Source organism: Camellia sinensis, chromosome 4 (assembly GCF_055761805.1).
Source record: "Camellia sinensis isolate YWXY chromosome 4, ASM5576180v1, whole genome shotgun sequence".
Lineage (NCBI taxonomy): Eukaryota > Viridiplantae > Streptophyta > Magnoliopsida > Ericales > Theaceae > Camellia > Camellia sinensis.
Window position 1 is genome coordinate 35,422,410 of NC_138964.1, and position 72,089 is coordinate 35,494,498.

Consider the following 72,089-nt stretch of genomic DNA (forward strand, 5'->3'; position numbering starts at 1 on the left):
GGAGCTTTTATTATCTGTTTAGAAATAATTGCTTGGGCTACTGGTGGAGGGTAGTTTTGATTGTTGTAGACAATGCATGATGATTAGGCAAACTAAAACTAATCAATTGGTTATGTCATAGAGTATGACGGTTGATAGAATACATTAACGTTATGTATTGATTGATTGTGTATATGACCTTTGTGTATATACGTTGTGTGTGTGGGAGAAGATAGGGGATGTACTCCACGGTTTAGGGGAAGATAGGGATGGACCTCTAAACCGGATGTTGTTTGGGAGGAGATAGGGGATGAACTCCACTGATACAACTCATATGCTTGTCAGATAATGTGTTGATATAGCTCATATGCTTATCTTTGGAAGTATTGATATAGCTCATATGCTTATCTTTGAAAGTGTTGATATAGCTCATATGCTTATCTTTGGAAGTGTTGATATAGCTATTATGCATATCTGTTGAAATGTGGATACAGCTTGTGTGCTTATCTGTTGAGATGTTAATACAACTAGTATATTTATCTATTGTAAAAATAGGAAAGGTTTAATATGAGTCACTGTCTCATATAAGTGGTTGGCCAGGTTCTGAGCCATTGATATAAATTGTGAAATTGATAAGAAATAGAAATTGAAATGAAACATGAACATGGTGGTCATGAAAATGGAAATGGGTTATGAATTGGTTTATGGAAATTGAACATTTATCAATTGCTAATGTCTTAGTCATTGCTCATACTGTGTTTAGCATATCTCTACTAGGCGTTGGCTCACCCTTTATGGGACATTATTTTTAGGTACAAGTAGTATGCCACCTCCAAGGACATAGCTTGGACGATGATGAGAGTTGAAGACTCCTTTTGTTTATTTTGTTTGTATTACATGTATATCAAGCCAATGGCTTATTTTGTATAGAGTTAGTACTTTTCTTTTGTGTAACCAAGTGTTGACTTGGAAAGCTGTAAGCCCATAGGGCATTTGCTTTTGTTGTTAACATGTAATACAGTGTAAGAATTACTCTGATGAATAGAAATGATTGATTTCTTTTATATCAATGCATGTTTAAAGTAATGGGTTTTAGGTATTATTTTGAGGGCGTTACAATTTGAAACCAATTTTCATGAACATAACTCAAACATGACGTGCATGAGTTTAAACCAATTCAAAGCTTCAATTTCATGCCCTAATGAGCCAATTTCTTCCAAAACATGGTAGAATCATGAACTATGATCAAAAGATGAACATGCATGAAACAATCTCATGAACAATAACTTCAAAACTCAAGAATGGCAATATGCATGCATGATTTGAGCTACAATTCAACATATAGAACCAATTCTAGACTCAACTCTTCAATTGAGAATGAACCATGCAAGAACTAACTTAAATACATCAATGAGAGGTTGAATGTCCTACCTTGGGTCCTCAATCACAAGACTAGAATCTCAATTTGGCAAATTCTCTAACAATTCTTCCAATTTCCAAGCAAACCATCAAGTTGAACTCAATTCTCTCACTCTCTCTCACTCTTGGCCGGCTATAGCAAGAAGAAGGCTGATGCAATGTTATGAAATAAAGGCTCAATATGTTTTATATGAAGTGGCCACTAGGTGGTAGTTTGGTAATTAAGCCAACTATTGCAATTTATTCTTATTTAATCTAATTAAATCATACCAAATCACATTTCAATTAAATACACTATAAAATCACATAAATTATGATTAACATATATCACTAATCAATTTCAGATTCGATCGCCGATAAGGCCTTCAATTTGCAGTTTAAAGCATAAAATATGAACAGATAATTTAACAGTCAACAAATAGATATGCATTCAAACTAGCACAATCAATCAATCAGTTTAGTGATTTCAGTTAATTCAGTTAATTATCATAATCAGTTTCAGTTTAGCAGTAATCAGTAGGGTTATCAGTAAACAGTGGTGAGGGTTGTCACACTAGTGAACTTCGGGCAAAACTTCGGTGACTTCCCGGCGATGCTCCAGCAACTTTCCAATGATGTTAAACATTTCGACGAGTCTCCGGCGACCGTTTGACGGAAGTCAGACAGTAGTAAGATGTAATAGTGTCTGTAAATTTAAAAAAAAAAAAAAAAATTTTTGGTAACAATTAAAAATGTATAGGACTAATTAGTGCAAGTATTTTGTTTGAGAATTAACTGGATCTTGAACTTTGTATATAGAACTTATCAGTAAGCTCCCCAAACTCGAACATTTTATTAGTCGGCTTGGTTTATTTATTGGACCCACATGGTCCAAAGGTGTTTTGGGCCGAAAAGAGTATTGGGCTTTTGCTTCAAATATCAAAAAAGCCTAGAGAGAGAGTTCATGGCCGCCTCCGATCAAACATCGAAATGGCTAGCATTCTCTGTAACGCTGGTCGTCGCTACAATCTCTACATCCGCAGCCATCTCCGGTACTCTCTCTCTCTCTCTCTCTCTCTCTCTCTCTAAAACTCTCACTCTCTCTTTAAAAACGCACACTCACTGATGATGGAAAATTGCTCTCTTTTGTTGTTAGTTTATTTTGGGAGAAGAAAATCAAGCTTTGATGTGAAGGAGAACAAGATTCGAGAGCTTGAGGCATCTCTCAAGTCATCATTGGAGAAATGTAACGCTGAGAGGCAGGGTCGAATTAGGGCTCAGCAGGTATGGATCATATGTATTGTTGATGCGTTTGAATCTTAACTTTTGAGCAGTTTATCGAATCATGATTGAATTTCAATACAGTTTTTACTAAATATGGAGTATCAGCTGTTACTAATTTTGTGGGTATTTTTGGAATTCAAAAAGTGTGATAAAACTTGTCAACTTAATTATTAAAGCTTGTGCAATTCAAATAAGTAGAATTAAAACAAAATACTAATCAATAATTTATTATTATGTATTACTCAAGTGTTAAGAGTGGTTTTATGTTCAAATCTCACTCTCTTCTTTATCTAATTAATTTTTTGTTTTGAATTGAGAAATTGACACCTGACAAAAGGAGAGTGAATGACACTAACAAACCTGTTCACTTTATATAATAGCATAGATAGAATAGATAGATAGTATAGATGACCCTAAGGTCTTCCAATTGAATTCTCCCTAGATACATCTATTTAATTGAAGGTACAGAATTGTATTGTCGAATATTCAATATGATTCCACAAACTCTAGTTTAGTTCAAGTAATGTGTAAGCCCCATACAAAGGATAGGCTGTCCCTTGGCCTTAGGTCCTGACACAAGGTTAGAATTCTAGCTCTTCCAGAGTGGTATCTATGTTCAAACCTCACACTCTTCTCTATGATTATTTTTTTGTTTTGAATTGAGAAATTGACACTTGGCATAAGGAGAGAGAAAAGCTTCAGGACACTAACAAACCTGTTCACTTTATGTAAACAAACCTGTTCACTTTATGTAATAGTATAGATAGTCTAGATAGTATAGATTATAATAAACGGCAACAACAAATCAATAGTACTATAAAAAATGTCATTTTTACATTTGTCATATTAAAATTTTGAATTTCAGTAGATGTCTATATTTTTGTTAAATGTTAGAAATGACTAAAGCATAAAATCATCTTCAAATTAAAAAAAAAAAAGAAAAAAAAAGCGATAATTTGTGAAAGGGTTATTATGAATAATACAACGTTCAAATGTCAAAAGGTATCTGTGATATATATATCAAAATGTCAAAGAACATTTTAATATTTTTATTAAATGTTGAAAAGCATTTGTGATTTTTATCATTTAATATTTTATGATATTACATGAGAACGAGAGGAAATTTACAATCATTTAAATAGGACAATAATGGTAATATGCATTTGTTAATTCAATTGGTTTTTTGACTTCGTGAGAAGTGATATTAAAAGCTCGGTAGAGCTGCTTTTGAAAACGGGCTTCTATTAGGGTCGGCTTCCATTGAAAGCTTGTGACCACCAAGCATGCAAAAAAAAAAAAAAAAAAAATTAAAAGCACTTCCAACTGTAGAAGTGTATTTCGGAAGGAAGTCACCCCAAAATGAGATGGCTAGGTCTAGGATTAGATAAATCAGTACCATTTATAAAAAAAAAAGGGTAAATTATACTGACCTCCCATGAGATTTATGACAATTACATAAACCTTCCTTGAGGTTTTTGAAATGACACTAACCTCCTCTTTGATTTGGTTTTGTATTTCAAATTGCCCCCTCTACTCACTTTTGTTAATTGACAGTAACATAAATAGATGATGTCATGCACTGATTTTATTAAAATACAAATGTTGCCCCTATTCAAGTGGAAGAGTAATTCAATATTTTTTTTCTTTTTATCAATGTACCAAAGTAGTTTCCTTTCATTGGTGATGTTTTCTCTTTTCTCAACCCCCATTCCATCAATCTTCCACTTATTTTTGTTAATTTAAAAGTAATTTAAAAAATGCACGGTTTTTTTATTAGTAACTATTTTTTTATTAAAAAAGGAAAGCTCTATTTCCACACAATTAATTGCCTCAATGCACATCTTCTCTCAGTACACACACTTATTAATTTGATTATTAATTAATTATCTCAATCCACACACTAAAAGTTACAATTATACCCTTCCCTTATAATCGTTGTACACACACTACTCAACCTTCTTTTCCACACTTTTTTTTGTTTGTTTTTATGTTTTTCGGTTTAGAGATTTCGGCACTGGTTTTCCGAAAATATACATTTAATTCGAAACTTAACTTCCGAATAAAAGTGATTAGTTTGACAAATTTATTCCAAAAAAAATAAAAAAAAATTTCGGTAGTTGATGTCTGAATATAATGAAATAATTCGACAGTTGATGTCCAAATATAATGAAATAATTTGGCACTAGTTGTCCAACTAAAAACCGCTAAAGGAAAAAAAAAAAAAAAAAAAAAACACGGTTTCACACGAAAAAAATAATCTTTTCATCACTAATAGAATATAAGTCTAGAAATTAAAACAATATGAGAGTTGTAATGAGAGTATTGATTTGCAAGCAATAGAGGAGTATAGAGTGTGTAGCAAGCAAAGTGACAATAATAGAACAATTAGGGTTTAATTTTTTTTTTACTCAAAAGGTGTACAATGAGATTTTTTTTTTCTTTTTTTTAAAAGATGTGTACAGAGAATATTTTCATATAATATTATGGGTGCTGGTAGATGTCCATTATGGTCATTTTAGTTTAGGATATAATTGTCATTAAAATAATATTTCATTAAGTGTGTATACCGAGATAATTAGATGCGTGAAAATAGAATTTCCCATTAAAAAATGTATATATGTACATATATATATATATATATATATATATATCCTCATCTTGTGAAATTAAAAAAAAATACAACCAACTTTGCATGGAGAAATTTATAGTGTGCAACACTAAAAAGAATATAAGAAAGTTACGGATTTTTGTGGTGAAAGTTATGAATATTTGTGGTGTGTTATGTCACTTTGTAGTTGTAAAAAGTTATGACTGATAAATCTATGGTATGCACCCTCAAATGAAAATTACAAACTATTGTGATTATGTTATGAATTATGTGTTGTAAAAGTTACAAACCATTTGTGGTAAGAAATGTTACGAATCATTTTGGTAAAAAATGTTACTATTTATTGTGATGCTTATTATGAAATGTCATAATTATGGTACATAAACTGTGATAAAGTGCATATGATATGCTCTTTTTCCATACTACACACAATAGTAGCTCATTCATTACTACAAAAAGTGGCCAAAAAAAGGTTGACCAAACCAAATGACTAAGACACTTAACATTAACTACTTGTAAATTTTGTGCACTTGGATCACCCTTGATATAAATTGTCCCTAGAAAAAAGACATATTAAATAGAATTTGTATATTTTTTTCATAGCAGCCTGAAGCACAAGTAAATACATTGCATTTTTTGTAATGAGTAGTTTTAAGAATAAAGCGTTCCTCTTTATGATCTCTGGAGACACTGAAATTTATCAAACATTATTATACCATAAAATGGCGACATTTATCAAGGATAGTGTGAGGTAGTAGTGGGAAGGGGAAAGAAAAGGAAGGAAAATGAAGAAGAGAGAAGGTGATGTAGTGAAAGTGATAATGGTGGTGTAGAGGACGGTAATGAAAGGGGTGGGTTGGATTAGATTTAGTAGAAAGAGAAAGGAAATGAGGTGTGGGTTATTTAATTACAAAGTTGTTGTAGTGTTTGATTATAAAAATATTAAGTATTTTGATGTGTGTAGTTACAAAGATAAAAAAAAAGATATATAGACAAAAATGTATCAGATAAATATAAGGGTAAATGTGTAAAACAACCCTTTATGTTAACTTTTTAAGGGAGGCAAAGCTGACAGGGGAGCTCATTGTCATTTCAGAAACCTCAGGGGAGGTTTTTGGAATTATGGCAAACCTCAAGGGAGGTCACTGTAATTTACCAAAAAAAAAAAAATATATATATATATATTTTCACATGCCAATTCGCTTAGCGTACACACTTAATGAACACTTCCTAGTACACACATAAAAAAGTTAAAAAATATCAGTGCATATTTCTTTATTCCAATAATACCCTCATTTTCAGTTTCAAAACCTTAATTTTTCCACATTCCATCCACCCACCACTCATTTGCTGCCACTCTCAGCTCTCTATCGCCACCGCTATTACCACTTCTAACTTATCCCCTTTTATCTTAGACCTCTACAGTCAATCTCAAAAGTGGGTGGTTAGTGGTGAGGGATTATGGAAATGTATGGTACATGGCGGAAGGTGGTCGTAGGCAGAAGGGGAAAGAGGCTACGATAGGGGATGGCAGAGGAGGGAGGTGGGGTTGATGATAGAGGATAATTGTGGTGTTTTAGAATTAGGGTTTGGGCTAAAGAAGATAAGGGTATTATGGTATTTTTATTTTAGGACAAAATTGTATCAAGAAAATTTTTCATTTACACTATGTTTGGGAATCTAGGAGAGAAAAGAAAAGAAATGATTACTTAAGTAATAAGAGAAAAGAAAAGAAAAGAAATGATTGTGATTTCTCTCCTTTTTGTTTGGATAAGGAAGAAATAAAAGAAAAGAAAAGAAATGATTGTGATTTCTCTCATTCTTGTTTGGTTAGATTTCATTAAGAGAAAAGAAAAGAAATTATTTTATGTTATATTACCAAAATAACCTTTTTATATTTTCAATCATTTTATTTTTATAGGGACAAAATTGATATTATAAAAATAGTGGTTTCTTTTCTCCCCCAATTTCTCCACTTTTGAGAAGATTAAAAATGAGGCTTATAAGAGAAATGAGTTTCTCTCAATTTCTCTTCATTTTTTCCCATTTCTCTCTACTTAGGTTATCCAAACAAATAAGAGAAATACATATCACTCCATTTCTTTTCTTTTCTTTTCTTTTCTTTTCTCTCCAAATCACTCAATCCCAACATAGCGTTAGTGTGTGAATTGAGAGGAATTGGTGTGTGGAAATAGAATTACCCAACTTCTAAGTTGTGTGCTTTTATATAATAGAATGGAAATAATAGACAGATATCTGTATATACAATTTGTTTGGATATTTGACCAGACATAGTAATTCTATAAATAAATTGAGCAAAATTACTTAAGTTAGTTTTGCAGAGTGGGATTCAACATATGGTAAGAAGCACAGACATGGACACGTGGCACGATGGACATGCGGACATGCAAATTTTAAAAAAATGTAGGTCACTACACGTTGGGGATATGTGCAAAATATATAATTTTATATATTTATTATATGTCATATTTTTAAATATTTAATATATATTTTATGTCAAACTAAGAAGCACGGATTGTTTCTAAGAAGGTGACGTATTCATACCGTGTTGGACACCGACACTCTTTGGACACTTCCTGACACGTGTCCGACACTCTTCAAAACGTGTCCTATTTTTTAATTTTTTTTAAAAGATCCGAACACTCTTTGGACACTTGGAGGACATATGTGTCTATCGCTTAAACACATGTGTCTATCGATTAGACACAGGTGAAATTAATTATAAGCTCGAACAAAACAACTTATACAATAGTAAAACAAAAGCAATATAAATTTATAAGAATTAATTTCATGTTGAATTTTTTATTATCTTTGAATGATATAGTCATATGTATAACATATAATAAATATATAAAATTATATATTTCATGCGTGTTTCTCCACGTGTCGTGTCCTGTATTTTTTGAAAATTGGCGTATCGGTGTGTCGCGTGTCGTGTGTCCGTGTGCGTGTCCATGCTTCTTAGATATCAAATATTTAATTTTATTAAATTTATCAACCTTTGCTATTTTAGTAAAAAAATTAAATATATATATATATATATATATTTTTTTTGTGAAGAAAATAGTCCTTAGAGTGTCCTTAATGTGTCCTTAGCGTGTCCCAACGTGTTCACAATGTGTCTCCAGTGTCCCAGCATGTTTGACCCATATCTGGATCATGTTCAATGCGTTTTTGTATCCGACACGTGTTGGACACCTGTACGTGACCTCCGGAGAGGTGTTCGTGCTTCATATCTGATAATGAATTGGATAATCGTGTGATTTGTGGCCTTGGCTTTTGGCTTCCAAATCCCAGTATTCTTAGCTATTCAATTGATGCGGCATCTATCTTGTAATTTTTGATGATAATGTGAGCTTAATTTTCTTCTATATGTTGCAGGCTTTGAGGAAATCACTAGTCCAAATAAAGTCCGATAATTTGGAGTGGACTTCTTATCCCATGGCACCTATTGCCATCGTCCAGTCATGCTTCTCTACAAGGTAATTTGTAGTGAAAGTATATGCTAATGTTATTTTATAGGAAACAATATGTTGGTGATCTAATAATCATTTCTATGCATGTATGATGTTGCTTATCCTTTTCATAGAAGAGTCAAGTCACAGGGCAAAGGCATGCAACTAGATTTAGTGACAAAGGTTACCTATGTGTATGGTTTGAAATACATATCATTGGACTACACTGGCTGATGAGTACAAAGATACTGGATATTTTACTTGAGAAACTCCTATTTTTCTAAAGCAGACAATATGAAAATGTATACATCAATGGAAATTGTAAGTTGCGAGTACAGTTAAAAGAGTAGTTCTATTAGATGAACTTTCAGTGTCTTTTGAGAAGTGGAAATTTACATGACCTCCAGCCCCTTGTATGCATGCTTAATAACATTGCTGATAGTGTAGACAAATTTTTGAAAACATAGATTCAATGAGATGATTTGATTTAATTTTAAATCTATGGTGTTGGGGCCATCTGACTGGGGAAAAACCTTTAAATTAACCATGGTGCATTTGCGGGAAACTCCTTGCTGAGGGCCTTTGCATCCCTGGAGATTAGTCGAGCTTTGATTTGGATATTGCAGTGCCAATCAAATAAAAATAAAATAAAATCTGCGGTGTTGATTGATTGATAGAAAGGACAATGTGGCTCAATAAAATAGTAGTTTGGATTGGGATGGCTGATGCATGAAATTAACATATCGTCTGAAATAAAATAGAAAAATGAAGATTAAAACAGTGATGGAAAGGGAATGTTGGTAATGGAAAGAATTTGACAAATAACATGATTACCATCAATGACATTTTCATATCTTAGGTAGTGTGGATCTTGATAAGTAATGAATACTAACCACTCGATCATTATTTTTGGTATTTCACAATTATGTCTGTTGCCCTAATGCCATGTGTTTATAGTTAAGTGTTGTATCTTTATGTATTGAATTGTAATTGCTTTCATATCATAGTGAAATCGCAACTACTGTGGATGTAGCCTTATTTTGGGGTGAACCATGTAAATTTTTGTGTTCTTGTGTGTTGGACTTTGATTCTTGTTGTGTTTTGTATCTCACCAATGCTGGTTAGGTTTATCAATTCCTAGCACATATCCCTCATCCAAGAAGAACAGACACAAACATGGACACAAATACAAACACGTGACACAACATAGACCCGTTAACAACACAATGCAACACAATACTAACACACTTATAGAGGCCTACGGTAGGGTGATCCCTTGTCCCCGCTATTGTTTATTTTGGTTATGGAGGTTTTGGGGCAGTTGCTGTTGAGGGCAGTTCACGAAGGTCTGTTGCGAGTTTGAGGTGGGTTCTGGACCTACTTCTTTGGTTGTGTCCCATCTTTTTTATGCGAACGATGCTCTTGTAATTTGTGATGCAGACGCTGGTTACATTGGACATCTTCAGTGTTTGTTGCTGTGTCTGGTCTTTAGGTTAATCTCTTGAAGTCTATATTAATTCTAGTAGGTGAGGTGGCTCGACTTTTGGTTTTGGCAGCAATTTTGGAATGCAAGGCGGCTTCTCTACCAATTTCGTATCTTGGTCTACCTTTGGGAGTTTTTTTTTAAGGCCCTTGGGGTGTGGGACAGGGTAGTGGAGCATGTGCAATGGCGGTTGGCGGTTGGCAGTTGGCAGGGTGAAAGCGAAAATATTTATTTAAAGGAGGGAGGGTTACTTTGGTCAAGAGGTATCCCGACTTATTTATGTCAGTCCATGTGATTCTGGTGGCAGTTGCGAAGTGGATTGAGAAGTTGCAGCGGGATTTTTTATGGGGAGATGAGGGGAAAGGTTCTCATTCTCATTTGGTGGCGTGGGATTGGGTTTGTGGTTCTAAGGAGAAAGGGGGTTTGGGGGTTAGATAGTTGGTTATGTTTGATTTGGCATTACTGGGTAAGTGGTTGTGGCGTTTCGTGGGGAAAAGGGAGCATTTATGGAGGAAGGTGGTTGTGGCAAAGTTTAGTCTGGGAAGAGGGGGTGGTGTTCGGGTAAGGTGGGATAGCCTGATAATAGTGGTGTCTGGAAAGGAATTTGGTTGGGCTGGGAGGAGTTTTGGCAGAGGATTCAGTTGAAGGTAGGGTTGAGAGATAGAGTTCATTTCTGGCATGATAGAAGGTGTGGGGATACTTCTTTAGAGCAACTGTTCCCTTTGATTTTTGGGATTGTAGAAGATTCTGAGGTTATGGTGGGGGTGGTTCGAACGGGGCAAGAACAGACGGTGGTTTGGAATGTGTGGTTGTGTCGTGAGATTTAGGATTGGGAGGTGAATCAGTTGGTGGAGCTGTTGGGTTTCTTATATGGGTTGCAAGCTGGGGGTGTAGCGGAGGATTCTATGGTTTGGGTCTGTCCAAGCTCTAAGTGGCTTTTTTCTGTGTCTTTGTACTATGGTGCGCTTGTTCATGTTGATGCGGTTTCGTTTCCTTGGAAATGTGTCTGGGTGTCAGGCACGCCATCCAATGTAGCTTTCTTTATGTGGACGGCGACCTTAGGATGTATTTTGACGATTGATAATTTGATTCACCGTGGGCATATACTGGTGAATTGGTGTTGTTTGTGTTGTGGTGATACTGAATCAGTAGACCATTTGCTCGTTTATTGCCTAGTTACATCTCGGCTTTGGATGCTTATTGTGGTGTCTTTTGGTTTGGTTTGGTTTGGGTGCAGCCAGGTTCAGTGTTGGCAGTCTTGCAGAGTTGGGATGGGGGGTAGGTTTGGGAGGAGACGTTGGAAGGCGTGGATGATTGCTTCTCACTGTTTAATGTGGTTCATTTGGTTGGAGCGTAATAGGCATGTATTTCAAAGGATGTCTCATTCGATTTCTTGGTTGGAGAGGCGGTTGTTTATGGTGTTATATAATTGGGTTATGGGGTTGGTTGATCCAGATGTTTTAGCTTATGTAAATTTTGTAGAGGATTTGATGGCTTAGCTTTTTATCCTTGGGGGTTTGAATCTTGTATTCTTTGCATCATTTAGATGATTTTCTAATAAATTTGCTTATTTATAAAAAAATAAAAAATAAAAAAATACAAACATACTTAACAATACAATTTTCAAAAAAATACAAGACATGGCATGTGAGGAACATGTGCAAAATATGTAGTATATATTTATTATATGTTATATATATGAATATTGCATTCAAAGAATAAAAGGATAAAGGGGGAAATAACAATTCAAGGGTAGTTTGAAAAAAAAAAAAAAATTGAGATGAATGATAAAGTTGATAAATTTTAATAATTAAAATGATTAACTTTTTCATGGTATTGTAATTATTTTAAAAACGTACAACTGGGGTGTAATTTTGCCCCCCAAAAATACAACATGATACATTCTAAAGTTTAAAGGAGGGATTATATGTGTATAAATTTACATTATTATTAATTTTTGTAAGTCTAAATTATGGTCACATCACATGTCAGCCAAGTATCCAAAGGGGTCCGGCTCTAAATTTTTGAAAAAAATAGGAATGTTTGGATGTGTTGACATGGACACACAACCTTTTTAGAAGTGCTTGTGTTTCTGTGGCCCCTCATTATTAGGAATGCATTGTATAGGGATGAACAAAATCTCAAATTGTATCGGCAGTAAGTTTTTGGTAGTTTGGCATAAATTGTAAGATTGTGAGACTTTCTGCTCAAAGGTGGTACTAAGTATATTTTAATTGATTTGGCTAAATTTTCAGATTTTTTTGATGAATGTCCTAGAAATACCATGAGATTTGGGTGAATAATGAAAAGTTAGAAATTTATGTTCTTTTTTTTTCTTTGCTATTGAGGAACCTCTCTAAGGTAGGGCCACTTTGTGCCCAACCCAAAAATAGTTTTCTGGCCCCCAAATATTGCCAAAATTTTATGTTAAAGTAGTTATTAATATATAAAAAATCTATTTTCAATTTCATTTTTTTAAGTAGTCAAATATTCCAACTACTCAATAAAATTTGAAAAACATTATTTTAATCAAATTTTTTTCATTTGAAACTACAATGCATCTTGAATTGGTTGGGGCATATTCAGATTTGGCAGAAAGGGCTCAAAACCACCATGTTAAGAACTTAACAAAAGGGTGGTTTTGTACATAGACTTTTGTGTTGCTCTAAACTGCTTTTTATCTAAAAGTCTGACAACTCGGCTACCCGTGTATTGGGTAAGTTTGGGCACATCACCAAGAAGTAGGGTTGAGCATAGTTTGGTTTTAAAAATAATCAAGGACCAATCTGCTATCTACGGTTCCATAAAATTTGGAACCAAACCAAACCCAAAAACCATAAAACCAAACCAAACCGAACCATTTAGACGCTATTCGGTTTAGTTTGAAACCATGTTTCTAAAACATGTCATGCACATGAAATCATGACATTTTTTTTCAAACAATTAAACCAGTCATCAAGCAAACATTATTCAATACTATTCAACAATTAACAATTACCAAAAACATATTATTCAACAATTAACCACTAGCACTGTCATGCAAACACAAATTTCAAACCTAAAATTCCAGCAAGGCTACATCAGATTAGCCACATAACTACATAATAAAACGTTGGTAAATAGGCAATTGGAGCAACGCCAGATTCACAACATCAGCACATAGCAGCAAACTTTGGAGGTGGAGAGAGAGAGAGAGAGAGTTCACTTCAATCGCCTCATAGGCACATAGCAGCACAACAGTGAGGGTTGTGAAATGAGATTGGGGCTATGAAATTGTATATATACAAAGTTGTGATCTTTTACTTCAAGGTGCATGTTAGCAAAGTTATATTATATATTTTTATAAATAAATGGTTCGTTTTGGTTTTAAATCGGAACCATGATCTTGAATCCACAAACTGAACCGTTACCTGTGATTCACTTAAGTTGTGAACTAGGACAGAAATGAATATTAAAAAAACCAAACCAAACCGTATAGTCTGGTCTGGACTGGACCAGTTTGCAATTTTTCCGGTCAGCCCTACCAAGAAGGTTTGCTGAGTTTACTGTTTGTCCCAGGGCTTCTTGACTACTGGGCAAATCAGAAACAAAGCTCCCATTGCACTCCTAAAAGTGGAACCTGTTGTAAGATAAATTGATAGAAAGAGAATAAATTGTATGTATTATGATTGATATCTTTTAATGGTGTGTTGAGCTCTCTCCTTTATAGAGGAGAGGGAGAACAATTACAAACCGAAAGTAGAAGCACAAACCAAACAACATTATTAAAGGTACATTATTAAAGCATACTAATTATTATACTAACCTAATTATTAAAGCAACATTTTACATATTATATTCTAACAGCCCCCCTCAAACTCAAGGAGGATAGGAACCAACCAACTTGAGTTTGGAGAGAGTAACAAAACAGAAAAATAATCTGAAAAATAAAAAATGGATAGGAGACACTGTATGGTCGTGTCAGACCGTTGTAGAAGACTGTATGGTTATGGCAGACTGATGTAGAAGACAGTTTATGGGGTCATGTCGGACCGTTGTAGCAGACAATGCTGTGACAGTTGTGACAGTTTACGGAGTCTTGCTGGACCCTTGTAGAAACTAACCGGAATCAATGTCGGGACAGTTTACTGAGTCTTGTCGGACCCATGAAGGAGCTAACCGGAATCAATGTCGGGACAGTTTACAGAGTCTTGTCGGACCCATGAAGGAGCTAACCGGAATCAATGTCGGGACAGTTTACAGAGTCTTGTCGGACCCATGAAGGAGCTAACTGGAATCAATGTCGGGACAGTTTACTGAGTCTTGTCGGACCCATGAAGGAGCTAACCGGAATCAATGTCGGGACAGTTTATAGAGTCTTGTCGGACCCTTAAAAAGTCGCACCCTCAAAAGGTGTGCCCAATCTTTCAAAAGGCGTGCCATCAAAAGGCGTGCCCAATCCATAAAAAGGTGTGCCGGACATTATGGCGAGGCGCGTGACTACCTTGGCTTGCGCGCCCGTTTTGTCGTCTGTCGGCAAGTGGCGCGCGATGCGCGGATCGGCCCTGGCTATTTAATCCAAGGGTGAGGCGGAGGCTGTGCAAACCAGTCTGAAACCTCTGAACTCTCGGAGAGCTTGTCTCTAAGAGTTGCAAATCTTGAAACACTCTGTAACCAACCCTGTCTGACAGTACCAATCGGTAATCGCTGCTTCTCTGAAACACTTAGCAACCCAAAAACATGGCCTCGTCTTCCCGTTCAGCTACCCAAAATATGGCCTCTTCGTCCCGTGGTCTGCTCACTCTCTTTCCCGACCTCAACGAGTCAACAAGAGAGATAACTGGTGCGGTGGCCAGTGAACCTCAACCAAGCGCCTCTGGTTTTGCTCCGTTGAACTTTCCGATGCGGTCGGTGGAGCAAAAAATGGCGGTGCAAACTGATATTGAGGCCAATCAGTATACTTTGAAGTCATGTGTGGAGACCATGACGGCGGTCACAAACCTGTCGCACCGACTGCAGAGTAGGACAAATGAGGTGCAGCAGTTAAACGCCCAACTGGCTCTGCTTCAGCGCATGTATAAGGATGCGCGAGCAGAGATAAGTATGCTAAAGGCGGAAAATAAGGAGCTGAAGCGGAAGGCCACCGTTATGTTCCGATTTGGAGGGCCGCCGTATGCTGCAGTAGAGGAGCAGGGAGTAGTGATCGTGCCCAGTGGAGTGGGAAACACGGAGGCAACACCGTCAAGGGCCGCCCAGGACGGAGGCAAAAAGAAGAGACTGGCGACAGAGTAGTGGAAGTGAGGTCGGTGGGTGGCCGTCTGCAGAAAAGAAAACAAATGTTTTGGTGTTTGTTTTGTTTTGTTTTGTTTTTTTATTTTTTTTTGTGTTTTTTTTTTGTGTTTTTTTTTTGTGTTGGGTTTGGAATGGTGAGCGGGGTGAATCCCTGATATGAATAAAACAAGTGTGTTTTTGCAAACTCGAATGGGAGGTGTGGTAATGTAGAAAAATCAACTGGAATGAATGTAGTTTTTTTTTTTTTTTTTTTTTTTTTTGTGTTGGTGAAAATAAGAATAATAATAATAAATAAAATGAAGTGGTGGAAGCCTGTGGAATCAATGAAGGCTAGTATAATATATTGGAGTGGGGAAAAGAATGATGGGAATGTTGAGTATATAATAAAATAAAAATGGGTATTTGAAAGAGATTAAAAAAGGGGTTTAGAGAAAATAAATAAAAATAATAGATTTGGAAATCAAACGGAAGAAAGAGAGAGGACAAGCCCACGTGGGTGGCTTTTTTTTTTTTTTTTTTTAAAAGATAAAATAAAATAATAAAATAAAAAAAGTGTCATAAAAGGGATCAAAATAATAAAATAAAGAAAGTGTCATAAAAGGGATCAAAGAGCACATGGGTTCTGAGGTTGTTCATAATAATAATAAGAATAAAAGGAATTAGTGGAGAGAGGGTAATTAGGATTATAACTTGCTTTTGCTAGTGGGAGGTCCCACCAGCACTATGCACTTCAAAATTGTGGAATGGTGAGAACTCGAGAAAGCGGGGCTTCTTCGCTGGAATATTTCCGGGTTTTAGAAAGAAGTCGCCAAGCTATCAATATCAACAACCTCAACAGCACAAATATTCAAATGCTTGGCCAGTGCAAGAGAGTTTTGTGATTCCAGATGAAGATGAGCCTCCTTCTATTGAAACCAGAAGCCATACTCCGTGGAGGTGTTGCCCAGTGGAGAGCTCTTGGTTCTGGACTCTGCTAACAGTAATCTCTACAAGATCTCTTCTGCTTTGTCTCAATATAGCCGACCGAGGCTGGTTGCTGGATCTGCTGAAGGATACTCTGGACATATAGATGGGAAAGCTAGGGAGGCAAGGATGAACCACCCAAAGGGACTCGCAGGAGAAAAAGTCCATCTTGACTCAGTGACAGACCTAGATGGGGTAGAGAGAGAGAAGTTTTGGTGGTAGCGTGAGTGCTCCTCAGCTCCGGCGATCACGACGACGGTGGTGGTGCCATCGCCGGCCACAATGTCTTGAGATTTGGAGAGTTCGACGAGCATGGAAAGTGGGTCAATTCATGATATTATACGGAAGACCAAGAAGCTCCAGACTAAGGAAATTATAAGGATTGCTGCGGATGTGGCAGAAGGGATGAAGTTCATGAACGACCATGGTGTTGCATACAAAGATCTGAACACACAGAGGATCTTGTTGGAAGATGCAGCGGAGTGAAGGCATGCGTAGAAATCTCCAGCGGGCAGCGAAGGCAAAGTTGTCAGCCGGGCTGCCCGCCGGTGAGAAAGAAATACAGGCCTAAATCTTATAGCTCTGATACCATGTAAGATAAATTGATAGAAAGAGAATAAATTATATGTATTATGATTGATATCTTTTAATGGTGTGTTGAGCTCTCTCCTTTATAGAGGAGAGGGAGAACAATTACAAACCGAAAGTAGAAGCACAAACCAAAAAACATTATTAAAGGTACATTATTAAAGCATACTAATTATTATACTAACCTAATTATTAAAGCAACATTTTACATATTATATTCTAACACCTGTGACCTCTCCTTGTGGGAGAGTCATGGTAAGGAGACGTCATAGTGGCCAATAGGTTGGCCAACTTGGCTAGAGCCTGTTGGTTTCAAATTTATATTCTTAAATAAATTATATATTTACTGACTTGTGAAAGCTCGATCCAAGCCTATCCCATTGTGAATATGTTGTCATGTCATCCGTAAGGATAGGGATAAGTGAGCAACCCAAGCAGACTACTGGACATTCAAGATTGTTTTGGCTTTACAAATCATGTTTAAGTCTAGCATCAAGTCCCATTAGCACGTCTGAGCTTGTTGTATGAAGCATAGCATTGAGTTCCACTAGCTTGTCTGAGCTTGCTGTGTGAATGTTTGGTTTAGCTTGAGCTTATGAATAGGCTTTATTTGTAATGACACCTTACATATGTTATTACTTATCAACTGTTTAATATGTAAACTGTCTAATTAGTCAACTGTTTCCCTTAGTTTTTTTCTTTATATTTCTTATATAGTTGTCACAACAATCTTATAAAGTGCCATCAAATAATCCATGAGATAGGGCTGCTAAAAGCTTGCACATTAGGCAACCAAACTCCTCACATGAGCTTTTGATCTTCACCCATTTTATTTAGAGAAAAGCCCGAATTGGATTAGGCGATCTTGAAGCTTGTGGTGCGCGCAAGTTGCTTGGCTTGTTTTGCACCCATCATTGAAATAACTACCTTCATGTGCATGCAAACATGATTTATGCATGAATAGGTGTCTGATGTATTATCACTTTTGATGCATGTAGGAATGGGACACCTAGGCAACCTTTACTTGTACCTCTTGCTCGGGCACGCTTGCTATTTGATCCAGTTCGGGTTCCTCCAGCATCTCTTGAGGGTCTTGAAGAATATTCTCATTGTTGGATTATATATGTGTTTCATTTGAACACAAATCTTGAAAAACTGTGGAAGCATCCAGCAAAATCAAAGTTTAAGGCGAAGGTATGTGGTTCTACTTTTTATTTTTTTTATTTTTATTTTTATTTTTTATGTATACTTTAGCTATGTTACTTGGTTTTGAGTACAGGTGTTGGGTGTGTCAGTGTGTATGTGACTACTTGTCAAATTCATATAATTGCTGTCTAAGGACACAAGGACACCAACCTATTTATATTGCTTTATATTTTTCTTTTATTATTTTCTATGGTAAAATGGTGTTTACAAGGTGACAAACATTTCGTGCATAATATGAGAATTTTATGCGCAGTTATATGGTGAACTTGAATAACTATACATGCTTGTGAGGTGAATGTCCAACTTTAAATGTTTTACACATTCCATAACATTATTCAAGTGCCTAACACAAGTATTTCACACATGTCCATGTAACATGAACTTTTGTTTTTATTGTGTTGTGTCTTGAATGTTCAAACTTCTAAGAAAGTTTGGTGGATGGATAGGTGAGAGTACCTAGATTGGAAGGAGGAAAGATGGGATTATTTGCTACAAGATCTCCACATCGGCCATGTCCCATTGGGCTTACAGTGGCAAAGGTAAATATGAACTGTTTTAAGTGCATACTTCAAATCTTTTTTTTTTCAAAGCATTTTTTAAATTTATTTTCTGTAGGATGATTTCCAGTGTATTATGAGATATGGAAGTATCTGATCAAAGTTTGGAAACTAGGAGACAAGGGGAATTTCTTAAAAATGCCCACCCCAGCTGCTCTTAGTGGAATACTTCAAAGAAATATATTCCTATGGAAATCCTATTAATAGGAGCATCTTTTCTTTAATTTTACCTCTTAAGGAACTTACTTCTATATCATGGCATGAATTTAGAAAGCTTTTGTTTAACAAATGATAGATTACATCCCACTTATGAAGGTAGTGTAGGTTCTTGCCCTAGTGGTACATTCTAGCTTCAAGTCAGCCTTAATTTACTACTGGGGAATGACATGGTACTCCATTTCTGTAATACAGGAGTTCGAGGGTCATTGTCAGCATAAATGGCACGTTACAAAATTCATTTCTGAACCACATTGATGTGTAATGGGAAGTTTAATGTACTTGATACTGGTACTCTCACCCCAACCATTCTTTTTCCTGTGTTTAGTACTAGGATGAATCCTTTACATAATACCTAGTCTCGTTCTGACAGATTTTGTTTTCAATATTCTACATTTATGATTTTGAGTGAAAAGTGTATGCCTGAGCTAGATATGCCCTCGGAGGAGTACATTATATTAATGCAGATATACTTTTTTTCCCCCCTAATTAGGTGGAGGCTGTTCATGAACATATGGTTCTACTTTCTGGTGTGGATCTAGTTGATGGAACAGTAAGTTTTTAATTGCTCCATTAATAGCCAGACTAAATAAACAACTATATTATTTCTTTTTAGACACTGTTTAAATAAAAAAAAGAAGTTTATCCTCATGGTTTGAATTTATCACCAGCCTGTCTTGGATATCAAACCTTATCTTCCATACTGTGACGGCATCCAAGGTGCAACAGTGCCCACGTGGGTAAAGGTACTATCTCCATAATTTATTAACTACTTGTAATTTCACATATCTTCTATATTGGAAGTATTTGTGAATATTATATTATATCTTGTAATTTTCCTCTTTGAATGAGGAAAATAACTTCAATTGTGATTTTTATGAGGTTGAGTTTTAATATATAACTAGAAGGCCATTACCTAGTGTTGGTCTGCTGATGCTAGGTGCTCAAGCTGTAGGCTGGGTACAGCCTTAGTTATTTGCAGGGCTGTTCACAGGCCGGTTTTAGCCGGGGCAGGTCGTTTCTGACCCGAGTCGCAGAGCTGTGGATTGAAGAAAATGGACCTGCATCTGCCCTAATTGCAGGTTGCGGTTCATGCGGGTGGGTGCGGATCAGTTGGGCGGGTTGGGCTTTTGTTTTTTTCATGTGATTTTCTTGTTGGGCTTATGTTTTTGGGCTCTTTTTTTTAAAACTTATTTACTACAATTTAATTAATTTTAATAGGCCAAAATATGTAAAATTAATAGTGATAATATTTTAAAACCTTACATATGTAAAATTAATAACTCAAAATATCAAAATATAATTAACAGATTAAAACTTGTAAAATTAAAAACACTCCAACAATGCTTCAAAACATTAACAATTAACGGCTTCAACTAAAGCATTAAAAACCTATTCTTCAAAAGTCATAAAATCCTTAATATGTCAATCCAACACAGTTAAAAGCCATCCAAAATGCTAAACATACTATAAACTAGTTCTCCATTAATTTTACATTCATCCAAAATGTGATAATTGTTAAAATCCACCTACTCTCCACCTACTTCACCCACTTAAACCTACTCCACTAAACCTAACCCACTACACCACTACCACCTCACCTACTCCACTAAACCTAACCCACTACACCACTACCACCTCCACTTCACCTACTCCTTACCTACTAAACCTAACCCACTACACCACTACCACCTCACCTACTCCACTAAACCTAACCCACTACACCACTACCACCTCCACTTCACCTACTCCTTACCTACTACACACTCACCCTCTTCTATATATAGGAATCATGAATCATTGTAATAGATATCAAAATATCAATCAATAATAATACATACAATTTATTCTCTCTCTTTCTCTATACATTATTTCTTACATGGTATCAGAGCTGGTTTAAAACCTAGTATTTTCGCTTCCCCGGCGGGCGGCAACCTCACCTTAGCCGCCCGCCGGACCTCAACCTATTCCGCTGATAAAATCAACAAAGATTTGTGCAACTGTAGTCATGTGTGAGGCTGATGGAGAAGAATTCTTCACCTCATATGACGAGACAGTCTGGAACTGGAAACACTGCAACATTCTGCTCTGGAATTCTGCAGCAGCTAGATTATAGCTTGGTTGAGTGCCAAGCTTTGGTTCTTCCACCCACTCTTGAACTTGCCCAGCAAAGTGTGAAGGTTCATGCTTGTGTTGGAGGGACTAGTGTGCGCGAAGATCAGCGCATTCTCTCCAGTGGGGTTCATGTTGTTGTTGGTACTCCTGGTCGTGTGTTTGACATGTTGCGGAGACAATCACTTCGCCCTGTTTACATCAAAATGTTTGTCTTGGATGAAGCTGATGAAATGCTGTCACGAGGTTTTTAAAAATCAGATCTATGATATTTTCCAGTTGCTGCCACCCAAAATCCAGGTTGGGGTGTTCTCAGTTGCTGCCACCCAAAATCCAGGTTGGGGTGTTCTCTGCCACAATGCCACCAGAGGCTCTTGAAATCACCAGGAAATTCATGAATAAGCCTGGAAAGAGAAAAAACTCATACTAGGATTTGCGAAGTGATTCGCTGCAGGAATTTTGGCTTTGGATGAAACCCTTACCATACTCCACTCATTCTCTCCAACTGTTCTAACTTTTTATTTTTATTATTATTATTATTATATCAAATAATCAATGCACTCATGTTCCCCACTAACAGTGTCCACTTTTGACCCAAACCATTTTCAATCCATTATTTCTCCTTCACCTTTTGCACCCCACTCACCGACTCTCTCTCCACTTTATCAGATGGGTTTGTCCCTCTCTTTCCTCCATTTGATTTCAAAAATCACTTATTTTTATTTATTTTTTCCAAGTCACTTTTCCTCTTTTTTAAATACCCCACTTTATTTTGAAACAATCGCACTGATGTTTTTCATATAATCCATCTATAAATATTTTTTATCTATTTTCTTTCTCCCTTGTTTTCTTTCATTTTATTTTTATTTTTTCAACAAAACACTCCCAAAACAAAAACAAAAACAAAAAAAAAAAAAAAAAAAAAAAAAAAAACATTTTACAAACTTGTCATTTCTTCATGCCGGGGATCAACCCCGATCAGCATTTTACACCATAAAAATAAAAAAAAAAATAAAAAAAATAAAAATAAAAAAAACACAAAACAAAACAAAACACAACCAACACAAATCGGAACAGTGGGATTTTTCTTCTCGCCTATTCCGCCGGTCTTTTCTTCTTGCCACCGTCTTGGGTGGCCCTTGCCGGTGTTGCCTCCGTGTTTCCCACTCCACTGGGCATGATCACTACTCCCTGCTCCTCCACTGCAGCATATGGCGGCCCTCCAAATCGGAACATAAAACTGGCCTTCCGCGTCAGCTCCTTGTTTTCCGCCTTTAGCACACTTATCTCTGCTCGCGCATCCTTATACATGCGTTGGAGCAGAGCCAGTTGGGCGTTTAACTGCTGCACCTCATTTGTCCTACTCTGCAGCCGGTTCGACAAATTTGTAACCGCAGTCATGGTTTCCACACATGACTTCAAGGTATACTGATTGGCCTCCACATCCGACTGCACCGCCATTTTTTGCTCCACCGACCGCATCGGAAAGTTCAACGGAGCAAAACCAGAGGTGTTTGGTTGAGGTTCACGGGCCACCGCACCTGTTATCTCTCCTGTTGACTCGTTGAGGTCGGGAAAGAGAGTGAGCAGACCACGGGAAGATGAGGCCATGTTCTGGGTAGCTGAACGGGAAGAAGAGGCCATGTTTTTTGGGTTGCTGAGTGTTTCCGAGAAGGGTTGGATACAGAGTATTTACAGATTGTTTCAGAATGACAAGTTCAGAGGTTTCAGTCTGGTTTGGTTTCCTCTGCCTCCGCATTGGTTTATATTGACACTGACGACGCGGCCGACACGCCGCTCTGTCGCTCACGTGTCTCGCCGCGTCTCCGGCTCACCTTTTGATGGCTCGACGCTTTCTGTCGGGCACGACTTTTGATGAAGTGGGGCGCCTTTTGAGGGCGCAACTTTTGATAGCACGTCTTTTTATGGATTGGGCACGCCTTTTGATGGCACGCCTTTTGATAGATTGGGCACACCTTTTGAGGGTGCGACTTTTTAGGGGTCCGACAAGACTCTGTAAACTGTCCCGACATTGATTCCGGTTAGCTCCTTTATGGGTCCGACAAGACTCTGTAAACTGTCCCGACATTGATTCCGGTTAGCTCCTTTATGGGTCCGACAAGACTCTGTAAACTGTCCCGACATTGATTCCGGTTAGTTTCTACAAGGGTCCAGCAAGACTCTGTAAACTGTCACAACAACTGTCAGAACATTGTCTGCTACAACGGTCCGACATGACCCCATAAACTGTCTTCTACATCGGTCTGACACCGCCATCCAGTGTCCTCTACACCGTTATGACACCACCATACAGTGTCCTCTACAACGTTATGACACCCCCACACAGTGTCCTCTACAACGTTATGACACCACCATCCAGTGTCTTCACCAATGGTCTGACACGACCATACAGTGTCACCTATCCTCTTTTATTTTTATGTATTTTCTTGTTTTGTTACTCTCTCCAAACTCAAGTTGGTTAGTTCCTATCCCCCTTGAGTTTGCGGGGGGCTGTTAAAATCCACCTACTCTCCACCTACTTCACCCACTTAAACCTACTCCACTAAACCTAACCCACTACACCACTACCACCTCACCTACTCCACTAAACCTAACCCACTACACCACTACCACCTCCACTTCACCTACTCCTTACCTACTAAACCTAACCCACTACACCACTACCACCTCACCTACTCCACTAAACCTAACCCACTACACCACTACCACCTCCACTTCACCTACTCCTTACCTACTACACACTCACCCTCTTCTATATATAGGAATCATGAATCATTGTAATAGATATCAAAATATCAATCAATAATAATACATACAATTTATTCTCTCTCTTTCTCTATACATTATTTCTTACAATAATAATAATAATTAGAACTAAAATAACTTGTTTATAAACTTCAACCAAAACCCGAAAGAAATAAAATAAAACAAAAAAAGAAAAGCTTGCAAAGCTCCACCACCACATCCAACTTCCAAAAGTTTCATGCATAGCAAAAACCTCCAATTATCTGCAATATGAAGGAAAATTAGGAGATCATTAGCAATGGAGAAACTATAAAAAATAAAGTGCAATGAACACTACAAAGTCTCAAGCATAATGTGATAGATAATAGATATAGTGTGAAGCAAAATAAATGTAAATGAAAAACTTACCAATGAGCCAGTAGACACTAAATTTCAATTGTATTTGTAGCATCAACATTAGAACTTGGGCTTGAAGATGAGCTTGACTTCAAAGTACCTAACCATGAGCAACAAGAGAAGATCAATAAAAATTGTATAGTAAATATAGCAATAGAATTAAAAATCATATTGCTCAAATTCCTCCACCTCATCCATTGCCTTTCGATGAGAAGTCAGAAGGTTGCTTCTAAGCCAATTTTGAGTACATACAAGAGTTTCAACCACGGAAGGGGCGAGTTAACTACATAACGGATCAAGAATATGCCCCCCGGTACTAAAAGCCGACTCCAGCGCAACGGTAGAAATAGGCATGGCTAACCCATCCTTTGCTATTTGCAATAGCACTCTATATTTTGTCGCATCAACCTTCCAACCAAGTATTTTTCCAATTCCGACTTACTTTCACTAGTGAATCGATCCTCCAAATAGGAACTAAATTAAGACTCAATGAGAGAATGTGGATCATCATCTATCACCATTTCCGATACTTTACTCACACTTGGGACTTTCTCATTTGATGAATAAGGTGTGGCATAATGGTTGTATAAATGAGTCAAACAAGGATTAACCTTGTGCACCATGTCATCCACCTTATTCTTATCTCCAAGAAACAAATTTGAGAAACAAAACTCCAAGAATGCCATCTTTTTTGTAAGATCAAGAACAATGGTAACATACAATAAGATATTGATCTTATTCCCATCCCCCTCCAATACTTGTTAAACTTTTGTTTCATACTCTTTGCGATTGTGTACAAAACATCATCATCCTCCAAAATTAATTGATTGAGCTTTCAATAACAAATATTTCTCTATAAAAAGCATTAGATGTAACAAAAAGGGACCCTACGATAAAATAGTTTTAAAAATCTCACAAACAACCTATATTTCTTCCAGTCGTCCTCATTCATAATCCTCTTATCCCACCATCAACATCCTTTAAGTAAGTTTTAAAATTAGAAGTCTCATACTTCAGTTTAGAAAAAACCTTCTTAAATTTTTTGGCGGTCTCTAACATTAAATATGTCGAATTCCATCTTGCGGGCACATCTAAGCATACAAGAGACTTTGTTTCAATTTTTAGTGTGGCTGCACACCTCCTAAACAATCATGTCGGTTAGGAGAAGACTTCACATATCTCACTGCAAGCCTAATATTTGCAATAGAATAATCTATTTCCTTCAACCCATCGCTTACAACAAGATTTAGAATATGTGCACAACAACGCATATGGAAAACTTATATGATTCAAGATGGTCTCCTTCCACTTTTTGGTATTTCTTTTTAAGAATTGAATGGTAAGATTATTGGATCTAGCATTATCAACTGTTAAGGTGAAGATGTTATCGCTGTACCACTTAAACAAACATGTCATAATTTTTTTTTACCCAAAGTTTCCCCCTTGTGATCTTCAACTTGTTGGAAATGAATGATTCTTTTTTGTAGTTTTCAATTATCATCAATAAAGTGAGCCGTTAGACATATGTAACACAAATTTTGAATAGAAGTCCATGTGTCTATAGTGAAACAAATTCGGCGACCCTTCATGGCCTTTTTCAACCTATCCCTTTCAATTTTGAATAGGTTAACCACATCTCAAGCTATGGTATGATGAGATGGGATTAGTGTGAATTGGGTTGCATAATATTACTAAATCTTCTAAGGAACGAAACAAAGTGTGTGAATTTGTGAATTTGAGTAACAAAACTGAGCAGCCTCACACGCACTCGTCCTCTCACTGTCTCATCTCTCTCTCTCTCTCTCTCTCTCTCTCTGTGCGGTGACCGGCGATCGGCAATGCACGGCAACTAGCGGCAACACCTTTGGCGTGCTTTTGGCTAGGGTTGCTTTTGGGCTACACCTTGGGAGCTTTCTCTCTCTATTTCACATCTTCAAGTAAATTTCTACGACCAATACACCCTTTGTTTGGTTCCTTAAAAAGATTTTGTGATGTTTTGCAAACCAAATTCACACCAATCCCATCTCGTCATACCATAGCTCGAGATGTGGTTAACATATTCAAAATTGAAAGGAATAGGTTGAAAAAGGCCATGAAGGGTTGCTGAATTTGTTTCACTATAGACACATGGACTTCTATTCAAAATTTGTGTTATATGTGTCTAACAGCTCACGTTATTATTGATAATTGGAAACTACAAAAAATATACATCAATTTCCAACAAGTTGAAGATCACAAGGGGGAAACTTTGGGTAAAAAAATTATGACATATTTGCTTGAGTGGAACATCGATAGCATCTTCACCTTAACAGTTGATGACGCTAGTTTCAATAATCTTACTATTCAATTCTTAAAAAGATACCAAAGAGTGGAAGGGGATCATCTTGAATCATATGAGTTTTTACATATGCGTTGTTGTACACATATTCTAAATCTTGTTGTGAGCGATGGGTTGAAGGAAATGGATGATTTTATTGCAAATATTAGACTTGCGGTGTGGTATGTGAAATGATGGTTTTAAGAGGTGGGCGTCCACACTAAAAATTGAAACAAAGTATTTTGTATGCTTAGATGTACCCACAACATGGAATTCAACATATTTAATGTTAGAGACTGCCGAAAAGTTTGAGAAGGTTTTTTCCAAACTGAAGTATGAGAATTCCATTTTTGAAACTTACTTCAAGGATGTTGATGGTGTGATAAGGAGGATTTTGAATGAGGAGGATGAAAAGAATGTAGGTTGTTTGTGAGATTTTTGAAACTATTTTATTTTGCAGCAAAGAAATTTCCGGGGTCCCGTTTTGTTACATCTAATGCTTTTTATAGAGAAATGTTTGTTATTGAAAGCTCAATCAATTAATTTTGGAGGATGATGATGTTTTGTACACAATCGTAAAGAGTATGAAACAAAAGTTTAACAAGTATTGGAGGGGGATGGGAATAAGATCAATATCTTATTGTATACCATTGTTCTTGATCTTACAAAAAAGATGGCATACTTGGAGTTTTATTTCTTGGAGATAAGAATAAGGTGGATAACAAGATGGACAAGGTTAATACTTGTTTGACTCATTTATACAACCATTATGCCACACTTTATTCATCAAATGAGAAAGTGCCAAGTGTGAGTGAAGTATCAGAAATGGTGATAGATGATGATGATCCACATTCTCTTATTGAGTCTCAATTTAGTTCCTATTTGGAGGATCGATTCACCAGTGGAAGAAAGTCGGAATTGGAAAAATACTTGGCCGAGGTTAAACATTTTTCAAAGAATAAAAAATTTGAGGTATTGGATTATTGGAAGGTTAATGCCACAAAATATAGAGTGCTATTGCAAATAGCAAAGGATGGGTTAGCCATGCCTATTTCTACCGTTGCATCGGAGTAGGCTTTTAGTACCGGGGCGTATTCTTGATCTGTTCTGTAGTTAACTCCCCCCTTCCGTGGTTGAAACTCTTGTATGTACTCAAAATTGGCTTAGAAGTAACCTTCCGATTTCTCTTCGAAAGGCAACAGATGAGGTGGAGGAATTTGAACAATATGATTTTTAATTCCATTGTTATTTTTACTATGCAATTTTTATTGATCTTCTCTTATTGCTCATGGTTAGATACTTTGAAGCCAAGCTCATCTTCAAGCCCAAGTTTTGATGCTACAAATACAATTGAAATTTAGTGTCTATTGGCTCATTGGTAAGTTTTACATTTATTTTGCCTCACACTATATCTATTATCTATCACATTATGCTTGAGACTTTATAGTGTTCATTGCACTTTATTTTTTATAGTTTCTCCATGGCTAATGATCTCCTAATTTTCCTTCATATTGCAAATAATTGGAGGTTTTTGCTATGCATGAAACTTTTGGAAGTTGGATGTGGTGGTGGAGCTTTGCAAACACTTCTTTTTTTGTTTTATTTTATTTCTTTCGGGTTTTGGATGAAGTTTATAAACAAGTTAATTTAGTTCTAATTATTGTTATTATCACATTTTGGGTGAATGTAAAATTAATGGAGAACTAGTTTCTGGTAAGTTTAGCATTTTAGATGGCTTTTAACTGTGTTGGGTTGACATATTAAGGATTTTATGACTTTTGAAGAATAGGTTTTTAATGCTATAGTTGAAGCTGTTAATTATTAATGTTTTGAAGCAATTTTGGAGTGTTTTTGAATTTTCCAAGTTTTAATCTGTTAATTATATATTGATGTTTTGAATTATTAATTTTACATATTTAAAGCTTTGAAATATTATAGCTATTAATTTTACATATTTTGGCCTATTAAAATTAATTAAATAGTAGTAAATAATAAGTTAAAAAAAAGGGCCCAAAAACATAAGCCCAACTAGAAAATCACATAAAAAAACAAAAGCCCAACCTGCCCAAGTGATCTACATCCACTTGCAAAACCGATTAACCCACCCGCGTAACCCACAGCTCGGGGCAGAACCGACCCGCACCCGTCCAGAACCGACGTCCCACGAGCAGCCCTGCATGTAAATATGGGTGTGTTTTGGGTGGGGGTGTGGTGTTCAACCTTGTGCAATCTTCCGTTGCCAAATAATTCTGCAACCCTGTGCAATAATGCCAAATGCTATGTCTGTACCCAATCTTCCCTTCCCAGTATACTTTTTAGTTGCTATACTTGGTTTTTATACATTCGTTCTTGTTTTTTGGTTAAATTAATATCAAAATTGTTCCAAAACTGTGTATACCTTGAATTTGCAAATATTGCCATCATCACATTTATTTTCAAACAGAATTTCAAAATGGTGTTGTATTATGTAATTTGACAGGAAGTTCTCACCATGCTTTGGGCAAGCATCACTCCCCTTGTGAACTGAATATTCATAAATATATATATGTTTTTTGTTCCTTTTGGTTTTGTGGAAGTTAATATAATATGTAATGTACATTATAATTTATTGCTTCCTCAAAATTTAATATAAGACCTGATATTTGGACAGGCGGACAATGTATTAGCTGTAGCTTCTGTGAGCTTCTCCGACAGCTTCAACGCCACTCTAGCTGATTGTTGGACAAAACTGGTGAGATATAATTCCATCTAATGGAACTAATCATAGGTGTTTTATCATATTTGTGATTGATTTCTAGAGTACTTGTTTCCTCCTGCTTCCTTTTTATTTATTTATTTGCTGATATTATCCATGTTATTATTCGCAAGATGCTAAATTATCTCTATTGTTTCCATTGTTATTTCTTGGTAGAGCCGTAGAGGGCGTGCTCCTATCAATCTCTAATGTTGTGTTTGGAATTTGGATTTTTGAAACAAAGGGAAGGGATTTGTGAAATAAATTTAGGTTCTATTTCATTCACTCTTCCGGTTTTCCCTCCCATATTCTTTTCCCTCTATAAATTTCTTGCTTAATCCAAGATCCAAACACAATCTAAAAGAGAGAAAAAAAAAAAAAAAAAAAAAGGGAAGGAAAGATGGTCAGAAAGAAGTTCACCATCAAACCCCAATCCTATATTGAGAACCGGCTTATTTTCAAAAAACCGGTTAGAACCACTATTGAACCAGTAGCCGGTTCAAGCAACTGGCCAGAAGTCCCAATGCGTACGCATGCAACACTGCCAAGGCATTCCAACGTGTACATGCAGCAGTCCCAAGCTTAACTTTGTAAAAATCTTTACGTGGCAAGGCTTGAACACGAGACCATATAGATAATAGTCTCACATCTTAAGAAAAAAACTAATTGGCTGATTGATCTTGTTGAAAAGCTTCTTACTTTATCACTCTCTGACTCCTTGAAAATGTTCGTAATAATGCAGAAGATGGTTAGATGCAATTCTTTGATCGAAGAAAATTTGTTATTATGGTTGTGATAGTTTGATAGATAAGTCGTTGTGATTACATGATCCAGAACACATCTAGCATTGAACTCAATCTCCCAAATACCAACTTCATTGCATGCAGAGCATGGATGTTATAATTTAATCATGAGATGACCTATAATTGTCAGAATAAGATCGTGTGTAGTCGCAATATTTTCGGAGTCCACAGCTTGTTTAACCTGTTGCAAATATTGCATGTGCTTTTTCAGTTCTGGAAGTCACAAGTGAATACTTATCTAACAACTGTTGGTGGTTTTTCAGCTTCTCTGACCTAAATCTTTTAAGTGGGATCTTTTCAATGGACCTATAGATAAATCTTTTCTAACATAATCTAAAATAATATGCATTTTGTAATTACTCAATATGGTACCAAAGCTGTTCTCCACTCAACCTGTTTTCCCTAATTTCTTGTCATCTATGCTATATGGACTCAAGTACGGGTGTTGGGTAAGTATTAAATTCGTCTATTTCTTGTATGCTAGTACACGGGGGACATGACAAACTATTCAGGTTTCTTAATTTACTACTTTTATTTTTTACGGTAAAATGGTCTTTACAAGATGCCATGTAGCATTTCATGCGTACTATAGAGTTGTGTTAAACTTGAATGCTTGCTAGGTGAATGTGAAACTGCACATGCTGGACGCATCTCCCATTGCCATACCATCACCCCAGTGTCCGAGTGCTTGACATTAAACACATTTAGAAGAGTCCATAACATAACTTTCAATCAAGAAACATTACTTGCATGTCTCGTCAAAGCAATGATGTGTTGAGTATTAGTTCAGTCAATTGGGACATATTTTAATGACATTGCCAAAGCAATAACTCGACTCCGACATATTAAAGACAAATTGTCTGCTTTGTCTAATTCTTGGGTGACCTTCCATATTGCCATGTTTCAGGAAAAGAAGTCAATCTATGCATCCCCTGATGAATTTCAAAGCTTGATCAAGCAGGTGCTTTCCTGGGATATACGATCATTATCGCAACGGAGTCGACCTCATAATTCCATAGTAAACACAGAAAACGACATAAGAGGTAACAGTAATACTGTGGATCTTGACGATGACCAAGATGATGCAGCTACCAATACTGGAGGTGAGGGGGTTTCTCTTCTTTCCAGTGACATTATTTATCATCTGACTTTGGAAGGCTTAGATGTGTCATACAGAATGGTTTCTGATGGCAATGTTATTGTTGAGAAAGTCACACTTCCATCTCGTATCACAAAACAGTTATAAACAGACTACAAGTTCATGACAGGAGAGCTAAACGTGTATATTACTTTGTTTAATGCACTCATCTTCTTGCTGTAATGCTTGGAACCCTTTACATTTGGCATAAGGTTGTTTTCAGATTAATTTCTTGGATTGTGTTTGTGTGGAATGATACCTCTTGGTATGACTTTGAAAATGACTGTATTTTCAGATGGTCTCATTAGCAGTACAGTATTTTGTGTAATGAGTACGTCATTTGGCCGAGCTGATTTAGTGTACCTTCTAACTCATTATTTGTTATAAGGTAAAATGTAGGACATGAGAAATCACTTTGTGATAAACCGAAGTGCTGAGTGCTTTGGCCATTTCAAACTTCGGTGCCATTTCTTACCACATGACAAGCAATGAGCGGAAGAAAACACTATTGGTCACGTACTATTTACATAAAATATTTTTTCCCATTAGGACAATAATCTCCTACAATGAGAATAGTCATCAGAATCTGAATCTAGCCAACAGTTGCAAGTGGAATAAGCAAAATATGGGGTGAATTACACCCGACTGTCCTTATGCTTTAAGATTTGTCACTTTGATTCTTTACTTTTCAGTTGTGATATATTTGATCTTAAATTTTGAATCTTGTTTCAAATAAAGACAATTGAAGACATTGTTATTCTATTTGAATGGCAAAATCGTTATACAATTTATTTTGTATTGGTTATAATGGTTTTTTTTTTTTTAATTTTTTTTTTTATGAATAATGTTAGATCTTTTTTAGTTATAAAATTTTATTTGGTTTGGTTTTCATAATGTAATTTAGAAAAAATTTCTAAGAAACTAAAAATTAAATTGGTGAAAAAAATTTAAAAACATTATTTTTACATAATTTTATCTTTTAGGAGGGAAGAAATACTTTTTAAAAAAGGACTTTTATTGATAAATTCCATTTAGAAGTGTTTTAATTCAAGAAGTTCATGAAGGAATTTTTTACCCATTTAGTTGCATGTATGTATAGTTTTATTCCATAAAGTTTTTTTTCTTGATTTACACTATTTTTTTGGATATTTATGCCCCTATATTTAATTTTGATACCCTTATGAAATTTTTCGAACGGTTAGCAATTTTATGATGTGAATATTCATATTTTAAAATTCACATTGGTAGGAATGTAAAATTGGCCCGTGGGCGGCTCGAAACTCGCCCACGAGCCGGGGCGGGCCCGGTCTGTTGACAATGTGAATATTCACATTGACATGTTAACATTCACATTAATAGGAGTGTAAAATTGGCCCGCGTCCCGTGACAGCGCGAAACCCGTCCGCGGCCCAGGGCGGGCCCAGTCTGGCCCGTTGACAATGTGAATATTCATATTGATAAGAGTATAAAATTGGCCCGAGGTCCATGGGCTGCCAAAAGCTCGCCCGCCACCCGAGATGGGCCCGCCCCGGGCCGTTGACAATGTGAATATTCACATTAATATGTTAATATTCACATTGATAGGAGTGTAAAATTAGCCCGCGCCTCGTGGTTGCCCGAAACCCACCCACGGCCCATGGGCGGCCCAGGGTGGGCCGGCCCGGCTTGTTGACAATGTGAATATTCACATTGACATGTTAACATTCACATTGGTAAGAGTATAAAATTGGCCAACGGGCCCGACCTGGCCCGTTGACAATGTGAATATTCACATTGACATGTTAACATTTACATTGATAAGAGTGTAAAATTGGCCCGCAGCCCGTGGGCGGCCCGAAGCCCGACCGCAGCCCGAGGCGGGCTTGGCCCGACCCGTGACAATGTGAATATTCACATTGACATGTTAACATTAACATTGATAGGAGTGTAAAATTTGTTCGTTGTCCGAAGCTTGCCCGTGGCCCGGGGTAGGCCCGGCCCAGCCCGTTGATAATGTGAATATTCACATTGACATGTTAAAATGCACATTGATAGGAATGTAGAATTGGCCCGCGGCCCGTGGGCTGCCCAAGCCCGTCCACGGCCCGGGATAGGCTCGTTTCGGTCCGGGCCCGAGCATGTCCGAGACCCTAGGTTAGGGCCTAGGTCATCACTTTGAAGCCCGGCCCGGCCCATCGGCTCGCTTAAGGCCCATTCAAGGCTCGGTCCGAGGCCCAGCTCGCCCGAGGCGCAATGTATTTTTTTGTGAAAAATAATAAAATTTTGGTAGAAAAAAATTAAAAAGAATTAAAAAAAAATAGCTAGGCCCGCCCAAGCCCGACCTAAGCTCGAGGCTAGGCCCAAGTCCACCAGCCCGACCCGAGGCTCGATCCATCGGCCCGTCCAAAGCCTGAACACCCTTGTGCCAGGGCTAGGGCTTGGCCCTAATTTTTTGGCCCATGGGCCGGCTCGACCCGGCCCGGGAAAGGCTCGCTTGGGCCCAGGCTCGAGCCTAGTCCGAGACCCTAGGCTAGGGCCTGGGCCATCACTTTGAAGCCCGGCCCGGCCTATCGACCCGGTTAAGGCCCATTCAAGGCTCGGTCTGAGGCCCGGCCCGCGCCGAGGCCTAGTGTCTTTTTTTGTGAAAAATAATAAAATTTTGGTAGAAAAAAATTAAAAAGAATTAAAAAAAATGGCCAGGCCCGCCTCGGGCCGCCCACGGGCCGTGGGCGTGTTTCGGGCAGTCACGAGGCACGGGCTAATTTTACACTCCTATCAATGTGAATGTTAACATATCAATGTGAATATTCACATTGTCAACGGGCCGGGCCGGGCCCGTCCTGGGCCGTTGGCCAATTTTATACTCTTATCAATGTGAATGTTAATATGTCAATGTGAATATTCATAATGTCAACAGGCCGGGCCGGGCCCACCCCAGGCCGGCTACGGGCCGTGGGCGGGTTTCGGATAGCCACGAGGCGCGGGCTAATTTTACACTCCTATCAATGTGAATGTTAACATGTCAATGTGAATATTCATATTGTCAACGGCTCGGGCAGGGCCCGCCCCGGGCCATGAGCAGGCTTTTGGCCACCCATAGGCCGCGAGCCAATTTTATACTCTTATCAATGTGAATGTTAACATGTCAATGTGAATATTCACATTGTCAACAGGCCGAACCGGGCCCGCCTCGGGCCGTCCATGGGCCGCCGGCGAGTTTTGCGCCGCCATGGGACGCGGGCCAATTTTACACTCCTATTAATGTGAATGTTAACATGTCAATGTGAATATTCACATTGTCAATGAGCCGGGCCCGCCCCGGCCCGACTCGAATTTTTCCAGGCACCCACGAGGATTGACATGGGCCGAGCCCCTACACATTGACGATATGAACATTCACATTGACGGTGTGAACATTCACATTAGAGGTATTTTGGTAATTATGTCACCCATAGGACTTATTGAAACATAAGAAAATAATGTGAACTAAATGGAATATAAGTAGATGAAAGGGTATTTTGGTCTTCTTATCTCAAATAGGACCTAATGGAATAGTCAAAAAAAATATGGGTTGGATGGAATAAAGCTCTTAGAAAGTGAATTTATCAAAAAAACTCCCTTTTAAAAATAATTTTTTTGATATATATTTTTGTCATGTTAGTTTTTATTTTCTCAAAAGTCAAATATGTCAACAATTTTGATGTTATTATTATACCAATCTATTAAATCAAAAAATTTAAAATTCAAAACATTTCATATATTAAACATATCGATTATATATTAAAAACCTAATAATCATTAATTACATGATAACCATTCAAAAATATTTGTTAACAATAAATGTAACCATCTATTAGGGGTGTTCAGCGAATATTTTGATCCACGCAAACCGACCGAATCGAACTGATCTGTCGCATTTTAGATGGATGCGTGATAACGGGCGGACGGTTGCAGATTGATTTTTTTCAATCTGCCTAGTTTTGGACAGATGACGAATTTGAGGTTCCTTTGATCGTAATCGAATTGCTAAACCATAAGCACCCCTAGTAATTTGTAAGACATTGTGTTTTCAATTTGTTTCAATTTGGAAATCCTTTTATCAAATGGCAAGTGTTGATATTTGATATTTTTGTGTGAAAAATATAATACTTACTTGTCATTTTTTTAAAAAAATCAAATAGTTTTTGAATAAAAAAACAATAGGGGTACTTTCGTGTAGGTCCTAATAAGTGGACTTATTGTCTAATAGGTCCTATGGAAAAAATTTGTCATAAAAAATGTCACTAATTATAAGTTTTAGCTACAATTTATAAAAATCATGACAAAAAAAAAAATACTAATTGTCAATTTTTAGCGACGTATATAAAAAATTGTCACAAAAAAATTATTTTTAGCTACAATTTTATCAAGACTTATTTTTAATAGGACTTGATTGAAATTAAGTCCAACTATTAGGACCTATTAGTAGTTTACCCAAAACGAGTAATGAAACAGTTTTGATAATACATGGTTTTCTTATATGTATTTATTATTGATATTTGACAATTTATTTTATAATCTTTTAATTATGTTGAGTTGAATTGTTATCCCAAAAAAAATGTTGACAAGTTGTTGTATTATGTTCAAAATTTGTAAAAGTTTAAACTGCCAAACAGATTCACATCTGTTCGATAATCCGCTCAATCCACATCCGTCAATCCGGCTGATGGATGCAGATTGGAGGTTCCCCGGTCACAACCAAATCGTGAACACCCCTACCATTTATTATATGATAACCATCCAAAAATATCAATAAAAATAACCATTCATTACATAATCATCATCCAAACACATACTAAAAATTAATTTAATAAAAATAAAAATGGAAAAGATTTATCATTTTTATATAATTTTATCTTTGGTGAGTAGAAATAATTTTTTGAAATTTAAAAATAATTTTTTGAGATTTATTTTTGTCAAACTAATTTATATTTTTATCAAATTGACCCTTGAATGGAGCGACAATATCTACAATTATCCTTATTTGAAATATGATTCAAAATTCAGGGTCAAATGTATCACAATTGAAAGATCATGGACCAAAGTGACACATGTTTCCAACTATAGGGGCCGTTAGTGTAATTCGCCTGCAAAATATATATAGAAAAATACTAGAGACCTCAAGAATTTTATTAAATTTTTTACTAAAACTTACATGAGTGTAGATCCTATACTTAGGCCTCGTTTGGCAACCAAATTTTTTAGTCAAAAAGTCAAAAAATTACTAAATTAGTCAAAAAGTCAACAACTCATACCAAAAAGTCAAAGATTCTCTTTTCTCTCTACTTTTTGCACATTTTTTCGTAAAAAGTCAAAAAGTCATCCCAAACATACTAGTTTTTTTTAGTTCATATTTTAACCAAATAGCCAAAAATTTACTAAATTAGTCTGTTCCCAAACGAGACCTTATGTGAGTAAGGTTTCAAAAAGCGTTGGTACATAATAGTTGCGGTGGTAGACATTACTTCTTACACATGCTTTTACGGTGTGATAGAAATTCACACGTGTAATGATAATTTCAGTGTTACGTTACGGTACTGTAACGGTCGTAATGGTTCGTTACATACCATTAAACATTTTTATAATATTCTAAATAATTTCCTTTCTAAAAAATGAAAACAAAAGCTTACAAAATATACAGCATACATATTCTGCAGCAACCTTATATGAATTTTTTTCTTTATAATTTATAGTTTATAACTTTTACTTTATTACATTAGCATTTAAAATAAAAATATATAAACAACAGTTGTATTTATTTTTATAATCATTTCATTTAATATTTAATTGTAAATATTTTTTATTTGGTTACTATAATGTGTTGTCTAAAAAATATTTCTCAATAAATAAATAAAATTAGTAGCTCAAAAATAATTTTTGTTTATGACACAATTTTTATTTTTATAAACATTTCATTTAATACTAAATTATAAATAATTTTATTTAATTAGCTGTAAAGTGTTGTCTAACAAAATATATATATTTTTAAAAACTCAAAACTAATTTTTTTATGGCATAATTTTATTTAATTATTGTAAATATTTTTTATTTAGTTAGTTCAAGTATTGTTCAAAAATAATTTTGTAGACATTTAAAATCAATTATTCTTACAAGAAAGTGTTGATTTGTTTAAAGTCATTAACTATTGAATTAAAATGTAAAAAAAACTCACTTTATAATGATTTAAAAATATGAAATATATTGGTTCATATTTAAAAACTAACAAAAATTTATCAAAATCTATTTTAAACCCTAATAAATGTGATTTTGGAAAAAAAAAAGCGTATTGGTAAGATTTTTTCAAATTGTGTAAAATAAAAAAATTTACGATTCTAGTTGCTATAACCATTACACTACAACCTTAACACCCGTAATTGCGTTTGTACCACTACAACCATTACAGTGATCACAACCACTTTTCGAAACCTAACATGTGAGTGTTTAGTAAAAAATTTGATAAAAGTCATGAGATCCCTAACATTACTCATATATATATATATACTATTATATATGTGATTTTTTAGTAATGTTAAAGCATTTTGCCATCAAAACATTTTTAACCATAAAATGTGTACAATATTATAACAAAAAATTATATAACTTTATTTTTGAATCATAAAATTTTACAATTTTATTTAAAAAATTACATAATATTTATTATACAAATATACAACTTACATTATAAAAATATATAACAAATACATATGCCATGCCTAAGATAAAATTTTCCTAAAAATAAGACAAGATGAACATGTGTACTTCTAAAAAAGTGTAATATTGCTTCCTTTGAGGTGCAACGTACTCACATGTCTCTTCATTTTAAAAGTTTGAGTAAACACCTACCTGCTTGCCACTTGGCATTGCCTTTTCATGATATGGGATTACGGGTGCAAATTTGACCTGACTTGGGCTGACCCATGATGGACCGCACAGATTTCTGTCAAAATTTGGGTAAGACCGGGTTGGATCAGCTCACGAGTCACAAAATTAGGCCTAGGCTCAGGCTCATGATCCGGAGGTATTTGGGACTTGGGCAGGCCTAAACATTTTTTAAATTTTTTCTATTAAAATTTTATTCTTTTTCACTAAAAATGAAACTGAGTCTCGGGTAGGTCGGACGAGCTTGGCCGCAAGCCAGGCTTTGAGTAGGCCTTAAGTGGGTCGATGGACAGGGCCATCGGTAGGGCCAAGTTTCAAAATGATGGCCTAAGCCTAAGGTTCCAAGTTGGGCTCGGACCTAAGCCTAATTGGACTGGGCCCACCTCGAACCGCGGACAAGTTTTGAACTGCTCACGGGTTATGAGTCATTTTTACACTATATGGGACTAAGTAAGTTTGTCATTTATATGCTCTCACTTTTCTTTTCTTTTTTTGAACGTAATATGCTCTCATTTTGAGTACACAAAACTTGCATGTGAAGGTGAGATTGACATATTCATACCATAGCCATATATGCTAAGAACCATATAAATTTTATAAGTTTAATATAATTCTTGAAGTTTTAATTTAGTTAATATTTAATCATTTTTTTATCAAAAAATTATTAATCATAAACCAATCCAAACCTTAAGTCCTATTAAATGGGATCAGTTACATGAATCCTTCTGCTCCATTCGACTCTATTAACAACTATTTGGTTAGTCAAATTAAAGAGATTTATATCTCTATTTATTACACTCATCTACGTCAATCTAGGTTTACTTTTTTCCCTAACCCTTCATCTACCATCACTGGATCGTATCTCTTCACTACTGTCTCTGTTGGTCTCTGTTGTATATGACCAAACCATCTCAATCTATTCTCTCTCAACTTATCTTCTATCGATGCTACTCTTACCCATTTACGAATATACTCATTCTTATTCTGTCTTTTCTAGCCTTGTCATACATCCACCTTAGCATCCCTATCTCAGCAATACTCATCTTATCTACATGTTTTTTCTTAGTTGTCCAATATTTCGTCTCATAGAGCATTACCGGTCTAATAGTTATTCTATAAAACTTTCTTTTTAGTTTAATGGATACTTATTTATCACACAGTACCCCAAGCACACTCTTTCACTTAAGCCACCCTGCCTTAATTCTATGGACTACATCCGCTCCAATTTCCCTAACTGTTGTGATAATCAATCCTAAATAACGAAAATGTTCACTCTTAGATAGTTCTTGATTTTCAATTTTTACTTCTCATCTGCTTCTATTATTACTGTTACTAAAATTACACTCTATGTACTCTATCTTAGTTCTGCTTATCCTAAATCTTTTGGATTTAAGTGCTTCTCTCTAAGTTTCCAACTTAGTGTTAACTCCTTCTCTAGTCTCATCTACTAGCACGATATCATTTGCAAAAAGCATATACCATGGCATATCATCCTGAATATTTCTCATCAACTCATCCATAACTAAAGCAAAAAGATAAGGGCTTAAGGTTAATCTTTAGTGTAATTCCATAGTAATTGAAAATTCACTTATCTCTCCAGCAGACGATCTAATAGTGGTCACCACACTTTTATACATGTCCTTAATTACATCAATGTATGTAACGCCCCAAAATAAAAACAACAAACCCACCTCAAGATATTCAATAGAAAAGTAGAAACTTACATAATGTGAGTGTTTGGGAAGTGGCTATTTTAGAGGCTTTTTGGCTATTTTAGTAGGCTATTTTAGTTTTTGTGTTTGGAAAAATTGGATGGATTTTTATTTGAGTTGGTGTATTAAAAAATGTGTTGAAATGATGTTTGAAGTTAAAATGATAAATTTGTCCCTAACCTCATATTTTTCAAAATCAATCTAGAGGGAAAATTATAATTTACCAACCTGCCACTATGACAGTGGTAGGCTGTGCCTACACTGTCACTGTGATAGCCCCACAGATGAGCTATTTTTTTTAAACCATTGGTTTAGGGGCTATTAGGCTTTTTTTTTTTTTTTTTTTTTTTTTTTGAGGCTATTTTAGCCTTAAAGTTAGGTTCCCAAACACCGCCAATATTGATCTTCCGTTAATTCTCTTTTATCCTACAAAAGATGACATATGCATGTATACATTCATAAATCCTAAATCCTGAATCTATAGCATATGTCATGTATGAAGGAACTTGAATAAAAGAATGTACAAATAAGTAAATCCCTTACTGGTACATCTTTCTAAGTCAATACTTGGGAACAACAAAATGAGTTTAAACTCCAAACATATAAAGCACAAGGCTTCTCCAACAAATATTTACATAAATGAATAAAAGAAGCACTTGGCTTCAAGGTCCTCCCAAGCTACGTGGTAGAGGCATATCATCAGCACCTAAAAGTTGTTTTCCACGTAGGGTGAGCTAAAGCCTAGTAGAAATACTTGAACACAACATATGAAGTTTAACAAAGTCATATGGTGAATGTATATGCATGTCGTTTTCAAATAATTATACTTTCTCTTTCAAAACAATGCAATGTCTCAGTTATTTGTATATCAATTCATAAAACAATATTTTTAAACCAGAAAAATAAGGCAATGGATACAAAACACTAGGAATCTCTAGGCATGTGTTTGCCAATAGGCAATGCAAACACTACCAAAGTCATTTTACTAGTACTAACAGGAAGGATTGGCATATAACCTCGGGCGTTTCTGAACTTTCACCAAAGATACACATGTCAACATAATAAAATCACAACCACACCCTTAACCAGATTTACCAAGGTATACACCCCTTCTCTCTCAAAACGATGCATTTTTAATGTTTAAGTATGAAATAATGCTCAATGCAAAATATATGAGTGATTGGTTTCAATTAACCTAATTCTCATACAATTTCTATAACAATTAAAGCTATACTCCACTAATAGCCCAAAACAGATATCTCTATACAATTGATAAATGTCCAATAACAAATAAAATTTCATAATTTCAAAATGGGAATGATAATACATATTTAACTCCACTCTCATCATCAACAGATGCATTCATTTTATCTTTTCAAAACCTAACATCTTCCCCTCTTAATCAAAGGTCAAACACTAATGATTTCAAATAAAACATCTTTTACTTTCAAAAACCCATTTTTAAGAGAAATTTCAAATATTTCAACACAACTCAACAACATACTCACTGCCACATCCTTTCTTAGAACCCATTTTGAAAACCCCCATTTTTTATTTCAAAATCAAACCCTAAATCAAACCCCTATCTCCCAAATCACAATATTTGACAAGAAAAACATAATTAAGTTAAGAATCATATAAGAAGGATGAAGAAGTTCCTACCTCAAGATTAGAAGAAGAAAAGAACTAGTGTTGAAGTTTAGCGGAGTCGAAAACAAAATTTTCTTCGATTAGATTGATCTCATCTACAATATCTATGTTTTACTTCAAAGCACAAAGGTGGTGGAATCAATGGATTAGAGTGTATGAGAGGGTTTTAGGCAAGAACTAGAGAGAGAGAGTGGAGAAATTAGGTTCAGAAATGTTTTTGAGAGAGAGAGGAAATGAAAAAGTGACAAAAAAAAGTCCTTTCCCAAATCTAATATATGAACAGACCGCTTGAGCGATCAAAAGACAGCTCGAGCGCACAATGACTCCCTTCCAGAAGTTTTGTATACTATAGAAGACTGCTCGAGCGAAAATCACCATACTCTCAATAGTTTTGCAGACCTGCAAAAGTACTGAAAGAACTTAAAAACCACTCGAGCAACGAAACCACCGCTCGAGCGAACCAAAAAAGAAACAGACATCAATTCTCTTGAAAAACTAACTCCCGACATGTTCACCATACAATCAATAACTCTAAACAACTAAATCCGAATAACAACAAGATAAAAAAGAGTATAGACACAATAAAAGTATCGGATCTCAGATCCAAGAACATGAAAGGGTCGGGTCTGACCCAAGCCGTTATAATGTACCCTTTTGTAACCCTTTTCTTCTCTAACACCTACCAGATTATATCCCGAGGTACTCCATCGTATGCTTTCTCAAGATCGATAAAAACTATATGAATGTCTCTTTTTTTTTGTTCTTTTCTTTATACTTCTCTATTACTCTCTTCAAAAGATAGATCGCTTCTATTGTTGACCTACTCGGCATAAATCCAAATTGATTCTCTGAAATCTCCGTTACATCTCGTAATCGACATTCCATCACTCTCTCCCACAGTTTCATTATGTGACACATCAGCTTGATTCCTCTATAGTTGTTGCTATTCTGGACATCTCATTTATTCTTATAGATTGGCACTAAAATACTATTCTTCCACTCTTCTGGTATTTTCCTAGTCAACAAAATCTTGATAATTAACCTAGTCAACCAAGCAACTCCTTTTTTACCCAAGCATTTCCAAGTTTCAATAGGAATATCGTCGGTCTAAAACTTTAGTCGATTTCATCTTTTTAAGTGCAATCTTGACTTTAAAGTTCTTAATCCTACGATAGAACTTGTAGTCTTGGTTTTCCTTATTACTGGCCACTTCTTCCCCTGCTGACCTTCTACCATGTTCCTCATTTAACAATTTTTCAAAATTGTTCTTCCACATCTCCTTAATCTCTTCATCCTGCACTTAATCATATGAACAAAAAAATTATGTTGCCATTTTTTCATACTGAAATCTATATTTACCTTATTTATTCTTGTGTTTTCACATCATCTGTATTAATTTCAGTTAATTTAGGCTTATTAAAAAAAGACCAGCATAATCATATCAAAATTATGAAATTACTATATTTTGACACTTCAATAATGTAACAATGATTATACTTTTTGCCTTAGATATCAATAATTTAACAATGTACCATATACTTTTGTATGCTTTTTGCTTTTCATATCAATAATGTGATACATTCAACCTCATGAGACTTATCCTATTTTCTCTTAAAAAATAATAGGAAAGTAAAATAAGAATCTTGTTAAGAAGATTTGAAAGTGTCATGTAATCTTTATTGTATTTATTTATATAATGTATAATTATTTTAAATTTTTTAATGTATATTTTAAAAACACACGTTAATAAAATTCATAAAATAATACTATAATTACCGCATTTGATATACTATCTCAACCAAATTGTTATAGGTATTGGACCTGCCATTACTCTTATTTTAGGAAAATAACAGTCAGGTTATTAGTTCTCATTTGGAGTATCGTTATATCTTATCAATTTTTTTTTATTATTTTATATATGTGAAGATATTATTTAATATCTTATTAATTTTTACTATGTTTAAACAATGAAATATAGAGTGAAATTTGTCCCTGCACAATGAAATTTCACTGTGCGTCTTAATGAAATGGAATTTGACTCTCTAGACATAGTAAGCCTTTAAATAAAGGTTAAAAATTGCAAAAATGAGAATCAAATGCAAAAATTGCGTACTTAATTTCAAATTTATGTCTAAAAATTTCAATTGAGGGCTCTAAATATGACAACTTTTGAATAATTTTTTTGTTTTAAAGTAAAGTTTTACTTCATCAGGAGAGTTGTTGGAAAAAATATCGGCGATTAGTGGTGGTCATCGATAATTTTTTTTTGTTTTAAAGTAAAGTTTTACTTCACCAGAAGAGTTGTTGAAGAAAATATTTGCGATTAGTAGGGGTCATCGAAAAATCATAAGGCCAGTGATTTTAGTAATGCTGTGTTTGGTAGGTAAAATGTGAATAAAATCTAACTATATTTCACTTAGTTTTACACATTTTTTTTGTTCCCTTCCTTTTTCCAAACCTCTCTCCAAATCTTCTTACCAAACACAACTCCAAATCTTCTTACCAAACACAAGGGCGCGGGTCGGTTGCGGCTACGGAACCTCCAATCCGCCATCCGTTCGTCAAATTAGCGGATTGGAAAAAATCAATCTGCATCCGTCCACCAATCCGGCGAATGTGGATTGAGCGGATTGGTGGTTTAGCGGATGAATACGAATCGGTTTGGCGGTTTAAAATTTTATAAATTTTCAACATAATTCAACTTGTGCACTTCCTCAAAAAAAGAAGAAGAAGAAAGTATTACAGTTAATGACTTAAAAAAATATTACAATCACTGCATGTCTCATCCAAAGCAAGAAAGTTTGAAACTTTAGAATATCACAATCACTGCATACTTTATCCACTTACTATAATCACAGCATGTCTCATCCACATAAAGTATTACGAGGGGTGCTCGCGGTTTGGCAGTTCAGTTGCGGCCAAAGAAATCTCAAATCCGTCATCCATCCGCCAGATTGACGGATTGGAGAAAATCAATCCGCAACCGTCCGCTCATCATCACGCATCCGTCCAAAATGCGGCGGATCAGTTCGGTTCGGTCGGTTTTGGTGGATCGGTATATCCGCTGCTCACCCCTAAAAGTAAGGGCAGTTTTGTGCAGAAAATATTTAGTGTCCTTGAACAAAACTTATTTAGTTGCTCTTAAACTAGTACAATCTATTAATTAGGAATGTAGAAAGAAGAAAAAAAAAACCCTCATTTTTATCTCATTATAAACTAGCATAAAATCTTAACTATGCTCGATTTGAAACAAAACATCAAAAATATATTTTAAAATTAAACAATAACAAAATATATATATATATATGTACGGGGAGGAAATAATTCTCCTCGTATAATCCTGTTGACCAAGTCCACGCTCCTCCGTACGACGTCGCTTTGTCACCTGAAAACACAAACGAGAGCTAGCCGGCGGGTGTGTGCCGGAAACCTCTCCGATGCCTAAGTCAGAAAACTTGACAAATAGACAAAGCTCTAAGTTCTCAGAAAGATTGTGTTCAATTACCTCCTCCAAGGTGTTGCTTGTGAGCTTTTATAAGTTTCGTATGGCACAATCCTAGTAGGACTTGTACTTCTCCATGCAGAGTCCTCCTAGGATTCATTCTCCTAAGGATAATGCTTATCCTTTTGCACCCTCCCCCACTGCTTAAACCAAGTGGGATGGTTTTTTATATGACCGAACTTCCACATGACCGAAGTAAAATTGGCTATACCGAGCCACAGAGGGCCGAACTATACCTAGCTCGGTCTGCTCCTCCAATTGATTACTTCGGCTGCCCTGTTTGACCTTGATGTGCTTAGTTCAAACTTCCAAATAGCAAGTTCTGACCGTCCCAACCGCTGTATGTCACGACCGGACTAATTCTGAAACCGGTCTTCCCAGAACATACTGCGGCCGGACTAACTCTGAGACCGGCCTAACTCCGAGTTGTCTCCGGACCGGAGTGGCTTTACTCTTCCTTGGACCGGAGTAATCTCACCTCCTCGGGCCGAAGTAACTTTGTCTCCTTAAGGCCGGAGTAACCTTGCCCCTAGGCCGAAGTAGCCATTACGGCCTTTTTACTTAGTCCTTCGCGTTTTGGGCCTCGAAGCCAAACTCGGAGCTCGGCCCAATTTTTCCCAAAAATTACCCTCTCAATTGCCCCTTAATTCCATCTGTGCAACAAGATTGGGATTACCAGTCTACTGGCCGAGCTAGAGTTTCATTAGGCTTTTTCAGCCGATCTAAGAACCCTTTAGCCTCTCTAGCCGATCTAACTTTACCTCAGATATCACTATGTCCGGTCAAAAACGTCTCTTCAATCACAGCGACTGTAACGCTTCTCATTCCAATGACACGTGGCAGGCTCTGATTGGTTAAGGACGGCTGTCACGCCGTCTTCGTGCTTTGTGATCTTGAAACGGTTCCCGCCCAAATTTTGGGCTTTCTAACAAAAGTAATTCCTGAGGCTAGGGTCTCTACACTTTTGCTATTCCTTCGTCTTCTCTCTCTGTTCTCTTGCTGCTCGAGTTCTGAGCTTACTGTGTTCGTGCTTCTGTTGCTGCTACTGCTCCATCTTCAGCTTCTTCTTCTTCAATCTGGTAAGCAGGTCTACCCTTCTCGCTTTTGTTACTTGTTTTTCCATCTGTTTTTGCTTTGTATGCTTTTTGCAAACATTTTTCTTCATTTGTCTGCTTTGCTCTTCGTACTTTGATGAAGAAACCATAGAACCCAAGAGTATATGTCATATACCCTAGAAAAAACTCGATTTCGATCCAGAATCACATCCCAACCGAACCAGGATACTGTTTGTGTTGTGTATGTAGATAGATTTCAGAGAACAACCGAACTAGGACTCAAAGGAATAGCAGTAGTTTCTTCTCAACCACTCTAGCCAAGATAAACTCACCGGAAAAACGTGCACGTACCGAACTAGGTACTCCGGTCAATAACCGAGCTAAGGCTTTCGGGGCCCAGGCGGCTTCCTTAGTTCTTAAACCGAACTCAGAAAGCCGCCCCTAGGGGCTTCGACCGAAGTAACTTTCCTCAAACTGCAACCGATTTAGGCCTTGGGACTAAACCAGCTTTCTGAGTTTTTTAGACCGAACTCAGAAAGCTGCCCCTAGACGTTAAAACCGGTCTAACCTGCTCAAGACCGAGTTAACAAACCTTCTGATGAGCCGAGGTAGAACCAGCCCACTGAGCCGAAGTAGGATTTGTATATCTTGCTTATAATTTGTAGCGCGGTCCCACGATCTGTGCTTAACCCCTTTGTTTTCTACCTTGCAGACTTAGGTTGCCCAGGCACTCCTACGTGTGCTCAACCGGGCTACTGAGCCAAATTTTCGTACCGAAATAATTTATTCGTAACTTATTCAACAAATGGGTAAGTATAGATATTTAGTCGAAACCCCTGGTGGTATGGCCGAATTCAGGCAGGACTACCAGATTCCTGATGATGTCCAACTGGAGTTGGCCAAGAAAGATGCTACTCCCTGGGACAATGAAGGCTCCGTCCCTTTTACCCTTCAGTCAATAATTGAAACCGGACTACGGTTTCCTGTCCAACCGCTCATCTGCGAATTTCTTAGACAGACTAGGTTATGTCCTACCCAACTGTCCACCAATACTTACCGTATTATAATGGGAATAGACGCATTAAACCACCAAACCGGACTAAATCTTGGTCTAGCCGAAATATTCCATCAGTATTCCATCGGCTCAAAGAATGCTGGGTGGGTCTACTACCTCAGAATTCGCCGCCGCCGAGAGAAGATAATTAAGCATACTCCGGACAAAGATCTTAACGATGATGATTTCCTTTGGGTCTCTGGGAATTTTGAGGATTTTCAAGCTCAAATTCCTGGCCGACCTATAAATTGGAAAATGGGAGAGCCTGGTAATTTTGCTTCGGTCTTCTGTCTTGTTTGTTATCTCGGTTGTTTAGTTTATTAGCCGAACTAACACATCTCTTTATTGCAGATTTCGCCCATCTCCGTTCCTTGTACAGTTATCCCAACCTTGGGGTTCTGCGAGCCGCACTACGGGTTAAAGAAAGAAGTTGGTCAAAGCTTCTAAATTTTGAGCCGACCTACCGGTATAGCGGTCGCCGCAAAGCAAAGGTAACTGATTTTCTTCTCGAGGAAGCACCGGAGCCGGACCCAACTCTGCCCGAGATAAGGCTTGTCCCTCTAACAGCAGAAGAAGAGATGGCGAAAAGGAGCAGAGTTAGGGCCCTTCTTACCGAAACGGCTAGGCCCGAAGTAACGCCTCCCAGTCAATCGCAGCCTGCCGTTGTCGCCCTCCCTTCCCAACAGCCATCCTCTTCCCGCCGGACCAAACGTCCCCGGACTGCCGAACCCGAACGAGTTTTGGTTGATGAAGAACCTGTCATTCAGCCGAGCTTACCACCAAGCCCTCGACCGGAGTCTTCCGACCGGACCATTAGTTGCTGGGCACCGAAGCTATCTTTCAACGACCGAGACATTCTGGAAACAGACTCGGTTGTTGCTGAGAAGGACCACCTGTTGGCCATCAATTTGGCCAAGAGTGTGTGTCTGCCTAAAGACATGGAACATCACCACAAACAGTTAACCACCGAGCTGAAGTCCATCCGGTCAGCCACGAAATCAATGATTCTGGTAAGTAACTTCGGTCGTATTTCTGTTTTTCTACTTTTCTTTTTCTTCGGCTAAATTGAAGTTGTTGCTTTGTCAGGCTATCCAGAAAAATCAAATCACCCATAGGAAGGTGCTGGAGCTGAGGAAAGTGACAAGGCAAGCTGCGGCAGAGGCGGAGGCGAAATCGGCCGAACTAGAGGAGGCCAGAAAGGAAATGGCCGAACTCCGAGGTGAGGTCGGTCGTCTGACCGGAATGGTTAGTTCGGCCGAGGCCGAAAAGCAAAAGACTGCCATTGTGCTGAAGGACAAGTACTTGCGCGAGTTGCTAAAACTTGAAAGAAAGAAGGATGCCGAAATAAAAGAGAAGGTGAAGGAAGCCGACAAACAAGGCTTCAAGAGGGCAGAGGATGCTTATGCCCAACAATGCAATGCGGCCAAGGATCTGTTCTTTAAGTGCGGCTGGAGGGGAGCCGTTGAGAAGCTCGGTCATGATCCTCAGACCGAGGTTTTCAACCCTCCAGCCTACTTTATACCGAACTCCCTGATGGATTATGCCACGGCCATGCAACAGCAGTTCCTTGAGGGCTCAGACGATGAAGTTTCTGATGAAGACTCTGCCCCTGAGGATACTTCAGTTGTGAATGCAGATCAGGTAGTTCGGTCGGAGCCCGTGGTGGAAGATCTAACTCTTGATCAACCAAGTGAAGCCGTGGCTCCAGCCGAACCCGTCCTTCCTTCTGAAAATGTTGTAGTGCCCGAAACCGGTCTTCAAGTTGACGCCGATGCTGCCTTCGACGCCGAAATAGATGAACTTTTTTCTTAATTTTGTAGTCTTTTCTTTGTAACCGAACTAAGCAGCCTTGTAATGACTTCTTTTTGAATGAAAATTTTACTTCTCTTATTCCGGTTATTGTGTATATGCTTGCATTTGTAATGTCTTCTATTACTCCAAGTGTTGTTTCGGTTTTTGGTTGGTTAAACTATACTTACCAGCCAACCACTCCTTAGCCGACATAATTGCTTCGGCTGGGGAGTACTAAGTGTTGGTTTAATCCAGCCAACCACTCTTCAGCCTTACACTTACTTCGGCTGAAGAGTAACAAGAGTTGGTTTATTCCAGCCAACCACTCCTTAGTCATGCACTTACTTCGGCTAAGGAGTACAAAGTGTTGGTTTAATCCCGCCAACCACTCTTCAGCCTTACACTTACTTCGGCTGAAGAGTAACAAGAGTTGGTTTATTCCAGCCAACCACTCCTTAGTCATGCACTTACTTCGGCTAAGGAGTGCAAAGTGTTGGTTTAATCCAGCCAACCACTCTTCAGCCTTACACTTACTTCGGCTGAAGAGTAACAAGAGTTGGTTTATTCCAGCCAACCACTCCTTAGTCATGCACTTACTTCGGCTAAGGAGTACAAAGTGTTGGTTTGTTCCAGCCAACCACTCTTCAGCCTTACACTTACTTCGGCTGAAGAGTAACAAGAGTTGGTTTATTCCAGCCAACCACTCCTTAGTCATGCACTTACTTCGGCTAAGGAGTACAAAGTGTTGGTTTGTTCCAGCCAACCACTCTTCAGCCTTACACTTACTTCGGCTGAAAAGTAAGAGTTGGTTTATTCCAGCCAACCACTCCTTAGTCATGCGCTTACTTCGGCTAAGGAGTAACAGGTGTTGGTTTATTCCAGCCAACCATTGAAGTTTGTTTTTCCAGCTAACTTCTAGTATTTGGTTATTCCGACCAAATGTCCTGCAGCCTGGATCCTTATCCTGGGCTTAGGATGGGTGTTGGTTTAATCCAGCCAACCTTTAAGTTAGTTTTTCCAGCTAACTTAGAGTAACATGTTTGTAATATACGTAAGTCTTGAAAGCTAACTTTTACAAAGGGTAATTTGTGCCAAAAAGAATTTCTTATTTTATTGAAGGAAGAGAAAATTACATATGCTTGAAAAAGAAAAAGCTAAAAGTAAAATAACTTGAGATTGGCCGTGTTCCATGGCCTAGGGATTGCCTTGCCGTCCTTGTCTTCTAGGTGGTATGCCCCTTTGCCTGCTAATCCAACCACCTTATAAGGACCTTCCCAATTTGGGCCTAACTTGCCGTCTCCTGGGATTAGGGTGTTTCCCATTACTTTGCGTAGTACCCAATCCCCAATCTTGAATTGTCTTGGATGTACCTTTTTGCTGTATTTTCTGATTAACTCTCGTTGGTAGGCGGCGATGTGAACCATTGCTTTTTCTCTTCTTTCTTCTATAAGGTCGAGTTCTAAGGCTATGGCTTCTCCATTTAAGTCTGGATCAAAATTTTCGCTTCGGATTGTGGGGAGGCCAACTTCTAGTGGGATGACTGCCTCTATTCCATAGGCCAAGGAGAATGGTGTTTCTCCTGTTGATCGCCGAGGTGTGGTTCGGTAATCCCATAAGACGTGAGGGAGTTCGTCCGCCCATTTGCCTTTTGCTTTCTCTAGCCTTTTCTTTAGTCCATCCAAGACGACTTTATTTGATGCTTCAGCCTGCCCATTTGCTTGAGGATATGCCGGAGTAGAATTGTAGAATTCTATCTTGTATTCTTCGCAAAAGCTTCTGAAAATTCTGCCGTCGAACTGAGTTCCATTGTCTGAGATCAGTGCTTTTGGTATGCCAAACCGAGTGATAATATTTTGCCAGACAAACTTCTTCACATCCTTCTCTTTGATTGACGCCAATGCTTCTGCTTCCACCCACTTTGTGAAGTAGTCTGTTGCTGCGAGAAAGAATTTTCTGCCACCGGGTGCTGTTGGAAGTGGTCCTACTATGTCCAAGCCCCACATTGCGAAAGGCCATGGGCTAGTTAAGGGTAGGAGTTCTCTTGCTGGTTGATGTATTTGGTGCGCGAATTTCTGGCATTTTTCACACTTTTTCACATATTTTTCTGAGTCTGCTTGCATATATGGCCACCAATATCCTTGCGAAATAGCCCTGTAGGCGAGCGACCTTCCCCCTTGATGACTTCCACATACCCCTTCATGTATTTCGAACAGGAAGGCTTCTACTTTGTTGGGATGAACGCACTTGAGGTAAGGCCCAGAGAATGACTTCTTGTATAATGCAAAAGATGGAGACAGCCAAAATCGCTGCGACTTTGCCCTTATTTTGTTGGCTTCTTTTTTCTCTGCTGGTAGGATGCCGTCTTTTAGGAACAGGATGATGGGATCCATCCATGAAGGGCCTAATTCAGTGCAATATACTTCTTCTGCTTCGGGGTCTTCTATACTTGGTCTTGGTAAGAAGTCGATGAGTACTGGATGAGGGATCGATGTATCTGCCATTGAGGCCAAGCCTGCTAGCTCGTCCGCTCGGCTGTTTTCCTCCCTGCCAATTTGTTCTATCCTTACCACATCAAACTTCTTGATCTCTGTTCTGACTAACTCTTGGTACTTGGCCATTCTGTCGTCCTTTGCTTCGTATTCGCCCGAAATTTGGTTTACTACCAGCAGAGAGTCACTGTATACCATTAGTTCGGCTGCTTTCATGAAGTGTGCTGACTTGAGTCCTGCGATAAGCGCCTCATACTCTGCTTCATTGTTGGATGCTGGGAAGCCAAGGTTGATTGCTTGCTCTATAACCAGGCCGTCTGGAGAGATGAGGACTATGCCAAGTCCTGCACCATGTCGGTTGGATGCTCCATCCACAAAGAGCTTCCACATCTCTCCAACAAATAGTTTCCAGCATGTGGAAGGGTCAGACGATGCCGTGGGGTCAAGGATGGTGTTTTCTTCAAAGTCCATATTGGCTGTCTGCCCTTCGTCCTCTGTTTGAACTGCTGGTGAGCCTTTGTTTGGCTCCTCCTTGTCGTCCTTAATGTGGTCTGCCTTTGTGCTTGATGGACTACTTTCCACTAGGGGTTGCGCTATTCCGGCGTCAACTTCCGTCTCTAGTTCGGTCGATGGACTACCTTTCACTAGGGGTTGCGTTATTCCGGCGTCAACTCCCGTCCCTAGTTCGGTTGAGTTAGTCAGGTCGACTGGACAGATATGATGACTTCCAGGAGTAAACTCTGCAACGAAGTCTGCCAAAGATTGAGCTTTTATTGCGGTCTTTGGTTGGAACTTGATATCGAATTGTCCCAACTCTACTGCCCATTTCAAAATTCGCCCACTGAAGTTCGCCCTTTCAAACAGAGCTTTTAATGGAAAGGCCGTAAGGACGACTATGGTGTGGGCATGAAAGTAGTGTGCCAATTTCCTGGATGCCATCATTAATGCTAATGCTAGTTTCTCCAATGGTAAGTACCTTGTTTCGGCTCCCAACAATGTCTTGCTGACATAAAAGATGGGCAAGTGTTGTATTCCTTCTGCACGAACCAACACTGCGCTGACTGCGTGTTGAGAGACTGCTAGGTACAAAAAGAGTTCTTCACCAGGTACTGGAGTAACAAGTAGTGGTGGGGAAGACATGTATTCCTTTAAGCTTTCCAGAGCTCGGTCGCATTCTTCATCCCACTCAAACTTGGCCTTTAAAGCTTGGAAGAACGGTCGTAGCCTGTCCGACGATCTGCTTATGAACCGGTTGAGTGCAGCCGCCATACCAGTAAGATGCTGCACTTCTTTAACTGAGTTTGGTCTCTCCAACTCCTGGATCGCTTTGATCTGAGAGGGGTCGGCTTCTATACCTCGGTTGGTCACCAGGAAGCCCAAGAATTTGCCAGATCCAACTCCGAATGCGCATTTGGACGCATTGAGGCGTAGCTTGTGTTTCTTCAGGATCTGGAACATCTCGCCTAAGTCTTTCAGATGGTCATTCTCATCCTTGCTTTTGACCACCATGTCGTCGATGTACGCCTCCATTGTTCTGCCTAACAATGGTTCAAACATCTTGGTGACCATCCTTTGGAATGTCGCCCCTGCGTTCTTTAGGCCAAAGGGCATGACCTTGTAGCAATATAACCCCCTTGGTGTTGTGAAGGATGTGACCTCCTGGTCTGGTTCATGCATGGCGATCTGGTGGTAGCCTCTGTATGCATCCAAAAAGCTAAGTCGGTTATGTCCTGCCGTTAAGTCCACCAGTTGATCTATCCTTGGTAGAGGGAAGCTGTCTTTTGGGCACGCTTTGTTGACTGTTTTGTAGTCGACGCAGACACGCCATTTACCATTCTTTTTTGGCACTACGACGGTGTTCGAGATCCATTTTGGGTAGTGCACCTCTCTTATTGCTCCTGCCTCCAGCAGGTTGCCCACCTCTTCTGCCACTATTTCGGCGTGGTGGAGTGCCGATTTGCGCGTGCGTTGAATGACTGGTCTGGCAGATGGGTGGACATTGAGTTGGTGACTGATGAAGTTTGGATCAATGCCTGGCATGTCGTAAGGTGTCCAGGCAAACACTTCGATATTGGAAGTCAAGAATTCCATGACCTCTAATCTCTCAGTGCTGGACAATGATGAGCCAAGCAAGAAGAACTTATCCGGGTTCTTCTCATCTATTTTTACCTCCACCAAGTCTTCCACTGCTTTCTGATCAGCCTCTTTGCCGACGTCAGCGAATAGTCCATTACTTTCTGGCTCTTCCACCGAATGAACATATCCTTTGGCAGCTCGGCTTCCATTTGCTGTGGCGAAGCATTGTTTTGACATGATCTGATCGCCATAGACTTCTTCAATTATACCGGCGTCATTGGGGAACCGCATTACCTGATGGTATGATGACGCCACTGAACGCATGGCATGCAGCCATGTTCTGCCCAGGATGATGTTGTAGGTGGAGGGGACCTTCAATACCCAGAACTCCACCTGTTTTGATACACTTCCAGCTCTGACTGGAAGGATTATTTTGCCGACAGGCCACTCTGGCATGGAGTTGAATCCAATCAGGGGAGAAACTGCAGGTGCCAAGTCTTTGTCTTGCAGCTTTAGTTGTTTGAATGTGTCGTAATACATGATCTCACATGAACTACCCTGGTCAATCAGAATCCGTTTGACGTCAAAATCCTTGACTCGGAGAGTGACAACCAGGGCATCATTATGGGGGCAGTAAATTCGCTCCAAGTCCTTATCCGAAAAGGACATGACGTTTGTTGCCTCTGTCCTCCCCTTCTTGATGGCGGGTTGGGAACTTAATACTTCCCTAAAGTGTTCAGCCTTCTTGATTGAACCTCTAAGCTCGCATACGCGCTCAGGTTCAAAAATTCCATGAATTACATTGATAATGCCTTGCGGTGGTGCGTCGTTTGGCATTCTGTTGGGTTGGTCATGATCTTGGGGGGCCGGTTGCGCTCCTCCTTCAATGTATTCATCCAAGTGGCCTGCTGCCACCAATTCTTCTAAATGCTGTCTTAGGGGCGTGCAATTCTCAGTTCGGTGCCCCTTTTCCTTGTGGAAGGTGCACCGTGATCTGTCGTCGTAATTCTTCTGAGCTTCCCCAAGCTTGGCTGGCCACTTGACAAAAGGCTCATCTTTGATTTCGCTTAGAATCCGATATATTGGTTTTTTGAACACTGTTGTTATGGCAGTGCGGATTCTCAACCATCTTTTGTCTGGGTCTTCTCCGTTATCTCGTCTGCCACGTCCATTTTTGTTACTTCGGTCCACCGTATTAACCTTTGCTGAGGTTTTCTTTTCTGGTACCGTGGCCGCACTTGTTTTGGCTTTGGAACGTGCGCCATCTTCTTCTACCCTGATGTGCTGATGCACTCTCTCCATCAGGGCTTCCATGGTGAGGGGTGGCGTCATGGTAATTGAATCCCTTAGTCGGTTCCCTACTGGTAGGCCTCTTTTATATTGCGCAATGGCTAGATTGGTGGGGCAGTCTCCAATCTGGTTGAATGTCTCCCAGTAGCGACTGTTGTAAGATCTGAGGGTTTCTTTCTCACCCATGTCGATGGAGAGTAGCTGGTCTATCTCCACCGGTGTTTTAGTATTTGTCCGAAACCTTGTTACGAACGCTTCTGCCAATTGGGCCCAGGAGGCTATGCTGCCCTCTGGGAGTTTTTCGAACCAAGTCAAGCCTAAGTCGCCCAGACTTGATGGGAAGAGTATGCACATTAGGGCCTCGTTTCGCCTGTACACAGCCATAACTTGGCGAAAGTGGCTGAGGTGAGAATACGGATCCGTCTTCCCTTCATATGTATTGAACTTCGGCTGAAGGAAGCCTGATGGTAGGGGTGCGTTTTCGATCGCTGGGACAAACGGCGAAGTCTGTAGTCTTGCCAATGCTTTGTCCGCTGGTTCGTAGGCCGGTCGCGGTATTGGCATTCCAACCTCGACGCTTCCATGCGTTCGAGGAGCCAACCGTTGTAGGGCCGAAATTCGGTGTGGATCCTTTGCCCTGGCATCCTCCTTGCATCGTGCTTTTTCTTCTAGTACGGTTCGTAAGTCGGATGACCTGGGTAGCTCGGTTTGTCTGGATCTGGTTTGGTGTGAATGTGAAGGCCAATACGTGCTTCCTTCAGTGTATGATCTTTCGGATCTCGTCCGTTCAGACCTGGAGTGACGAGTTCTTGAAGATAAGGAGTGAGTGTCGCCTGTCCTGAGGCTTCTGCTCTCTCTTTGGGAAGGTGTAGTATTCCTACTACGACTCTCTGAGTGGCGAGGGGGCGTTTTGTGCTTGCGCCCCTCTCCTGTCGCAACGTCTTTAGTCTTCATCTGGCGTTTCAAAGCCTCCATGTCCGCCGCCATCCTTCGAATTAGTTCATCTTGCTCCTTTACGCGATCTTCCAAGGCCTGAGGATCAATCCTCCTCCTTTGTCTGTCAGGACTTTGAGAATGGCGAGGGCTGTTATTCCGCCTTCCCCTGCCACTCCTCCTGGAGTTATGTTGCTGGGGCTCTAGATCTCCCATTGGAGGGACAGGGGGTAATCCTTCTCGCCTTGCGCCCCCGTCTGGTGTTAACCCGTCGACGGCGGACTGTGGTGGTTCTTCAATGTGCGCCATTGAATGAGAAAAGGAGAAGCTTAGTCAAGAGGTTTTTGTTCTTGTCTGAAATTCCCACAGACGGCGCCAATTGTACGGGGAGGAAATAATTCTCCTCGTATAATCCTGTTGACCAAGTCCACGCTCCTCCGTACGACGTCGCTTTGTCACCTGAAAACACAAACGAGAGCTAGCCGGCGGGTGTGTGCCGGAAACCTCTCCGATGCCTAAGTCAGAAAACTTGACAAATAGACAAAGCTCTAAGTTCTCAGAAAGATTGTGTTCAATTACCTCCTCCAAGGTGTTGCTTGTGAGCTTTTATAAGTTTCGTATGGCACAATCCTAGTAGGACTTGTACTTCTCCATGCAGAGTCCTCCTAGGATTCATTCTCCTAAGGATAATGCTTATCCTTTTGCACCCTCCCCCACTGCTTAAACCAAGTGGGATGGTTTTTTATATGACCGAACTTCCACATGACCGAAGTAAAATTGGCTATACCGAGCCACAGAGGGCCGAACTATACCTAGCTCGGTCTGCTCCTCCAATTGATTACTTCGGCTGCCCTGTTTGACCTTGATGTGCTTAGTTCAAACTTCCAAATAGCAAGTTCTGACCGTCCCAACCGCTGTATGTCACGACCGGACTAATTCTGAAACCGGTCTTCCCAGAACATACTGCGGCCGGACTAACTCTGAGACCGGCCTAACTCCGAGTTGTCTCCGGACCGGAGTGGCTTTACTCTTCCTTGGACCGGAGTAATCTCACCTCCTCGGGCCGAAGTAACTTTGTCTCCTTAAGGCCGGAGTAACCTTGCCCCTAGGCCGAAGTAGCCATTACGGCCTTTTTACTTAGTCCTTCGCGTTTTGGGCCTCGAAGCCAAACTCGGAGCTCGGCCCAATTTTTCCCAAAAATTACCCTCTCAATATATATATATATAAATATGTAGAATCAAACTAATTTTAATTATTTTCATTTGAATTGCATTTAAATATATTTTTTGTTGCACATCCATTAACGTCGTGTTTTAAGTATTACACAGCAAATGTGTGCCGTAACACAATTGGTAAGAATAAAAGAAAAAAATAGTCTAAATTATCACCCAAAAAATAAAAATCTTAGGTTCTATTTGGTTAGAAGATTTGATGAGAGAAAGAAAGATAGAAAGAAAATGACAAAAAATTGATAGGATTCGAATTCCAAATTATATTTGGTTGAGTTGGGAATTGGAGAAAAAAAAAAAGAGCCTACATAAACCCAAAAGATAAAAAGTGAGATTGCATTTCACTCTCACTTCCTTTTTTCTTATGTTTTCCATCATAACAAACAAAAAGTGAGATTGCATTTCTTTTTCCCTTTCCATTTCTCTCATCAAACTTTCTAACCAAATACAGTCTTACAATTACAGTTTGCTATGTCACCCAACAAACTTCAATATGTGGTGGATTATAATTAAGAAAAACCCCAAACATTAATATGTATTAATGATTTACCATAACTATAAGATTGTGCTCGGTTGGAAGATTTGATAAGAGAAACAACAATGAAAAAAAAAATGTAAGTTCACTTTTTGTTTGGTTATAATGGAAAACACAAGGGAAAACAAAGTGAAAGAGAAATACAATTCTAGTTTTTATCTTTTGGGTTCACTTAGAGCTTGTTTGGCATGAACTAAAATGCATACTTCTTTACTCTTTTTTTTTTATATCTTTTTGGAATCATATTACTTCTCCACTTTTATACACATATTTTCATAATAAGTAAAAAAACATACTAATCTAATACATCCCAAACATCCCCTTGGATAATTTTCTTTTTCCATTTTCCAACTCAATCAAACATAGTATGAAATTCGAATCTTATCAATTTTTTCTCCTTTCTTTCTATTTTCTCTTCCCTTTCCATTTTATTCACCAAATCCTTCAACCAAATAGAGCTTACGTGACCTCCACCTCCTTTAGATCGATTCCCACTTCTTTCTACTTTTTTTTTAAGCCAACTTTAGCCATTTTTTCTAATGCATGTAACTTAGCCAATCTCGTAGCTTCCAAGCGCTCGTACTTTGCCTCTAATCCAATTCCTATTGGCTAATATGAACTCCTTTTCTCTATTTCTTCTTGATCCATCACCACACCTCTTTCTATATTTCATTTCTCCTTTAATCAAACCGACTTCTTTGTACCCATTCCTTCACTTTTAAATATTTTCCATACTATCAAACTCCCTTGTACGTTTTTCTCTTGTCATACTTTCTCTTCTTTATATTTTTATTCCGTTTGTTTTCAGAATTAAATTGAGTGAGATTGTTAATAAGAGAATTATGAGTAAAGAAACTAAGAAAAATTATATTTGTTTGTGATATATTTTGGTGAGCGAATTAACTATATAAAATACCACAAAAATCCTTTGGTATTTTTGATATATTTTAATATTAAAAATTATATTTTATAAATATTTTTTGTATTATATTATTTTAATAGTTATATATATAATGATGTAATACCAAAAAAAAAAAAAAAACCACACACACAAACACACAGCATGAACAAACTAGTTTTTTTTCCAAGCTAATCTCCTCATTAATTTTGAAATCCAACCCTTGAAGGCCTTTATTAATCCCCTCCTCCAAGACCCATAGTCCCAAAGGACTACCAATCTCAAGCTCCACTTTGCAAACAAACATAGTTTTTAACACTCTCAACTCACTAATTTGGCAAGTTAGTTTGTGGCTAAAATAGCTACAAAAAATAAAATAGGTTATTTTAGCCACAACAAATAAAACATCACATCCAACTCATAATCATTAGACTCTTCTCTCACAAAAAAAGTTAAAAAAGTCAAAAAGTCGAAAAGTCCTTTCCCAAACTAAGTTTTTTAGCCCAGGCTAAAATAATCCAAAAAGTTAAAAAGACAACCCACTTCCCAAACAGAGGCTAATAGTCTAATCCCAAGTCCCTACCTCTGAAACTAAGCTGGCATTACTTTTTATGAGTGATTGAAAAAGATTTGGGCTCTAGGAAAAATTAAAATCTATGTAGAGAGAGACTAATCCATGAGAATATATGTAATTTGTCTTGTTTGTCCATAGATTAAAATAATAAAAAAAATAAAAAAATTATTATAAATTATCGTATCATTTTTTTTAATAATTTTTTCGTAAAAAAAAAAAAAAGAGTCAATTAAAACAACCAACGTGAAAAATGAGCACTTTAGTTATGGTAGGTAGGTTAGTTTTTTTTAAGACTTGAGGAACGGAGAGATGTGGACTATCGAGAAAGGAAAAAAAAAAAAAAAGTATTTATTTAATTTTTTATATTTGATTAATTTAGTTTTTCAGATGATAACGGAGTTAGATTTTTTTTTTTTTGGGGTTGGGTGGCATAATGGAGTTTGATTATGAAAAATACAACCCATTAGTAAAATTTGAATGAGCAAATGATGGTTAACTAACAGTGTAAAATTATTATGATTAGATCTTAAAGTTTAAGGACGTTAATGTGATTTTCAATTCAAAAATTTGTTTGGCCTAGCTTGTAGAAAGTAGAAGTCCTACGAGGGAAAGGACTTTGTACCTAGGACTTCAAAAATAAAAAAATAAAAAAATTTGTTTGGTCCATTAAGTTTTACAAGTCCTTTCAAACTTAGTGAATAGTTTCAAGTAGACATTATTGTCCTTTTTAACTTAATGAATATGTTATAATTATTAATTATAATAAACGGCAACAACAAATCAATAATACTATAAAAAAATGTCTTTTTTACATTTGTCATATTAAATTTTGAATTTAAGATGTCTATATTTTTGTCAAATGTTAGAAATGATTGTGATTTAAAATTAAAGCATAAAATCATCTTCAAATTAAATAAAAAAAATGATAATTTGTAAAAATTATGACTAATACAATTTTCAAATGTCGAAAGGTATTTGTGATGTATTAAAACTTTAAAGAGTATTTGAGTATTTTTAAATGTCAAAAAGTGTATGTAATTTTTATTATTTAATATTTTATGATAGGATTTGATTTCTTTCAAATTGTCTGGTATTTGAGCTTAATAAGCTACGTTAGTAAGGACTTGATGGGGTGCCAACCACCCATCAAGTTGTCAAGAAAGTGTTGAAAAAAATTATGGTAAAAAAATTATTTGATAATCAATTGATCTTATTAAAAAATCAAAGACACCCATTAGGAACTTGAGAAATGCACGAGATTTTAAATTTTATATTTATAAATTCACTCACAATGATATGGTAAATGAGTTAGGCATTGGACCTATGTATTTGAATATGTGACAAATAAAAAATTGATATCTATAATGCCACATTTAGAGAGCATATTTTGGAATTTCAAACATTTTCTTTAGGAACCTAATCTCTCTCTCTCTCTCTATTACATTTCTCTTCTTAGTACCCAAAATCAAATGAGATATCAATTGTAGAATGGTTGAATGATTGCTTGATAATACACATACAAAAAATATACTTGATGATGAGATTATCATTCACCGAATAAAAATAAAAATAAAAGTTAATCTAGGGACGAGACTAGGATTTTTTTCCTAAGAGGGGCCAAAATATGTCATCTCCGTCAAATTTTTTCCATATATATTCTTTTACAACAATACAATTTTAAAAGCTTAATTGATATATAGAGTTTATCACATTGCTTATTACCATTTAATATTTTTTTTGTGATTTTTTTTTTTTTAATTTGAAACTTATAATATTCATAGTGTGAATTATATAATGGTGTAAGATGTTCATGTGCTCTTAAGAAATGTCATAATTTTTATTGATTTTTTAAAAATGTTTATTATAATTGATATTAATAAAATATAATGCTAAAGACAAGAAAAAGTATCAAGAAATTAATGTGTGATTCAAATTCATTTTATGTGTAAATTCCACTATACAAGAACTAAATCTAGACCACATTATTTTTTCTTGATATTTTTGTGTCTGAATTATTGATCTAACTATAAGGAGTAGGTGAAAAATATTAAATAATGTGATAAGTAAAAAATCAAGATAAGATTTCAAGAGACAACAAAACAATTTATTAGAATTTTGAAGGAATCAAACTAAAATTACTTAAAATTTAGGAACAATTGCAATGAAATGATATAAACTCAAAAAATTGCAAAGAGGTAGAAGTACAATCAGTGCCACAGAGGGTCGAGGGGGTAACCTTCCCCCCCCTGCGGCGGGGTTTTGGAATAAATTTTTTTTTTTTTAAATATAAAGAAAATATTTTAAATAAAAAATTTATAAAATATTATTTAAAGTGAAATATCAATGACATTTTTAAAATCATGAGAATAATAATTGTTATTTTTTTTATTGAAAATAAAGATATTACGATAAGTCCTATTATTATTTATGGAAATTTCAATACAATGGTGATGTCTATCATTATTGACAAACAATTATAATCAATCTCAATGAAGATATGAAATTTATTGAATTGTTAGTTACATTTGACATGTGAGGTTCATTCTCTATGTGTTTTCTTTACTATTGATTGGTGATATATATGTCAATGATGACGTGATATTATTATTATATTGAATTTTTACTGAAATTTTGTATAAAAAATTACTTTATCACTATATAATTTATTTTAAAACTTATATCTATGACTTTTTTTTTTTTATATTGTCAATGATATACTAATTACAAATAATATATATATGTATGTGTGTGTGTGTGTGTATTTATCTTTTTTGAAGTCAATCGTAAAAATTTATGTAAAATATTTTTGTAAAAATTTTCAATGTTATAATTAGTAAGTACCCCTTTGATTTAATTTCTTGGCTCCGCCACTTAGTACAATATTTAGTTACACAATATAATGCATGAATTGTTTATACTTCCATGACATCGCAATTATTTTGAGTATACCATTTTTTTACAATTTCCCCTAAAATTTGGGAATAATATACTAATTATGTTGTTAATACTCAAAATTATATTGGAGTCTAAGTAGAATTTTCTATATTTCATGGGGGCCAAGGCCACTCCCGGTCTCCTAACAATCCCACCCCTAAGTTGGTCGAATTCAATTATAAAAATTTATGTATTTTTTTTTTAATTTTGTTAAGGCAATAGTAATTTGTTACAAGTGTATTCTACTTAAAGGTAAGAAAATCTACAATTCTATTTATTTTATTTTTTTTGTGAATTTGTGGAATTTAAATTTTTTGAGTGATCCCATCTAAAAAAAACTTATGGAATCTCCATTGCTTGGTAAGTTCATTTTGGAACCAATTTTGTGATTTGAACCATTTACTTTTTTAGACTCGTTGAGTATAATATTCTTACAAACAATGAAGATAATTAGATATAAGTAACTATATATTCGAATTATATTTATTTTTTTAAAAAAAATAGACGATAAATATAATTTCAAGAATAAATATCCATTTTTTGTAATATAAATTTGTTTTAAATTTATAGTTATCGATATCTGATCATATTATTGTAGACACCCAATTTTTTACCCCCTTAAGACTTGGGCGTTACTGATGGTTTACTTGGTGTTGAAAGCTGTGCAGTGTAAAGGTTCGGTTTCTTCGGCGAGAGGAGAGTCAAATCCCAACCTCACACCCCATTTTTGGACTAAAACCATTTTGAATGGTTTTTAGACCTTAAGACCCTCTCTTTTAAAATATTTTTGAAAAGGAAGTTTCTACGATGTTCCGACGCTTGCATTTTGTTAAATGTCGCGCTTTTCAGTAAACCGAGCAAGGACAAAGTAGAAATGAATGAAAGAGAGATGAAATCTCTGAAAAATCTTTCAAAATACCTTGTTTAGGGGTTTGGAGTTGAAGAAAAGAAGAGAAGATGTAAGAAATCCAGTTAGGGGAGAACATGGGCATGAACCGTTAAGAGAGAGTCGAGTAGCCCTCGCTTAATCGGGCCTATTCATTTGCATACTTGGATTTCAGCTATGAGGCCACCACCGTTGGAAATCTTACTTTCGGGGCTTTATTTTGCACTCAAGAATCTCGTAAAGCCAAATTCAGACGGGGGAGATATGGTTGGTTAAAGTAGGACATCAATCCGGTTGGACCGAAACTGCGCGGTTTCACCAAAACAGGCATAACTTTTTGCACAGTTGGAATTTTGATGCAAGGCTGGTTCCATTGGAAAGCTAACTTCTGGGGCTTCATTTTGGATACTGGTTGACCACTTTTTGGCCTTGGAAGCCACTGGCTGACCACTTTCTCTTTCGAAAAACTAGAAAAAGTGGCTGGCCGAACACTTTCTCCTGAAAAAGTGGTCGGCCAACCAGAAAAATAGGTGGCCCACCACTTAAACTGGTCGGCAGCTTTCTTGCATATTCTACAGGTGTTGTGGATGCCAGCTGTGCCAGCTGGAGTGCACAGATTGCATTCTCCATACACGTGTATGGAGGGATTACATCTAGCTTCAAACTTCTTCAACAAGCTTGGTGCTTGGTTTTCTATAAGAGGGAACCTCTTCCCTCTTATCTGGGGTTGAAAAATTTGCTGAGAGCTATAGATATATCATTCTATTTCTATATTGCTTCTTCTCTCTATATTTGCATTGTTTTGTGCCCTAAAGTGCCATTTTCTTCACACTTTTGCACATAAACACATAGTGAAACACCTTCATTCTTGAGTAGAGGTTCTTGGGGGTTTGTTTGAAGCTCAAGGCTTGGTTTTTGCCTCAGGAGTTGCTGATTTGCTATGATTCTTCAAGGGTGAGGCTCAAATCCTTTTTTAAGCTTTGTTTTGCTTAAGTACTTAGCCTTATTTGCATGCTTCTTATGGCTTAACTTTCAGCTGCAAAAAGCTTTATTTTTGAGTACTTAACATGTTTGTTTGAGGCTCCTTGGGTGTTGGGGGTGTTCTACCCCCTTTTGTGCCTTGTTTGGCCTTGTTTTGGGCCATCACTTTAGGCCTTTGTAATTACCTTTGGTTGGCCTTCCCACCACTGAAACTCAGAGGAATTTCAGTGGTGGAAACTTGGTTTTGAGGCCCCAAATAGAAGGGGGTTGTCCCCATCCTCTTCTCTTGTGTGTTGGTGTTGATGGCCTTCCTAAAGAGCATGTGTTTCTACTTCTTGGAGGCTTTGTTTAGGCTCATTTTTGTGACTTTCCAGACCTGCCATAACTTTGTTTTGGTCTGTCTTGGTCACCTCTTGCATGCTTCTTATACTTGTAGTGTAAACCTACTTGTAGCCTTGCAAAGTAGCATGTCTTTCTAGGATGTATTGGCTCCATTTCAGTAGGTTTTTGGCTATCATTTGACATGTAATAACTCTGTTTTTGGTTGGTTAGGGCATCCCTCATTTGCTTCTTACACTTGTAGTGTAAGTCTTCTTTACTAGTCTTGTATGCCTAATGCGTGAGCATGTTATTCTAGCATGTGTTGACTTGGTATTAGCCCATTTTTGGTGTTAGTTTGATATGCCATAAATCTGATTTTTGTTGGTTAAGTCATCACACGCTTGGCTTTGGTAGGTGTAGTGTAAACGTCCTTATTGGCCTTACATACTCCATGTTTTGACCCTTCATGCTAGCTTGTTTTGGCTTTTATCCATCCATGTTTTGTCATTGTTTTGGCATGCTCTAGGACTTTTTTGGGTTGTACTGGCGATATGCTTCATGCATTGCATAGCTATAGTGCAAATGCCTTGACTAGTCTTGAGTTTTGAGGCCTCTACCATGCTATACTTGTGATGTTTGCATGCCTTAGCATCATTTTAAATGATATTTCCGAGCTTATATCTTTGTCATACTCTCATGTTTATCACTCCTTCAATGTGTTTGAGAGTTGCACCTTTATGCCTTGTTTGTGAGCCATTGCATGAGTCTCATTTTCTTGCCTTTCAAGCCATCATCTCAGTCCATTTTTGCTACTGTTTTGGCCTGTATAAGGTCTGTTTGGGATTGGTTTAGCCATTTGAGCATTGTCTTGCATGCCTCTAGTATAATACACTTCACTAGCTTTGATGCTTAAGCCTTGCAACATGCATCACATGAGTTGTTTGCATGATTTGAAGTCATTTAACATGACATTTCAGTACTGGAACATGTGCCATTGTACTCCATATTTCATTCTTTCAATGCCTTTTGAGAGTTGTGTTCTTATGCCTAATTGGTGAGCCAATACACGTGCATGCATTTCTTTTGCTTCCATGCCTTTATTTTATCACCAATGGCCTCTATTTGGGCATGGTTGAGGCCTATCCATTTTAGTTTAAGTCCATTGAGCATGATTGATTGCATGTTATTCGCATGCTATGTTGTCCATTGCATTGTGTGTGCCTTGTCCTTTGCATTGTGTATGTTTAGGTCACATTGCATTAAGTATGCTATCATTGCATTGTGCATGCTAATTGGTACTTGCATTGTGTATGCTAGTTGTTGCATGCTTGTTCCTTGCATTGTGTATGCCATGTAGTTACATGTTTGCATGCTTAAGTTACATTGCATGTTTGCCATGTTACTTGTGTTGCATTGTTGTTTGGAATAGGTGTTAGTCCAAACGCGAGAAACGAGGGACGTTTCATACTTCCAGTGATGAAACATGCCTCAATTCTCGGTCGCCGACACTCTTGATTCTACACGATAGAGTACTAGGCCTTATGTGTTTACTTGTGCATTCATTTTCATAATTGAATTGTGCAGCTTCGCCTCTCGGCCATCATGCATTGAAATACGCGATTGGTGGCCCGAGGGTCGAGAACCACACTCCCTTGAATACATGACATGATAGGGAGGGTGGTTGTGCACATATATGTTGCAAATACTTTGCCATGCCCTTTCTTGCTCTCTGTTGCAGCAAAGTGGAGTCTGGCAGCAGCAACCGGTCGGCCGACCAGTATTACTAGCTAGCCAACCACTTTTTCTAGTTTTTTCAGCACAGAAAGTGGTCGGCAAGTGGTCTCCAATGCCAACAACTGGTCGGCAGCATCCCTACAGGTTCCCATGATGGAGTTTCAGCTTTCTGGAGCTTTGAGCAGTGTTCTGGAAACAAGTGCAAACAGAGGCAAGTTGGGGCATCGCGATGGATTTCCGATCGAGGCGATTCAAGCATGTATGCATCCCTCGTCATGAGGCTATTTCAGTGCTGTTGTTAACTTAGAATAGTTGTTTGTTTTAATTTATTTTGTAATAATTAATTAGCTTGTTAGTAAGTTAATTAAGTGATTTGTATTATTTATTCGGACCCTCCGTCGAGAGGGCCAACTGTTGTAATAAGTGTGCGTGTGTGTGATGCATGTCTCCCAACCCCCATTTCTTTCTCCCTTTTATTTGCTACCTTTCGATGGTCAGTTTTAGGGCATATTTTGATTAGCATCCTCATGTTTGCATGCGTGCATCCATTCATTCGTATTGCATGCACCGGGCTCGGCGCATCATACTAACTGCATCGTATTTCAATTCCTACTTGAATACATGTATTGAGTTGCATTTCACATGCCATTTTAGAATAGCCGAACCTATATCTAGTTGCATATTGCATGTGTTGCATTAGACATCTTAACATAGCTAGGATCATACATTGATTTCTAACATAGCTTTTGTTTTGGCTCGGAGTACTTGGTAAGCGTTTATGCTTTAGCATCCTTGCATGTGTGTGAGTGACTGCCATGACAGCATGCTTGTCATAAGGCTAACTGCTTATGTGATATAACTGCCTGAATGCTTGTGGGTGAAGGTTGGATTACTTGAATTGGAACAATTCATTGATTGCGAGTTTTAAGCCCATTTGAGAGTGGCAAATCACCGTGTTTTCTAAAACCCACTTGAGGGTGGAAAAATCCGTATTTTAGCCTACTTGCAAGTAGCAAACCGGTTTAAAAAACAAACATGAGATGTTTTGTTCCAACTTAGGCGATCCAGTCTATACTTGTATGCCGTGTGCATCACATAGTAATTCTAGGTTAATAACCGGCATAAGAGCACATGTGTTTTCAAAAATAAGATATCATGTTAGTAAAAGTCGATATTTGATCGGGCGAGCGGGGGTGCTCATTGCATGACCTTCCCCTCTTGTACCCAAGTTCCTGAGCCGAGACAACTTTGGTGATGACAGACACGTGGCCTTAGGCACGAGTCAGGGTTTCCTAAATTTTTCAAAAATAAAATATTTAGGTGGCGACTCTGTATCTGGCGAAGCAGTCTATGTTTGACACTTCTTTCTAAAATTCATTTTTTCAAAACGATTGGTTGGATTTGGACTCTTTGGTGATTTATCAATCTCACATTGCACTTTGCAAGATCAGATTAAGAACCGTGACATTGAGTCCGAACTGTAGTGAGCCCAATGAACAAAGCGGGATTTTCCTGGGACGTTCGGGCGCGTCTACAGTTTCTGGTGACTCTGCTAGGGATTTAGAGAACTTGACTCGAACTCAAGATATCTTGTTTTGACTACACTTATGTGTTTCTTTGCATTGCATTTGCATTGGTGCGCCTAGGACACCGTGTTTGCCGTCTGCTATTCCTGAACGGTTTGCTGGAGGCTCGCTTTGAGAAATATGCCATAAGGCTGACCGGTTACGGGCTCTACCACGATGGGAACACAAACCTCGGTTGTTACCGAGGCACCCTTTTTGACCATTCGGCCTAGTGCATATCGGAATCCATAATGACTATTCCAAATTAGGACAGATTGTTGATCCGGTTGTAGGTTGTTTGAAACCGCTACGTGCGTGGTGAAACCCTAGCTCCTGACAAAGTAGGACAGGGAAACCCTACCCCAACATAGGGGTGTTTTGGCTCTCATTTGCTTGCTATGTGCTTTTAGAGTGTGCCTCTACGGGAATGCATGTATCGGTTTGCAAGTCTGAGTATCAGGCCTGCGGGTATCAGTATTTTGAGAATTAGTTATATCTGCGGGTATCGGATTCAGTTTTGGGGCAGTAATTTGGGGAACAGTGATCAGTGGTCGAATACAATTATTTAACTTTGCTCATATCTGTTCTAGTGAAATTGGGCTGAGATGTTGCCTATTTTCCTTTTTGCTAGGTAGTCCTGGAACCATAGCTTCAGAAGACTCCAACATTCCCCGGGTACATTGGATTTGTGTTGATAGACTTTGTCAGGTCAAAGATTCAGTTCAAGGGCAAATCAGTGTTCCTTCGCAGAGGCAAGGCAAAGAAAGGCCAGTCAAGGCTCACTAGTTCAACTGATCTGACAGTCACTAGTCACCAGTCACATCATCAGCAGACCTGTAATGGCACAGGGTTCGAAAGAATTTGTGGCAGCGGTAGCAGCGTTAAATCAGGGAACTGCTATTTAGGGTGAGACTAATGCTGAAACGCAACGCCCATCTAGGGCATCTACCACACATCTAGCCTCGGGACCCCAACCGAACGTTGACCCACTTCCGTTAACTGAAGATTTGCAGGGTCTGGATCCCCAAGAAAGGTTGACTCAAACTCAAGTGTCCAGACCCCTAGTGCAGCCTAATGAGAGGTTTTATCCCCTTGATGTTAATGAGCTCAATCCGACTGCAGTGAAAATTACGAACCTTGAGAAGCAATTCAAGAAGGCACAGGGCCTTAACTCCATTCCCAACATTGAGGATGAGTACACCGAGGCTATCGTACGGCTCCTAGACAGATTCAAAATGCCGCATATTGACCGTTTCGAAGGATCTGGAGATCCTATGGTACATATCCGGCTTTTCTTGGATGTCCTGAAGCTAATGGGTCTGACTAGGCCACATAAACTCTCTCTGTATGGAAGAACCCTGTCGGGTATAGCAGCCGCTAGGTATGCCAAGTTGGAGAATACAGTGAAGCAGAATTGAGAAGAGTTGGCTGAGGCCTTTGTCAATCAGTATTCTTACAATACCCAAGTTGAAATGACTATGCAAGAGCTTGAAACAACCCGCCAGAACCCAACAGAGCCTTTTGTGGAATTTATTGCAAGATGGAGAGCAAAGGCAGCACAGATGACAGATCGCCCTTCTGAGAGGGATCAAGTGCGGATAATGGTGCGAAACCTCGAGCATGATATGTTGCAAAAGTTGATAGTCACTCCACTATTCACTTTCAAAAGTTTGCATGAACTGGGGGTTCAGGTCGAGGATGCGTTCAACAGTGGGATCATTCCCAGAACAAGTGAACTGACAATGAGGGCGATTTTAGGGAGTACCAATGCTGGTAGTAGCGTTATTCCCCCGAAATCAATACAGTTGCCACAGCCGACCCTTTTGCCAATCCAAGCCTACAAACCGTTGGCCCAGCCCGAGCTCAGGGCAGAACTTTTGTGATATCCATATTCCGCAATATGTTAATTGGTCCTTAATATGAGTATGGTTATGTGTTTAACATGATTTTGTGTGCCATTATGTGAAAGTATGTGGTTTTGAATTTTTATCTGTTCACCGTAGGAATAACTATTTGATTATCTGCTTTGGGAATTAAATTGAAGGCCTTATCGGCCACAGAAATCAAAATTGAATACGCCATTGCGATTGGCATAATTTTTAGAGTCTATTGATTCGGACCAGATTAAATTGATGAATTAGTGTCCAATTATTTCTTATTATTAAATTGGAATTAGTGGGGCTTTATATAAAGGGCCATATACACTCTCATGGTTTCTTTTTGAGCTCAAAATCTGAGATATACATTTGAGAGGGTGAGAAGGCTGGCTATAGAGAAAGAGGGGAGAATTGTGCAATTTTGGCCTTGAAGCTTGATAACTTTGAAGCTATACTCAAGAATTTGCTATTGATTGGAGAGATTGAGCCTCTAGGTAGGTAATTGATCTTGAATTCAAGTTTGATTAATGGTCAAGAACATGAATTAGTTTGATTATAAGGAATTTAGTTGATTTTGTTGTATTTGAAGTCATGGAATGCATGTATGTGCATAATAGCCATGAATTTGTACAGTTGAGCATGAAAAGTATGATCCATGTAGAATTGTGGCTAGAATCCATGCTTGTGACCACCATTTGTACAATTTGAGTTGAAATGGAAGTTATATCTCACATGCATGTACCATTCATAAGAAGTATGACTTTGAATGCATGAAATTGTTATGTTGAAAGTGAATTTTGTGTAGATTGGGACATGCATGTGATTAATTTGTGAAATTGAGCTCCATTGTATTGTAATTTGGTGTTGGTACCATGTTAGTATATGATTATGTGAAGTTTGAGCCAAAATCATGCATTTGGAACCTTTGAACATCAAATTGAAGCTCAAGAACATGTTATGGATTTTCCAGAATTTTGATGTCTGCTCGAGCGGGGAAACCGCCGCTCGAGCGTGAAATTCGTGTTCCCAATATTTTCTGCAGACATGGTGTCCACTCGAGCGGGGAGGTTCACGCTCGAGCGGGGAGCCATGTAGAGAGGCCTTCCGCTTAAGCACCAGAGTTTGCGATCAAGCGTAAATTTGACATATCCAGTACTTTTGCAGGCCTCAAGGGTCCGCTCGAGCGGGGAAGTCCACGCTCGAGCGGGGACCCTGTTTTCTGAAATTTTGAAAAGACATTCTGTGTTTCATTTTCTGTTCTCTTTCACTTCCAAGTACTCTTAGGCATGCATTGAGCATTGTAATTGAGTTAAAGAGATAAGAATGAAGCCTAAAGAGGAAAATGTGAATTTAGAATGGATCGAATTGTTTGTGACCCTTTTGTGTTCATGGAATGTGTAGGGTCGAGCTCCAGGGCAAACTAACCAACCGATCACTGTGAGTAATATCTTAATAGAGATATCTGAAATATGTTGTTGTCTAATTGCCCACTTCTATGTAAGTTTTATAAGTTCATTGATTCGATTAGTGGACAATGTTTGCTATACCAAATGAGTGGGCTAGAGGCCAGTCTGATCTGAATAATAGAATGAATGGGCCAGAGGTCGTTTTGACATGAATGGATGGGCCAGAGGCCGTTTTGACATGAATGGATGGGCCAGAGGCCGTTTTGACATGAATGGATAGGTTAGAGGCCATTTTGACATGAATGAATGGGCCAGAGGCCGTTTTGGCATGAATGGATGGGCCAGAGGCCGTTTCGACATGAATGAATGGGCCGGAGGCCGTTTCGACATGAATGAATGGGCCAGAGGCCGTTTCGACATGAACGAATGAATGGGCCAAAGGCCATTTTGTCATCTGAATGGGCCAAAGGCCGTTTTGACACAAATGAAAGTTTGAATGGGCCCAAGGCCAGTTTGTTTGGAACCGCAGTCACTTGACCTAAATTGTGTATATATGTTAAATAAAAATATGAATTGGGCCTAAGGCCGTTTGAGGCATGTCATTCTACATATCGTCTGTATAGCTTCTTTAATTGATATTATTCACTAGGCTTTCGCTCTCGCTCATTCATGTGTTTGTAGGTGAGCCAAGAGAGGTCCAAACCCAACCCCAGTGAAGTCTATGCGGAACAACAAAGGTTTTGGGAGAGTCAGCCCTTGTGCCTCACGTACGAGACCCGTCTTCACCCTTTTGTTATGTATTTATATTCTGTCATGTTGGCGAAGACTTTACATCTGTTGTATATAGTCGTGATGGGTTGACTTAGACTTATATGATCCTGTATGTATAGAACCTTATATAGGACATATTTTGTTGTGAGTTATTAATATGCATATATATGGTTTGTTATGATGTGTCATGTAAGCACATCTTTATGGACAAAGTTTTAAATTGTTTCCGTTTGGCCCCTATTAATTTTGTTAAAATACGTTTGGCTTGTTTCAAGGCCGTAGGTAATCTCTTGATTACTGGCTGGTTATGTCCTTAACCCACGGGGACGGGTTCGGGTCATGACAACTTTCACCCCCCTCTATATGAGCCTGACTAGCGCACTAAAAGTCTTGATGGAAAGAGGGTATCTCAAACCCCTCGATCCTCAACCTCTGTCTGACCCACTCCCAGCCAGACATAACCCCTCCAAGTACTGTGTGTACCGTCAGCAGCGCGGTCATGGCACCGACCGTTGCTACCGACTTCGTGATGAGGTCCAAAATCTCATCGACAACCGGACGATAGCTCCACCTTCAGACCCCAATGACCAAACATCACCTGCCTACCTTAACCTCATCCATATACTGCCATCCA

The 72,089-nt window shown here is 37.9% G+C and overlaps 2 protein-coding genes and 2 long non-coding RNA genes across 4 annotated transcripts; 3 read left to right on the forward strand and 1 right to left on the reverse strand.

Annotated features, from left to right (window-relative positions):
- The first annotated feature begins 2,280 nt into the window (after nucleotides 1-2,280).
- On the forward strand, nucleotides 2,281-31,523 carry LOC114270064 (tRNA-thr(GGU) m(6)t(6)A37 methyltransferase). Its single transcript, XM_082924594.1, has 9 exons — nucleotides 2,281-2,429; nucleotides 2,534-2,661; nucleotides 8,672-8,772; nucleotides 18,049-18,244; nucleotides 18,703-18,795; nucleotides 19,523-19,582; nucleotides 19,701-19,775; nucleotides 29,271-29,351; nucleotides 31,065-31,523. The coding sequence occupies exons 1-9, from the start codon at nucleotides 2,342-2,344 to the stop codon at nucleotides 31,401-31,403; spliced, it is 1,161 nt and encodes a 386-aa protein (XP_082780720.1). The 5' UTR covers nucleotides 2,281-2,341; the 3' UTR covers nucleotides 31,404-31,523.
- LOC145824558 (uncharacterized) lies at nucleotides 21,315-21,716 on the forward strand. Its single transcript, XR_014366323.1, has 2 exons — nucleotides 21,315-21,441; nucleotides 21,479-21,716. It is a non-coding gene; the product is annotated as an uncharacterized LOC145824558 (long non-coding RNA).
- On the reverse strand, nucleotides 23,569-24,269 carry LOC145824557 (uncharacterized). Its single transcript, XR_014366322.1, has 2 exons — nucleotides 23,807-24,269; nucleotides 23,569-23,752 (listed from the first exon to the last, which is right to left on the reverse strand). It is a non-coding gene; the product is annotated as an uncharacterized LOC145824557 (long non-coding RNA).
- A 15,897-nt stretch (nucleotides 31,524-47,420) lies between the features above and the next one.
- Nucleotides 47,421-49,064, forward strand: LOC145823676 (uncharacterized). The gene is made up of 3 exons (XM_082923183.1): nucleotides 47,421-47,433; nucleotides 47,517-48,175; nucleotides 48,252-49,064. Exons 1-3 carry the CDS (start codon nucleotides 47,421-47,423, stop codon nucleotides 48,975-48,977), a joined length of 1,398 nt encoding a protein of 465 aa, XP_082779309.1. The 3' UTR covers nucleotides 48,978-49,064.
- Nucleotides 49,065-72,089: the final 23,025 nt, after the last annotated feature.

What these genes read in the sequence shown, in the direction of transcription:
- LOC114270064 (XM_082924594.1), top strand. Translation starts at nt 2,342, where the DNA reads ATGGCCGCCTCCGATCAAACATCGAAATGGCTAGCATTCTCTGTAACG. An exon ending in TTGGGCTTACAGTGGCAAAG is followed by an intron (nt 18,796 to 19,522) that starts GTAAATATGAAC and finishes CCCCCTAATTAG; the next exon opens with GTGGAGGCTGTTCATGAACA. An exon ending in CAGTGCCCACGTGGGTAAAG is followed by an intron (nt 19,776 to 29,270) that starts GTACTATCTCCA and finishes ATATTTGGACAG; the next exon opens with GCGGACAATGTATTAGCTGT.
- LOC145823676 (XM_082923183.1), top strand. An exon ending in CCACGAAATCAATGATTCTG is followed by an intron (nt 48,176 to 48,251) that starts GTAAGTAACTTC and finishes TTGCTTTGTCAG; the next exon opens with GCTATCCAGAAAAATCAAAT.